Source organism: Castor canadensis, chromosome 2 (genome assembly GCF_047511655.1).
Source record: "Castor canadensis chromosome 2, mCasCan1.hap1v2, whole genome shotgun sequence".
In the NCBI taxonomy this organism is placed as follows: domain Eukaryota; kingdom Metazoa; phylum Chordata; class Mammalia; order Rodentia; family Castoridae; genus Castor; species Castor canadensis.
Genome location: NC_133387.1, coordinates 123356145 through 123428233, shown reverse-complemented (window position 1 = coordinate 123428233; position 72089 = coordinate 123356145). Strand labels below are relative to the sequence as shown.

Sequence of the window (72089 nt, the reverse complement as noted above, 5' to 3'; positions counted from 1 at the left end):
GCAGTTGCTATGTTTTGAGATATTTAAATGGGTATGGGGTTTCTCCTGCTGCAGTAGAAAGAGCCAGTATCTTAGCTGAAAATGACAAGGAGTCTGTGAGTCAGAAATCTGAAGATGACTAGGGCAGGTCTCAGAAGTGTGCAATCAAGGTGTCAGCTGGGCTGCATTCCACCTGGAGACTAACCAAAGGGCACTTCTTCCAACCTCCTTCAGGTTTTGTCACAAATCCTTTCCTTGATGACTTAGTCCAAGGGCCTGACTTCTTACTGGTTTTTACTGGAGACTGCTCACAGTTCCTTCTCTGTAGACAAAGCACATGGACTGCTTGCTTCCTCATGACACACAGGGCAGGATTCCACTCTAGTGTGCTAGAATCATCTTGGACTTCACATCATCATGTAAGTCACATTGCTGTACCCTTCCCATATTGTTTGTGAGAGCCATATATCAAGTTATATCAAGTCTCTTCCACACTCTGGAACAGAGGACTTATTTGAGGGTGTGAATTATTAGAGTTCACATTAGGGCATGTGGAGAACAGTTCCTTGTCTTTACAACAGTGATGTTGTGGTTTTCTCTTTCTTAAAATCTTCATGTCAGGTTAATTCTATAACATTTATTCACCTTGGAAGCTTTGAAGATTGTATTTCCAGGGCAGAAGTTCTACTTTTCAGAATATGTTCAAGGATGGCTGTTATATCATTGAGTATCACTCCAAGCATCAAATATTCCATTGTTTGAATGAAATGGATTTGTATATTGTTTGTACACTGACAATGCTTTTGAGGATTTTTTGTACTTGGGGTTGAACCCATCAAAAAAAAAGGGAGCTGGGGTAGTACCTCAAGGCATAGACCCTGAGCTCAAACCCTAGTGCTGCAATAAAAGGAAAAAAGTCCACTGACAGCTCTGTATGGTGTTGCTTGACAAAATTTAGTGTGAGTTGAGTATCTACCTTTCTTCCAGTCTTTATTCCCTGTACTACTTCTTAGGGTCTAATTTACTCCTCACTCCATGTGATTTTCTGCTCAGATTGCCATAATAAAATACCACAGTTCTGTGATCCCCCAAGATTTTGTGTGTTGAAATTTAATCATCTTTGTGAGTTATTAAGATAATAGAAAGTTATCCCAACTATAGTGCTTAGAGGTGGTACCTTTAAAAAGTGATTTGGCATTAGATGAAATCATTGAAGAAATAACCACCATGATTGAATTCTCATGGATTTGTGGGGAGCAGAGAGACCAGAGGAGACACACATAGACCAGGCTGTCTGTCTCTTGTCATGAGTCTGCATCAGTCTAATATTAAGAAGGCTACTGCCATATGTCCCCCTCCATCATGCAGCAACAGAACTGTAGACCAAAATAAACCTGTTCTTTATAGTTTATCCAGTATGTGGCAGAGTGTGTGTGATGGGCAACTGAGAGCCCATCACACACAATCTGTAAGATTTAATCTATGGGTATGTGTGGGACCCAGGGCCTCCCATGTGTCAGGCAAAGTTTTCAACACTGAGAAAAATATCCCCAGACAAAATAAGTTGTGTATGTTCTCACAGACTGATGGGCTTATTCCTGGAAAGTGCTTTAACTTAGACACCCACCTTTTTTTCCCTGTGGACCTTTCCACTGTTCTGATGAGAGAGAACACTCTGGTGTCTCTTCCTTTTAAAAGAACAGCAGTCCTATGATCCTAGACCCCTGTACTGTGACCTCATTTGACCTAAATCATCTCCTTAAATCCCTTGTGTGCAATGCAGTCTCATTGGGGATTAGGGCTTCCACATGAAAATTTGGGGAAGTGCAAGTACACATAGAAGGGAAATAAATACTTAGGTGTCTCTTATCGGAAGAGAAACTAAATGTAAATTGGAATACCTGTACTTGTTCCAGGCAGAGTTGGCTTTAAAGTACAAAGTATTTTTAGAGATTCTCCCAAATCTATAAAGGAGTGGTAAAAATTCCACCTGTCAGTCTGCTATGACAATTCTAAGTGTGTGCACACCTTACATTGCAGGTTTAACATCAATTAAATGAACTTAAAGGAGTAGACAATTCTACAGAAAAGTGAAAAGCAGTCAATAGGTGTTACATTGTGATATGCTTCTATGTCATATTATATTTAAATGGGCAAATAAATATGATCTGACAATTAATTCTGTAGAACTAAAGCATTTGCTTAGAGGAGCATGTGAAGGCAGGAAGTAGAAAGATCAAGGCTTGACAAGTCTCGCTGAGTATTTGGGGAATAAAATAATATAAAGAGCTGGTGAATTTATTTAATGGTTTCAACCACGGAAGTTTCCAGAATGTTCTGTAGCCAGGGAGCAGTTTTTCAATGCTTAAAAAAGAAACACCACTGATTCTCTCATCACCAAAACAGAAACTCTGCATGAAATGCTAACTCCACATTTCCCTTTCCACTCACTCCTAATAATATCCACTGTGTAGCTATGAATTCTGTGTTTTATAAGTGGAATCATAATCCACAAGGCTTGTCCACATTCTAGCACCTATCAGTGCTCCACTCTTGCTTGTGGCTGAATAATACTCAATTCTATGGTGCTGGCATGCCCTGTTGTATATTACTCATAATCTGTTTTATTACTGAAATTTTGGTAGTAATGTTTCCACTTCAGTATCAAATTTTATAACTTAAGTCCTCTAGTTTTCTTCTGTACTATTGTAGCTAGATGTTTGTAAAGTTTGTTAGTTTTTGTTAAGGAACCAATATTTGGTGTTACTGGTTTTTCTCTTGTTTTTCTATTTTATGGAATCAGCAAAACTCCAACCAGCACAGCTCAAGTGTCCAAAACTGTAACCTTTCAGAGACTGTTTTTGATAGGTAGGGGGAAAGACTGGGATTTGAACTCACTTAATAGACCTATTAGAAGTGATGAAATTGAAGTCATAAGAATGATCCTCCCTACAAAGAATAGCCCAAGTCCTGTTGGATTCTTGGCTAAATTTTACTAAACCTTTAAAGCAAAACTAATACAAATACTTATCTGTCTTTTCCAGAAAATAGAAAGAGAATAAACACTACCAAACTGATTCCCAGCCCTACAATCATTTCAAAACCCAATAAAAATACAACCAAAACAGAATTATACTCCAATATCTTTAATGAATATAGACACAGATTCTCAACAAAATACCTGCAAACAGAATTCAATAGCAAATCAAAAAGCTCATACACAGTGAACAAGTTGATTTCATTCCAAGGATGCGAGGATGGTTCAACGTACATAAATCCATAAACATAATACAGCATATAAGCAGAAGCAGGGACAAAACCCACATGATCCACTCAGTAGATGCAGAAAAAGCCTTTCACAAAATCCAACACCTTTCAAGATAAAAGCTCTGAAGAAACTAGGAATAGAAGGAATGTTCCTGAACATAATAAAGGCTACATAAGACAAACCTAAAGTGGACATTATACTAAATGGAGAATAAGTGAAACCAATCCCATTAAAATTGGGAACAAGAGAGGGATGCCCATTTCCACACTCTTATTCAATACAGTTCTGGAATTCCTAACCAGGGCAATAAGACAAGAGCAAGAAATAAAAGGGATTCAAATAGGGAATAAAGACATCAAACTATCCCTATTTGCAGATGATATGATTGTATACATAAAAGGCCCTACCAACTTTACCTCAAAACTATTAGAAATCATAAATTCTTTGGGAAAAGTAGCAGTACAGAAAATTAACATATAGAAATCTGTATCCTTCCTATATATCAACAGCGAACAGACTGAGAATGAAATCACAGAAACAATCCCACATACAATACTCTAAAAATCAATAAAGTACCTTGGAATAAATTTAATGAAGGAAACCAAAGACTTTTTTAATGAAAACTAAAAACCCCTGAAGAGAGAAATTGAAAACATGAGAAAATAGAAAAATCTCACATGCTCATGGATTGGTAGAATCAACATTGTGAAAATGGTAATACTACCAAAAGCCATTTACATGTTCAATGCAAACCCTATCAAAATTCCAATGCTATTTTGAAAGAATTAGGAAACTCAGTCCTGAAATACATATGGAAACACAAAAGACCTCAAATAACCAAAGCAATTCTGAGCAAATAATACAACGTCGCAATACCTGACTTCAAACTATACTACAGAGCTATAACCATAAAAACAGTATGGTATTGGCACAAAACAGTCAGGAAGAACAATTAATCAGAATAAAAGACCTATACATAAACCCACTTAACTACAGCCAACTGATCTTTGAAAAAGGAGCCCAAATGCATGATGGGAAAAAGGCAGCCACTTAAATCTATGTTGTTGGGAAAATTGGATATCCACATACAGAAAAATGAAACCAGATTCCTGTCTTTCACCCTATACCAAAATCAACTCAAAGTGGATCAAAGACTTTAAGACCTGAAACCTTGAAACAACTCCAGAAAGTAGTAGGAAATACACTAGAACATGTAGATATACAGAATGAGTTCCTAAGTAGAAATGAAAAGGCTCAGCATTTATGAAAAAGGATGAAAAAATGGGACTGCATCAAACTAAAGTGCTTCTGCACAGCAAAACAGAGTCACTAGACTCAAGACAGTCCACAGAATGGAAGAGAATCTTTTCCAGCTACTAATCCCATAAAGAGACTAAATTCCAGAATCTACAGGAAAGTCAATAAACTCAACCCCCAAAGAATCAACATCCCAACGAAGAAATGAGCACATGAATGAAACAGAATTCTCAAAGAAAGAGGTACAAATGGCCAGTAAATGAATAAAGAAGTGTTCAACTTCCCTGGTTATGAAAGAGATGCAAATGAAAACAACACTTAGATTTCATTTCATGTTGTACATTATTTTTTTCTTAAAATGTTTTGGTGGCAAAAAACTGAGGATGAAACTCAGATTTATCTCAAACCCAGTTCTTTTATATTTCGTCTAAATTCTGTTTGAAAGTTGAATGGTCTTCAGTTCATCTCTCTCCTCTCATTTTTTCTTAGAGGCAGAGAGAGGTGGCCTGGTAGTCCTTTCCACCTTCTTCCCAGAAGTCTGCATAGGCAGACCCCGAGATGGTGAGCATCCCTCTGAGGGATGCACTACACTCATTCTATGAGTGTAGTAGTTTTGCTGACTGTTCTCCAGTCTGTGATCCACAGGACTTTTTCTGTTGGTTTCAGTGCCACATTTATCCTCACCAAGAGTCCTGACTCACTTCCAGACTGCATTAGGAGTGCTGCAGGCCACGCCTCTCCTTTGTTTCTCAGAAGTGCTGCACATTGTAGCTTTTTATTACCACAACACTCCGGGTCTCCAGATATCAGGTTCTGTTTATTTATCCTATCTCTGTAAGAGCCCTGATCATCCAGATACCTGTGGTGCACACCTGTAATTCTTGCTTCAGGAGACAAAGATCAGGAGGATCACAGTTCGAAACCAGTCCTGGGAAAATAGTTTGTGAGACCCTATCTGGAAAAAAATCCATCATAAAAAAGCACTGCTAGAGTGGCTTAAAGGGGTAGTAAGAGTGCCTGCCTAGGAAGAATGAGGCCTTGAGTTCAAACTCTAGTGTAGCTAAATAAATAAAAACAAACAGCTTAAATTGTAGTGACCAGAAACACTTATTGCCTCAGGCTCCATGATGTGTTGCTCCTTTCTGGCACAGATGAAGTGACTTGACACTGAGGAGGATCATCAAAAAACCCAATGGTGTCAGGTATTTGAGGAGACTCACTGTTGTCCAGCACTGGTGCTGCTGTAAGCTTGTTGGGGCTGTCCACAAGCACACCTACTTCCATGTGGTTCTGCACCAAGAAGGTCTCAGGGTAGTTGGATGTACTACCTGGTGACTGGCTTCCCCCAAAATTAGTGTTCCAAGATACAAGTATTCCAAGTGAAGCTGCATGACTTCTTGCCACCTTACCTCTGAACTCCCCAAATGCCACCTTTGCTATGTTTTATTGGCCAACCAAGTCAATGAGTCTTGGCAAGTTTCAAGGCTCACATTTCTACCACAGAGGGAAGAATTGGTGAGGATTTTGTGGTCTCTATAATCTTCCAGAAAGCCATTGGTAACAATATGTAAATTTGTCACAAATATATTGTCATTTCCCTTGTAAATATTTCTTTGACTTATAGATATTTCAAAGCATAGTATTTGATTTTCAAATATTGATGGTTTTCTGGCCATTTTCTTTTTCTTTTTTTTAATTAACACTAGGGTTTGAACCCAGGGCCTCATGGTTTGAGGCAGGTGCTCTATCATTCAAGCCACTCCACCAGCCTTGTTTGGTTTCGGCATTAGAGTTAGGGAACAAATTAGGAAGTACTGATTATGTTTCTATCCTCTAGAAGAAAGTAGAGAGAATTGAGAGAAGTTTTTCTGTAATGCATGGTTGAATTTACCTGTAAACAATTCTGGATCTCATACTTCCTGTTTTTGAAAGGTTATTGTTTTTTGAATTCCTTCCTTTTTTAAATAAGAAATGCTAACTCCACATTTCCCTTTCCACTCACTCCTAATAATATCCACTGTGTAGCTATGAATTCTGTGTTTTATAAGTGGAATCATAATCCACAAGGCTTGTCCACAGGGCCTTGTTCTTGCCAGGCAGGCACTCTAACACTTCAGACATCCTCTAAGTTCTCATTTCCTTTAATGGAAATGTGTTTCCACTGTGTGTTTCTAGCTTGTGAATTTGGATAACTTGTGTCTTTTAAGAAATTGTTCCATTTTACCTAGCCTATCAAATGTGTGGATATAAAGTTTTTCATAGTATTCCTGTGTTCATCTTTTAATGTTCATGGAATAAGTAGTAACAACATTTTTTCATTGCTGTTATTATTACTTTTTAGCCTTTGTCCCTTATTTTCCCATAACTGCCTATATGCTTCAGTATTTTATGGATTGTTTGGTTTCACTTGTGTTTGAATTTCCATGGAGGGTGACCACATTGAAGTAGGTCATCTATCTGTTCTCACAGATTTCCTTTTTTGTTTTTTTCTGTTTTATTTTTTTGCAGTACTGGGGTTTGAACTCAGGGTCTTGTGCTTGCTAGGCAGGCACTCTAACACTAGAGCCATTCCCCAGTTCTTGTACTTGTGTTTGAACTCAGAGCCTTCTTTCTGCTAGGCAGGTGCTCTGCCATTTGAACCATGCCCCCAACCCATTTTTGTCTAGGTGTTTTTCAGATAAGGTTCTCATGGTTTTTGCTGGTCTGGTCTGAGACTGTGATCCTCCTACCTACAGCCTTGAAAGTAGCTGGATCGTGCCACCACCCCCAGCTTGCCCATCCTTATCAGTGCCTTCAATAATAACTCTCATCATGGTCCAGTTTCATTCACCTCAACATGGTAGTATGTGTAGTTCCATTAATGTGGTGGGTGTTGCTTGTGTGGTTGTCACTGGACTTCTGCTGTTGCCCCATATCCATGAGAACATGTTTTTAGCAAATAGAAGGGAAAAGCATCCTAGGCTTCTCCGTGAAGTGCAGACTCATCATGCAAAATTGAGGTATATGTTCTCCTTCCTTGCTTCATTTACACTGAAGTGTAAGTCAGTTCCTTGAATTGATTTTTATTTACATTTAATTGGTTCTTCATATCAGATCATAAGCTCCTTGAAGAAGCAAAATTTTATTCTGTTTTTTTTTTAAATGAAGTTGAACTTCTAATGTAGTCCAAGTTGGCCTTTAACCCACAGTGCTCCTGTCTCATTCTCTTCAATGCTGGGATTACAGCCATGTACCACCACTCCTGTTTTTACTTATACTTTACTCCCTAGGGATAAATATGTTTTTAGATGTGTGAGGTAAACTTTGTTATAATATTTTTAATGCTATTTAATACTTAATAAGTTATTACAATGGCAGTACATTTCTGGGACTTTCCTTTATCATATAGAGTAAAAAACAAGCTGAATTTTTTCAAGATACACATAAGAATCCTTCCCCCACCCCATCCCCACATATAGAAGCCAGAACTTCCATATTTCAAGGGCTGGTGAGTTGAGAAGAAATACGGCATTCTAGGAGTCTGTCATTTGAGAACGTGGCTGTGGACTTTACCTGGAGGAGTGGTGGGACCTGTATGATGCTCATATGAGGAAGGTGATGCTGGAGATCTACAATAGTCTCAGGTCCCTGGTGAGTGATACTGTCCTGTAACCCTCAGGAGCTGCCTTGAGGAGCAAGAGTTGTCTTCTTAGTAAATATATGAAATCTATTTAGGTGCACAGTTCCAGCCCTTGAAGAACTCATTTGTTCACCCTATGTCATGAAAAGTTCACATGTGCCCTTCATTGAACAGTTCCAAAGCTGAGGTTTGTTTGCTTCAAAAAACCTGATTTATAATGGAGGGGATAAACCAATTCAGGATATAATACATACATGTATTTAAGGAAATGTCACAAGGAAACTCCCTGAATAAACATCATAAAGAAAGAAAAAAAAATTTTTTTAAATTGAAGGACAGGAAGGAAAAATAAATCCAGAGGTTGGTATGGAATAAGGAAGGAAAGTCTGAAGGATGGTTTAAGTATTATGTATTAATGAATGAAAATGTATCAATGAGGTCTATTGAAACTATTCTAAGAATGGGGTGAGGGAGGATAATGGAGAATGATGGAGGGCGAATCTAACAAATATATTCTAAGGACTTTGTAATGTCACAATGTATCCCTGGTTCAAGTATAACATGCTAATACATCAATAAAAGAAATGAGTAAAAGAAATTAAATGAAATTTTCAATGTAGCTCCTCAGTGTGAGTAGTCCTGTTTCAAGTATTTGCTAATTACTGTGGCTAGCATCTCTTGATGGCAGCACAGGTACAGAACATGTCCATCATTGCAGAACAGGATAGTGGGGGGGAAATTCTGAATTAATCATTTGACAAAATCCTATGTTGTTTCCCATGAGCAGGAAAAGGCATCAGCAAACCTGAGCTGATCTTCAAGTTCTAGCAAGGAACAGAGCCTTGGATGAGAGAACCACCAAACCAGGGACCACCAGGTCAGTCACTGCACACTGGGCGGGGGGGCCATGAAGAGGGGAGCCCAGCAGATGTTGGCTGTCTTGCACTGATTTCATCAGGTTATCTTCCAGATCGCAGACCTGAGGACCAAGGGCTCGCACACATCACACCTATGCACTACAGTCTCCAAGAAGGGCTCTCATACATATATTGTTACCTTTACCTCAAACATAAACCCTGTTCTTCTTAGATATTTTTATTTGCTATTTATTTTCTGTGTTCTCAGTTTCCTCAACCTCCATTCTCAAGGGCTTTTTAAAATTTATTTTAATTATATATTTTTTTTGTTGGACGGGTTTGATTCAGGGTTTTGAGTTTCAAAAGCAGGCAGGCACTTACAAAGCAGGTGCTCTATCAATTGAGCCATACCTCCAGAACATTTTTCTGGGGTTATTTTGGAGGTGGAATCCTGTGAACTATTTGTCTGGGGCTGGCTTCAAACCAATATCTTCCTGATCTCATCCTCCTACTTAGCTATAATTACAGGTGTGAGCCTCTGACACTTGGTTTATAAATATTTTTGAGAGAGACTCCTGATAGGTACCCTGGCTGGCCTTGAAATATCTATCTTCTTGTTTCTGTCTCCTTAGTGATGGTGCCTGCCATCATTCTTGGCTTCTCATGAACTTGTATTGTCTGAAATTTATTCAAAAATTATTTGTGTTTCAGCACATCCTACTGGAGCTGATTTTGAAGCACTGACAATTTTATAGTTGTATTGATGACATAAAACATCAAAATAATGTCTCATTGAATTTATGTGTGTTGAGAGAAAAACAAGAAAATAATGTATTTTAAGTAGTCAAATAAGAACCATGAGCAATATTTAATCAACATGAGGAAAAGAAACTTGATATGTGATCATTTAGGAAGGATAGCCAGAAAAGACAGGCTAGAGTGGAGTTTATTTGAATTTGCTGTGCTGGAGATTGAACCCAGGGCCTCAAATGTGCTGTTCAAGTATTGTACCACTGGGTTACATTCATAGTGGGATTATTAAGTGTTTACCTCGGCATACCTTGAGGTTCAGTCCCTGTTTGCAAAATTTTACACATATCATGTGAATATGAAGATCAGCATTTGAGAGTCTGCATCACTCTTGGAAGCACAAAATTGGAAATTGGTAGTTTGAAGCTGGTATTTAAACTTACAGAGCAGTTGCCCTGCAGAGTTAATAAGAAAAGAGTTAGCCTTGTGAATCATGATATCAGACACCATTAAAATAGAGGATGCAGCATATAGGTCTGCACTTGGGGAAGAGCCAGGACTTTCCTGGTCCCAAGCCCAAGTGAATGAAGGCTTTCAGGTTAAGAGCACATATCTCTGCTTGGGAGTGAACTTTGAAGTTGGCATATCCATTTTCTCTTAGTGGATATCATTATAAACAAGAAAAACCAGGAGAAATGTTCAGGAGACTCCATTTCCTTTGAAAGTAGGGAAAACGTGACAGTACAGTGCACAAGATAACATCATTCAGGAGAAGTTGATTTTCAAGCATGGGTGTCTGTACCAGAAGTTGGGGGGGGGGGCAGAATGCTTGGGCTTTTGATCTCAGAAGGAGTCAGAAAAGCACTTTAAAAAGATGGTGGGTATCAAAGGTGGGTGTCCAGGGTGATAGGGTGAAGAAAAAAAACATATGTTTCTGAGAAACAGTCAGTGAAGTTAAATTAGGTCTTTATAGGAATCTGTTGTACCTAGAATGGAAAAGAAGACATTTTATATTTGAAAAACTCCCTAGATGCGTATAGTTATTCTCAGGAAAGAATGAAAGCTAAACAAATGTAGATGCAAAACTCTGTCTCACATGGCAGTCCGTCGAATTTGACTTGTATTATGTAAGTTGCTGGTCCTGAAAATTCTTGCACCATTCAAAGTAGAATAATGAGAACAGCAGCAGGAGACCCTGCTGAGAGTAAAAGAAGGAGGGAAAGAAATGGCAGGGGGGAAGCCCTTTATGGAAAACCATGACTAGACTGTAGATGAGTATTTTAACCAAATAACTCCTCATAGAAATAAAAAGAAAGAAGCAAGGAAAAACAGTTCAACAATGTAAAATCTATTACTATTTATTACTTGAAGACAGTAAGAAGAAAATTATTTACTTACAAGCCAATGCCTATTGTGGTTTTTATGAAATCTTATGCCAATAGGAGGGGAAGAACCTCCTTTATATACACATGCACATTTCATAGAAATTCCTAGATGTATTTCATGTATATGATTTTTTTTTCTCATTTTAGATGAACAGAAAGTGGATGTCATAATTGAGATCAGTGAGGAAAGTCAGGACAGACACTTGTGGCAACCTGGAATCAGTACAGACAATACACCAACTAAGAAGAAAGTTTTATCAGGACATGCCTTTCATTTGAGTTCCAACCATTTTTCAAATTTCATTCTAAAGAATGCAATGCACTTTAAAAAAGTGAAGTCCAAGAAGTTGAATGTTTGTTAGTACATGTGTCTCCCTAGTAGGCCTGAGAGGATGTATGCTGGTGAGAAACTCTAGAAGTGTAATCAGTATGGGAAATTCTTTGTCCAGAAATCACAATTCACCAAGCATGAGAGAATTCACACTGAAGAAAAGCACTATCAGTGTAGTCAGTGTGGAAAATCCTTTAACCAGAAGTCAACCCTCAATAGACATGAGATAATTCACACAGGGGAGACCCATATCATTGTAATCAGTGTGGAAAAACCTTTGGCTGGAAGTCATACCTCTCCATGCATGAGAAAATTCACACTGGGAAGAAGCCCTATCAGTGTAATACATGTGGAAAAACCTTTGAATGGAAATCACACCTCACTATTCATGATGTAATTCACACTGGGGTGAAGCCCTACAAGTGTAACAAATGTGGAAAAACCTTTTGCCAGAAGTCAGAACTCATGCAGCATGGGAGAATTCACATTAGGAAGAAGCACTATTCATGTAATCAATGTCAAAAAACCTTTGGTTTGAAGTCATACCTAATGAAACATGAGAGAATTCACACTGGGGAGAAGCCCTATCAGTGTAATCAATGTGAAAAAACCTTTGGCCATATGCCACACCTAAATAGGCATACTGACAAGAGAGGAGACTTTTGAAGGTAGAAGAGCTTTCTCAGACATCAAACCTCAGGAAACATCAGAGAATTTACATGGTGGGAAAATCCTGAATGGCAGAGACTAACTATGTGTCCTCCACAACCCATTTGCTTTTCTCGGTGATATGGCAAGCTCTTCTCTGCCTCTACTTCCTGTGGCCAACAGCTCACAGCTCTCTGTGGAGATATGGACATGTAGTGAACATTCCTTCCAGTCCTGACATGTAACAATGGCCTTGCAGTCCTCCCAGACTTGGGATGGGCATCATAGCTGTCTTTAATCACTGTGACTTAAGACAGAAATGAAGAGAACTGAGGATGTACCACCACTGGCCCAGAGCCCTCCACTTGTTACACGTGAGGAATAAACACATTAAGCCATTTTATATGTGGTCTGTGCATCAGCATAGACAACCACAGTTTCTTACATGCTTTATGAATATGGGAGGTGTTCCTGAGAGACTTGACCAGTTCAAGTTTATCATAAAATTCATACAGAAAAGAAACCTGTATGGTCATCTTTCAACTCCAAGTCAGGTTTGGGAGCTGGAAGCATTGGCTCATGCCTGTAATCCCAGCAATTTGGGAGATGGCAGTTGGAGGATTGTAGTTGAGGCCGTCCTTGGCAAAGAGTTAGCAAGACCCCATCTAAACTAATAAGCCAGGTGTTGCCACAGGTGTACCCAGCTGTATGTCTAGTTCTGTGACTGGCATCAGTAGAAGAATTGTGTTCCAGGCCTCACTGGGCAAAAGTTGAGACCATATGGGACAAATATCTTTGAAAAGAAAAAGGCTTGGGATATGCAAGTGGTAAGTGTCAACCTATCAAGCTTGAGGTCCTGAGTTCATAAAAATTCTATCTATAGCGCCCACTGATTTGAGATTTATCTCCTTCCTGTTTTAGAGGATTATTTGTGGTGGCTATTACTTCCCAGATCCAAACAATTAATGCATTCAGCTCTATGACAGAAAGTGAATCAATGGATGTGGCATTTTGTGAATGATCTTTTAAATAAAAGAGAACATTGCCTAATGTGCAACTTTTTTTCTGTCATTCTTTTTGTATCTTGATAGTCAAAGTGCTTCTCTGAATGCAGCTTATATAGCCCATGGTTTTCAAATCCATTCTGCCAGTCTCTGCCTTTTAACTGGACAGTTTAACCCATTTGTATTTATAGGAATTCCTGACAGGGAAGACCTAACTCCTGCCTTTTAGCTATTCTCTATATGTCTTTTTTTCTTATAGGATAGGGGTTTGAACTCAGGGCTCTGTGTGTGTGTGTGTGCAAAGCTACATCACAGCCCTTTCAGTTGAGTGTTTGTACTGTGCCATTTTGATTCCCTTTCTCTTTCCAGTTCAGTCACCTTTCAGATATTTTTTCTTTATTGATTGTCTTTGTGATTATAATGAATATCTTAAACTCAGAGCGAGCTAGTTGGAATAATATCCATTTAGTTTCAGTGGAATGAAAATACTCTGCTCTTACACAGCTCCATTCCTTCACTTTACATCATTGTCACAGATTATAAAGGGGGAATGGGTGGAGCACAGTGGTCCTGACAGCAGCTGAATCACAAGAGGCCAAGTGAGGGACAGCCATGGAGCATCTAGATGGACCATGCTGTGGCCTGGCCCAGAGGGTAGAGACCACACTGAAAACTAAAGTGAGATGCCTATTTCCAAACCTTTAACACCCTCCCTGTCCTTTCCTTTACTTATAATATTCATGCTGTGGGAGATCATATTCCAAGGTTAGAAACGCAGTGGGCATTTGGGCTGGGTTTCTCCACCTCACCCATTTCTCTCTTCCACCTCTCCCCCAATTGGTGATTTTAAAGAAAAAAATGGGAAGCACACCTCACTCAGTCCATCAGCCATAGGCTTTTCATTTTTTAAAAAATATGAAAAAACTGTCTCAAGACAGGCTGATGACTTCTGCCTGCCCTGGAATAATAAGAGCCTCTGTATGGCTGCTTAGGAAAGTGGGGAAGGGAGCAGCGCAAACAGGGAGCAAACTCACTACTAACTGTGGATTGGGGGACTTGCTTGCCATAGCATTCATTCTCCCTGTTGGGTGAGGCAGAGATCCTCCTGAAATTTAACTTTGCCCTGAAATGCATTATGCCCCCTGCCATACTTCCAAGTAGAGAAAAACTGCTGTGGTCTAATCAGGTTAAGGTGGGCTCCTTGGCCAAGAGTTTCATTTTTCCCACTGTGATGTCATCTTGATCTCATTATGCTTTGACATTTTCCCCCCAGTGGGTTTTTCATAGTCATGTATAGAGTGATTCTTGAGACATGTCCTAATGCCTTCTCAACTTTCATGTCAATCACTCCTTGTGGGCTGGGTCCTGAAGAGGGACTTGACACTCCAGACCCCTTAAACTTCAGTAAAAGCCTGCACAGGAGCCAGGCTCTGGGGCTTACCCCTGCAATCCCAGCTTTTGGTTGGATGAGATTGGATCACAGTTCTAGGCAAGTCCAGGCAAATACTTCACACAACCTCATCTCCAAAATAGCCAGCAGAAAACAGAAAATGGACTGGAGGTGTGGCTTTAACAGTAGAGTTCCTGCTTTGTAAGCACAAAGCCTGAGCTCAAACACCAGCCCCACAAAAAAACAAATAGTACAGTACAAAAATTTGTGTTTTTTTGCTTCAAGCCACTTCACACTTAGGCCCAAGGAAGCCTCACAGGATCCCCAAACTGGTCTAGACCTTTCCAAGCCATCACTTCTTCCATTTCAGTAGGAACATTCCGTGGTCCCAATACCCTTTACCTTCCCTTTGTTTACATGATGCTTTGTTACAAAAAGGGTTTCAGCTGAATACTTGATGGGGAAAGAGGTTCAGATGGATGCATTTGCATGAATGAAATAACTCAAAAATGATAGTTTTTATACATTAGTAGGAACAGTCCCATTGTTATAAGCCACCAGTGGGAGTTTTTTTCTTTTTCTTTTTGTGGTACTGTGATTTCAGTTTAGGGCCTACACCTTGAGCTACTCCACAAACAATTTCCTGTATATGGTTTTTTTGAGGTAGGGTCTCACAAACTGTTTGCTACTGTTGGCTACTGTGGTCCCCCTGATCTCTGCCTCCTGCATACCTAGGATGACAGGCATGAGCCACAGGCACCTACGACCAATGGGAATTTTTTAATGTGGGAATTTTTTTCCTATAGTTTCAGCTTGTTGGTGTTTTCATGAACTCTGCTTCCCCATCCATCCTGCTAAGGAGACAGTATTCTGCAGCTTTACAGATAGAAGATGGAGGGCTCCAGGCTTAGTATAGTTATAGAACTAGCCACAGGGAGCAGGCCCCCTTGTTCAGAGCAAGTGCTCTTCGCGCATCTGGGATTCTGCTGTACCACTTTGTGGGGGGATGGTTCAGAGCCATGTTAGGATAGGGGAACATCCTGTGTTTCTGTGGCTTGGTGCAGGCTCTTAGGAACTGCCTGGGTATGGAGCAACCACACAGCAGTGAGTGACTGCACATGAATGCCACATTGCACACCTACTGGGCCCTGTGCAGAGCTGGGTACTGCTGACCCCCTTGATCTCCAAATGACAACTAGGAGCCAGATGTTGCTTTGTGCTCTCAGAGCAGCATTCTAGAGCCTGTCAGAATCCAAGGGCCCCACCTCTGTGGTTAGGAGTCAGGCACCCAGGTTTTTATAATTCCCCTTAGCTGGTTCCAGTTTGCAGTGGGGTTGAAAACTAGTGTCTTGGAGACATGCCTCAAATGTTAGTGCATACCTACCTAGGGAGTGCAAAGTCCTGAGTTCAAGTTCTACTACCTCCAACAACAAAAAAACTGGAAACTAGTATCTTTAACTCAATTTATTTGTGGGGATCCAAAACCCTATCTGTAGAGACCCCTTTGCAGAACATGTAGCTGTAGTCCAGGCCCCCCACTCTTTGACCTCCAGGCTGAGGAGGGGCTTGGTGGTGATCATGAAATAAAGATGGTCTGCAAACTGGATCCAGTGCAGCCACCACAGTCTCACCAGTGTTCACGGAATGGGGAAGAGAGTGACTGGGTTTTTCTTGGCTGTTATTACTGTTGTGTGTGGGGGGTGGGATTTTTTTCTGGCAGTACAGGGACTTGTGCTTTCTAAGCAAGTGTTTAACTACTTGAGCCACAGCAACAGCCTTGAGAAGTGACTCTATATAAGAAGGACCCTCTTAGCTGGGCTTAGTGGCTCAAGCATGTAATCCCAGATATCCAGGAGGTGGAGATCTGGAGGATCACAGTTCAAGACTAGCTTTCGCAAAAACTTCCCAAGAATTTATCCTAACCAATGAAAGCTGGATGTGGTGGGATACACCTGTCATCCCAACTATGAGAGAAATGTAAATAGAAGGATCTTTTTGATCCTCCCATTGTTTAGATGAACAAAAAAAATCCATATTAGAACTGGACCCCCTCTCCCTCAAAGGTAACCTATAGAAAACTCTCCACCCAGCCCTAAAGACAAACACATCTACCTTAAGCCATTTACTAGAAACTCCCCACTTGGCCTAAAAGGAATGACCCACTCTTAAGTCATTATCTTGGGAGGAACTGAGGGCCATTGAACATTATCCCACTCAGTGACCTTCCTGGGTCTTCTCAGCCCACCTATGAATACCACCATCTGTAAGGAGCTGTGGGCTTCAACTCTCTTGCTAGGTATCTCCTCCTCATGAGCGCTTCTCCTTAATAAACCCTGTGCTGGCATTTGAGCCATCCACTCACTTATCCATTCCACACCCCTTTCATTTCTAACATATATATGGTACAGAAACTTGTGATGGTCAAGTAAGTTAAACTCTCAGCTCTCCAGTTTGGTGACCTGGAAAGCAATAGACAAGAAGCTCTTTCCTGGCTCACCCCCAGATCCTGAGCAGACGCTAGAACATTCCCCATTCCCTGGAAAGATTTAATCAAAATTATTACCTTGTTTTCTGTTGATCTTGTCAAGCTTTTAAATACTTAAACTAAACCTTAAAAAATTAGAGTTCATTTAAATATTTGCTTATGCAAAGGTCTTTCAAATGACTACCTTATAACTGTGTTCTGTGTCTAGACTTCACCTAAATAATGTACAAACATTTGCAAAGTTAAAAGTGTCAGTTTAATATATGTGAAATGATCAGCTAGAGCCCTCTTTTACCCAAAGGCATTACATTGAAACTTTGGCATATAAAATGGTTAATGAAACTTTTGACAGCTTTGCTGTTTGTGATCAGTAACATTCAGAAATACCATACCATTAGGGCAAAAATACTATTTAAAACTTGGCCTATTTTTGTCTTAGCCAAATGAGTGTTACTGTTTATATGAAATGTACTTGTGTATTAGATTTGGTATCACAGGCATTGTCCCCCTAACTTGTAAGAGATCTAAAGTGAATGATGCTAGACTTTCACAGGATTGTGTCCATGTGCTCCTAATTCTAGCAAGGAGCACTTGGTGTAGCTGTTTTAATGCAATCCATCATAATTATTTTCCTAAAATGCTGTCTGCAATAAAAATAACTAAAAGTTCTGACAATTCCCAAACTACTTTTCAGTGTTTTAACCATGACATTCTAAGTCTCATTCACAGTCTGAGTCCTTTTCTGGAGCATTTGCAATCAAACCCCCAAAATGACTACCAAGTACCTATTTTTCAATAGATATCTACCATTTAGATATTTGCTTTTTTTTTTTTTTTTTTGGATTTTGGATTCTCCTTGTAAAACTTTTAACTGTTCTCTATTGACATTCTGCAGCATTTTCAATATGTCAGGATATCATCTATAGTCCACACAAAACTAAAAATGGATGCCAGGTAAACCCACTTTTACCAAACCTCTTTTCTTGCTTATAATTTGGACAAATTGGTCTTAATTGGCACTGATGCCCACTTGACTGGCCTGATTCTTTCCTTCCAACATGGAAAATGTCTGGAAAAAATCTCCTGCAAGGAGGGGCTTTCATTAACCAGAATGGTTAATTGACAAAATATTCAGAGGAGATTCTTTAGAAACAAACAGCATACAAGGAGTTTGCTTTTCTCATGGTAACATCTCTCCTCTTAAGAGCAAGTCTGAGATTCTGAGGAGTGCTCATGAGTGAACCAGATGTCTTGGGGGTCAGAGGAGGATGGGTGGCAAAAGAGAGAAGGCCAGACACCAAACATCATCACAGAGGTTGTTTCTGTGTGCTCCTAATGGTAACAAGGAGCACTTAGTGTTGTTGTTTTAATGCTGTTGTTGCAGGATTCTCAAACAGAGAGATGGGACACCGAGGTAGTTCTGTAGGAAGCAATGTTTTCTGTGCTGGCACAGACTTAGCAGACTCGTGTCCAAAGGATGTGCCCTGAAAACAAAGTGGACTTGCTTTATATACCCTTGCAAGCACATTACAGAAGTATAAGTTTACATATTATTTCATTGGCTACTTTATCAGAAGGGTCAGTGCTGTGTGAACCTTCTCATGTTCAGCTTCCTTAAGTTTCAGTTTCCTGCCATGCAGCTCCCTCCTCCCTACTACATTTTCCCCCCTTTGATGCTCAGACCCTCATAGGATAAAAGGGCCTTACTATAGGAGTTTATATTTCCATAGCATCAGTACATGGGCGCCTGTTTTGCTTTCTATAGTGGCCTCCATCATAGTCCTGATAGACCATAATACCAGGGGGAGCTGACAGGGTTATATTAAACTTGCCCCCAAGACAAGAACCATTGCCCCTACCAGGGTCTTGAACCTGCCCAAGACAGAGAACAACCCTCTGAACAAGTCATTAGAATTTCACCCTTTTCAAGTCTGGATGAGGACATGGGCAATCTTTCTCATTTTGTCTGTGATTTCTTCTATGACCTTTCCTTCATCATCTATCTGTAGGCAGCAGTTGCTGAGGTTAAATTTTCCACAAATTCCTCCCCCAGAAGCAAGCAGGTAGTCTATAGCAAATAGGTTTTGATAGATATCATTGTGCATTTTAGTGCTTTGTTTTGCCAGCAAATTGGGGGCTCTTGTTGCTTCACTAGTTATAATTTCAACAACAGCCTGGAGCCTGATAATATGGTTTTACATATAGATTGGAGTACAATACCCATAGGACCTGTCCTCTGTCCAGGCATTAGGGCCATAATAGTAATTTTTCCATTCAGGGGGCCATTCATCATCATCTTTCCAGTTACCAATTGCCAGGGCTTGCCACTCCCTTTGAGCCCATTGGTCTTCATGTACTGGGACTCTCAATTGCTCCCCTCTGGCTAATGAAAGGAGGAAAAATGAGGGGCAAACTGTCCTCAGCACACAAGATCCTGACAAAAATCAGGGTAGTTTAGCATAAGCGGCCCTTCCACATATCTAATATAGTCCACTTGGGGCCGACCATTCAATGTCTGCGCTGACATCATTCCAGGCCTCTTCTTGGTGACAGAAGTTGAACAAAGGGCAAGGATCTGGTTGAGAGTGGTTTGGAGATCGCCACTACTGGGTTTCCTGGGTTGCTGTATTGTAGAATCTCTGGCCCAGATATGTCAGGCTTCCAACAGAGGTGTCAAGTCATTCTCCCCATCAGACAAGACAGTTCTTTCCAATAATTGAAGTTTTTAGAAGACAAATCCCAGTAACCAGATGGGATTACCTGTACCATTATAAGGCCCTTGGGGATCTAGCTCTCTAGCCTCCCAGGACCATTGGTCCCCCATTGGTCCCCCTCCACATACATAGCAAGAAGAGACCTTTAGAGACTGCTATAGTGTCTTCGAGGGCCAGAAACAGATCTCTTGTCATAGCAGAGATGGGAGGTGGGCTGCTTTCTATTTCCTTATAAAAGGATTGAAAAACCTGGTGAGATTAGGCTTTGAGTGGGACATTGTCACTCTTGAAGTATAACATGGTTCCTGGGTCAGTGCCCCACCCATTTTTATATATGCCAACCTGATGGCCAGTTTTTCATCTTGATTCTTCGGGGCTAAGAATGGTAAAGTTATCTGAGTTACAGGCTAATTTACAGTTGGATGTGACAACTCATTCTTGGAAGAGTTCTGCCTTTCCCTTACTCTGCCAGGTGGCCCCTGACACACAGCTCCAGGGGGGACAGTAAGCCCAATAGTCACTGTAACACCCAGATTGGGGTGAAGTCTGTTCACACATGTACTTGTTATCGAGCCTGTATTCCTTTTCCCATGGCAGAACCCCACACTTGATGACCAGTGAAGAGTTATTACTTATGGCCACCCATGCATCCAAATGTAATGACTCTGGCAGATGAGGGTTAGTAATCTAGGTCTGGGTAATTAAAGACACCCTCTTGGGAGGGTCTCTAACCACTCTTCATTGGCAGTGTACTATAGGTTGAATCAAATGTATTGATTCCCCTGTTGGCAGATAGAATAGGTGATCTTACTATGTGTGCAGCTTCCCGAGGTCTTTTCTTAGCAAGAGAAATGAGTGTGGTTCACCAAGGTCCAAGTAACTCCCTGGCCCAACCAAATTTTGCATATAGACAGGTCATAGGATGAGGACTCTGGAACAACAAAAGGAAAGCAGGTCAGTAACACCAGACAGTAGCTGTACACTTTATCCCAATAGAAACAGTTCATTTATCCTGCCAGGTGGTTGATTCCACAGGCTTCTGCCATGTGTAGATTATTCAGCTTCTGGAGTGACTAAAGCAAGGCTGTCTCTCACTGTGCAGAGGTATCGAGAGATTCTGAAGGATCCTGCTAAGGAAGGATGCTAGCGTTTCAGAGGGTAATCTTGCATGGTGAAACTGAATCAGGGATGCATTCCCACTCAGTAGAAGCCAGCGTCGCTTGGCTTTCATGAATCCAGGGAGCAATCTCTGCTACCTTAACTGTGGTGGGGGTAGACAAAATAACAACAAAAGGGACCCTTCAATGGGGTTTTAATGGTAAGACATTCCATTCCTTTACCCAGACAGCATCTCCTGGTTTGTAAGGTTGTATGGGAGTTGTCAGGCTAATAGGAAGTCTCTCCCAGACCCAGTCATTGATTTTTGAGTGTCACCCTGAGGGCCTGTATCTGTTGTCTCAAGGTGAGGTCATCTATTTCTTTGAGGTCCCCTCATACACCCTTGATTAAGGGGAGTAGACATCCATAAAGGACTTCAAAGGGTGAAAGTCTTGTCTGCTTTGTGGGGCTAGATGTAATCCTTAGTAATGCCATGGGTAGTAACTGATCCCACTGCAGATGGGTCTCCTGACATAGTTTTCCCCACTGTAATTTTAGGGTCCTATTCATACATTCCACTTTTCCTGACCTTCATTGGCAGTAAGGTGTATGCAACTTTCAGGTCATTCCTAAGCCCTTAGCCACCAACTGTACCACCTTGGCCATGAAGGCTGGCCCATTGTCTGACCCAATAGACACAGGTATTCTAAACCAATGGATGATATCCTTTAGCTGACATCTGGCCACTTCCCAGGCTTTTTCAGTCCACGTGGGGAAGGCTTCCACTCATCCTGAGAAGGTACAGAAGAACACTAATAGATAGTTGCATCCTCGGACTCATGGCATTTTAATGAAGTCCATGATCAGGTTTTCAAGAAGCATTCCACTGACACTTTGCACCTGGGGCAGCACTCTTGATCCCTGATGGGAATTGTTTTTGACACACAGGCTATATCTTTTGCATACCACCTTATTCATGCTGGAGAGCTTGGGGACATAAAATGCCTGGGCCACAGTGGTTTTGGGGGTCATCTGCCCTGATTGGGTTCCTTCGTGGAACTGCTTGACAAATGTGGGAGTCAGCGACTCAGGGATGGTGATGCAACCATTGGCAAACTTCCACCAGCCGCCTGTCTTGAACCAAGCCTGTTCTTATGAAGTATATCATGGGTCCCATTCAGCAAAGAGACATGGGATCAAGGCAGCAGTCAGGGCATTTGGGTCAGTCCTCTTATGAGGGCTGCTTGCTTGGCCTCTCTGTCAGCTTTCTGGTTTCCCTGGGCAATTGTTCCATCTCCTTTTTGGTGCTCCTGACAGTGTATAACTGCCACCAGTTTAGGGGCCCATATACCATCTAGCAGTTTGAGGATTTCCTGCCCATACTTGATACTTTTTTCTCAAGAGTTAAAGGGGCCCCTATCCTTATGTAGGGTCCCATGGATGTGAATAGTTGTGAAGGCATATTTAGAGTCAGTATAGTATAGATGTTTACCCACAATCCTGCAGTTAGCTGGAGTGCCCAGGTGAGGGTGATGAGTTTGGCATTTTGTGCAGAAGTTCCAACCAGCAGTGGGCAGGCTTCAGTGACTGAGTCCAGAGTTACCACTGCATACCCAGCAAAGTGTGTGTTGTCCCAGACAAAGCTGCTGCCATCTGTGAACTACTCAATGTCCGGATGGCTGATAGGCTGATTGGTTAGATTTGTCAGTCTTGAGAAAACCCCATCCATGACCTCTAGGCAGTCATGCTCTGGGGCCTGAATCAATTGGCAATATGGTGTCCAGGTTTAGGGTCTTAACAACCTCCAGCCAGATGCATGGGTTTTCACACAGCACACTCTGGTATTTGACCATCTGAGAATTAATCAGCCAGTAATTTCCTTTGTACTTCATGAAAGTCAGGACAGAGTGGGGAACTCGGACAGTGAGTTCATGCCTTGGGTAAGATTGTTTGCTTCTGCCACCAACATGGTGGTGGCTCCTAGGGCACACAGGCAAGGTGGCCAGCCTCAGGAAATGGAATCGAGTTGTTTTGAAAACTAAGCCACCTGACAATGCCAGGAGCCTAGTAGCTGAGTCAGGACCCAACAGTTGTCCCCTTTCACTCATGGACATACAAGAAAAAGGGCTTCATCACATCCAACAGGCCTAAAGCAGGGGCATTTGTGAGTGTCCTCTTGATTTCTCTAAAGGGTTTCTCCTGTTCCTCTTCCTATACTAAGGGTTCCTGTTCTCTCCCCTTTGTGGCTTCTTAGAAGGGTTTGGCCAAGAGGGAGTAGTTAGTGATCCAGATTTGGCAGAAACCTGTGGCTCCAAAAAACTCTCTGATTTTCTGGAAGGTCTTGGGGGCTGGAATGAAACAGACAGCTTGTTTCCTCTTGGAGCCAAGCCTGTGTTGCCCTTGGGACAGGTTAAAGCCAAGGTGTTGATGGTGTCTTGGCAAATCTGGGCCTTTTTGCAAGAAACTTTGTGTCCTGCCTCTCATAAAAGAGAGAGAAGGATGTGAGTCCCTTCCATACAATCCCCATGTGTTGCTTCAGGCAGCAGGATGTCATCCACATACTGGAGTATTCTTGAAAAGAGAGATAGGACACTGAGGCCATTCCACAGGAAGCAACATTTTCTTGTGCTGGCACAGACTCAGAATTATCTCTTGCCAGTTGAGTTTTAACTTCCAGGCAAAGGTTTTAACACATAGCTACACTTACAGGACTTTTCCCCAGTGTGATTTCTCTCATGCTTGGTGAGTTATGACTTCTGGACAAAGTATTTTCCATACTGATTACATTGACAGGGTTTCTCACCAGCTTACATCCCCTCAGGTCTACTAGGGCAATGCATGTTCTGACATACATTCAACAACCTGGGCTTCAATCTTAAACAGGCTGCATTCTTTACAATCACATTTGAAATATGCTTGGAACTCAAATGAAATGTATGTCCTAATATAACTCTCTCCTTACTTGATGTTGTTGTTCCCAGTGATTCTAGCTTGCCCCAAATGTCCATCTTGACTTTCTTCATTAGTCTCAATTATGATATCCACTTTTTGAACATCTAAAATGAGAAAGAAAGAAAATAATCACATACATGAAACACATCTAAGCATTTCTATGGAATGTGCATGTGTATATTAAGGAGGTTCTTCTCCTACTGGCATAAGATTTCAAAAAATCACAACAGGTATTGGCTGGCATGTGAATGATTTTCTTTCTATTGACTTAATGTAATAAATGACACTAATAGATTTTATAATGTTAAACTGTTTTTCCTTGCTTCTTTAATTTTTATTCCATGAAGAAGTACTTGGTTAAAATATTCACCTGCAGCCACATCATGGATTTCAATGGGGAACGTCTCCACTGCCATTTCTTTCCTCCATTCTTTTCCTCTATTGTTTTGACAATGTTAGGGTCTCCTGCTGCAGTTTTTCTCATTATTCTACTTTGAAGGGTGCAAGAATTTTCAGAACCAGCTACTTGCAGAATACAAGGGAAGTCCAACTAACTACCACCTGACAAGAACATGGTTTGGTACAGCATTTTGTATCTATGTCTGTTTAATTTTCATTCTTACCTAGGGAATAACAATAGCCATCTAGGCAGTTTTTCAAATGTAAAATCTCCTCTTTCTCACTTTATATGAGAACAGTTTTCTACAAACTCATATTCTAACCTCACTTACTCTGCATCTCAGAAACATAAGTTTTCTTCATGCCACCACACTACCACCTTTGAAGCCCACCATCTTTATAAAGCACTTTTCCGGCTCCTTCTATGATCAACAGACTTGGCATTCTCTTCACGATTCCTGGTACAGATACCCATGCTTGATAATCAACTTCTCCCAAATGATATTATCTTGTGCACTGGACTGTCAGCTTTATCTTACTTTCATAGAAAATTGGGTCTTTTAAACTTTTCTTCTCTTTGTTCTTTATACTGATATCCACTAAGAGAAGATGGAAAAGCTAACTCCAAACTCTACTTCCAAACAGAGATCTGAGCTCTTGAACCTGAAACGCTTTGTTCACTCAGCTTGGGAACAACAATATCTTGGCTTGTCCCCAAATTCAGACCCATATACTAGATCCTCCATTTTCATGGTGTCTGACACCATGTTTCACTTGGCTAACTCTGGACTTTTCTCATTTTCTTTTCAGTTCCCTAGGGGAACTGCTCTGTAAATTTAAATACCTACTTCAAGGTACCAATTTTCAAATTTTTGCTTCCAAGAGTGATGTAGACTTTCAATACTAGATTTTTCTATTTACCTATTATGTGAACAATTTTGAGAACAATAACTGAAACTAAATCTATGCCAAGATAAAAAATAATCCAACTATGACTGTATCCCATGGAACTCTACTTGACCACAGGTGGCCCTGGTTTCAATCAGCACCACAATAAATTTAAACAAACAAACTCCATCTAAGATTGTCTTCTCTGACCATCTTTCCTAAATAATCACATCTCATGTTTCTTTTTCTCACTTTGATAAAATATCTCTTGTGGTTCTTATTTGACTACTTAAAATACATTACTTTCTTATTTTTCTCTCAGCAGACTGTAAATTGTGTGAAAGAGACATTATTTTAATACTTTCTTTCATCAATACAATTATAAAATTGCCAGTGATTCAAAATCAGCTCCAGTAGAATGGGCTGAAGCATAAATAATTTCTGAATAAATGTCAGACAATACAAGTCCATGAGAAGCCAGGCATGGTGGCAGGCACCATCACTAAAGAGGCAGAAGCAGGAAGATTGAGACTACAAGGCCAGCCAGGGTACATATCAGGAGTCTGTTTCAAAAAAATTTATAAAACATGTGCCAGTGGAAAACACCTATAATTCTAGCTAAGTGGGAGGGTGAGATCGGGAAGATACTTGTTTGAAGTCAGCACTGTGCAAATAGTTCACAGGACTCCAACTCCAAAATATATATAGCCAAATAGACTGAAGGTGTGGCTCAAGTTGTAGAGCACCTGCTTTGAAGTGCCTGCCTGATATGTAAGCTGAAAGCCCTGAATTCAAACCCCGGTCCCACAAAAATTTTAATTAATTAAAAATAAATTAAATTTTAAAAATCTGTGAGGATGGAGGGCGAGGCAACTGAGAACACTGAGAGAGTAAACAGCAAGGAAAATATCTAAGAAGAATAGGGTTTAGATTTGGGATAAAGGTAACAATATAGGTGTGCGAGTCTTCCCTGCACTCTGTAATCCACAGAATTGATGTGTGCAAGCCCACTGCCCTGAGGTCTGCAATCTGGAAGATAAACTGGTGAAGTGAGCTCAACATGGCCAACATCTGTCAGGTGCCCCTCTCATGGCCTCACTACCCAGTGTGCACTGAATGACTTGGTGGGCTCTGGTTTGGGGTTCTGCCATCCACAGCTCTGGTCCTTGCTCCAGCTTGAATATCAGCTCAAGTTTGGTGATACATTGCCCTGTTCATGCAAAAGATTATAGGATTTTGTTAAGTAATTAAGCCAGGATTCCCCCACCAATATCCCTTTCAGCAATGAAGGACATGTTCTGTACCTGTACTGCCAGCAAGGGAGCTGCTAGCCACAGTGCTTATCAAACACTTGAACTAGGACTAGCCTCACAGAGGAGGTACATTTAAAATGTTATTTAACTTCTTTTTCCTTTATTGATTTATTAGCATATGATAGTTGTACCAGGGATATATTGTGGCATCTACAAAGTGCTTATAATAGAACTTAGTTAGACACACCCCCTTCATGCTCCTTTATCCTCCCTCCCCCTATTCTTAGAACAATTTCAATAGGTCTCATTGATCCATTTTCATACATGAATAGACAATTCTTCTTAAGCAGGCTAAATTATGGGCTCATAAAAAATATTACATCTTAGATTAACCATGCTTTGGCTCAGGCACCACCCTCACCTGGCTGGGAACCACCCATGCCCCTCCCCAGTGATTTATTATTGGCTTTGAATCTCCTTGCTCTCCCCTTCCTGTAGGTTATTTTAGGGTTTAAAAGCTCCTGAAGAGCAGAAACACATTCTTTCTGCTTACAGACTCCAGCTGCACCCCACCATGCTCCCTTTGCACTTCCCTTTCCCTAACTTTCAATAAACCCCATTTACACACATGCATTCTGCTTGGATTCTTCTGCACCACATGGGTGGGACATGGGACAATAGGAATGCCCTGGGCATTCAGGCTCTGTCTCCCATTCCCACCAATAAGTCTTTTTTTCTCTCTTACTCACTCCCCTCGCCTATGGTTTAGAGGGTAAATGGGAGCCACTTATTTCTCAGCATTACCATCCTGGCTGTGGGAACATGAGCTGCCCAGTGGTTGCTATGGTGGCAGGATATGGGCACAAGCACATGTACCCCTGGCCTGCCGCTCTTGGACCACAAGGCAGAGGAGGGGCCTGGTCATGGTCATGACCAGAGATGGTCTGTCCAGCTCAATTCAGGGAAGCCATCAAATTCTCTCCAGTGCTCAGAGTCATCCCTGGGAGTGACTCTGGGGTTTTGCGTTTGTTGGTGTGTGTGTGGGTGTGGGTGGGTGGGTGGGTGTGGATGTGGGTGTGTGTCTTTGGTTGGATTTTTTAAAATATTTTTTGGCAGTATTGTTTGAACTCAGGGTCTTGTGCTTGCTAGGCAAGTGCTTAATCACTTTAGCCATAGCACCATCCATGTGAAGTAACTCTGTATAAGAGTGATCCTCTCAGCTGGGCTCAATGGCCCAAGCCTGTAATCCCAGATACTCAAGAGGTGGACATCTGGAGGATCACTGTTCAAGACCAGCATGGGCAAAAAGTACTCAAGAGCGCATCTCAACCAATAAAAGCTTGATGTGGTTGTGCACACCTGCCATCCCAGCTACAAGAGAAGTGCAAATAGGATTGTGGTCCAGGCTAGCCTAGGCTTATAGTGAGACTCTCAAAAATAACTAAAGCAAAAGGGCTGGAGGCATGGCTCTAGAGAACTTTTCTAGCAAGCATGAGGCCCTGAATTCAACCACCACATCCACAAAAAAAAAAAATGGGGAACTCTGTCTGCTCACCCAGATTTCACAGCATCATAGTCCAGACTGGAACAGTGTTTATTTCCCAGACCTCATAAAATCCAGCTGGAGAGTTAGTCAAGGCAACACCACTCCCAATGGCTCCCACAATCCAGACCTTTTTTAAGTTTGTATATTTTTTCATTTCCTCCTAATAAGCAACTCATTCACCAAGAGAAACCCCAGAGGCTCTCTATTCTGAAAAGCCAACCATTGAAAAACCGTACAAGATGAGGCAGAAAGGTGTCTCACACTATTGCCTGTGTGTCCTGCATGCTCCCACTCCATTGTTCACTCCATTCTCTCTCCATTGAAGTATAGAGAAAAGGGGCTAAGTGTGTGGGTTAGAACAAGCTGTGATGACTGACTTCAAGTTTGGGGGCCTAAAGATATCCCAGTCTTCCAACATCAGAGCCAAGGCAGTTAGAAATACACAGAGTCACACAATGCCCCTGTGTTAAATCTTAGAACCTTAATGAACCAAACCTGGGCTAAGGAGCTGAGCCTGCCTCAGGAAAGACAAGAGAGGACTGCAGGTGGAGTTCACACTTCCCTAGCATTCACAAGGCCCTGGGCTGGATGCCTAGAATTGCAAAAAATATAAGTAAATAAATTAAAAAGGGAAGAAAGATGGAAGAATACCTTCCTGTGCTAGAACTGCAGAGCTACACCTCCAGGTTCTCTGAACTGTGCTAAATCTGAACTTGGATGGGAAGACAACTAAAATGTGGTGAGATAAGGAACAAGAGGAGCAGAGAAAGACCCCCAACTCCTCAAGAGATGTGAAAGATGGGGGGCTGGCCTCAGAGGCTAACAGGAGAGAAAAGTGCCTGCCACAAATCATAGGCACCCAGGCAGGAGGAGGCACCAGTGGACACCAGCATGATGGAGGAAGCATAAGTCCAGGGTGTGGCTGTTGTGGGTTGAGAACTGAAAGTCATGAAGCAAGGATAGGAGAACCTGCAGCAAAGTCAGCTTGGCTCCCTTCTGTGGCCATCACTCACTAGTGCTCACAAAGCTGCACTCTGATGTAATTTTGCTGCTCTTAGAAGAACTCAGGTTTATCACCAAATATTTTTATTACTATTCAAAAAATGAAAAGATTTTTTTCTTTTCCATATTAAGGAGTTGGAGTAGTTACAGGCAATATTTAATTTGGTACAAACTGCCTCCAACACCAGCCCTGCCAGGCACTGTACTTCAGCAAATATAAGGTAACGTCCATCAGAAGATGCCTTTTTATATACAATTAAGAAAGAGTGAAGTGAGTGGAGACATCTCACTCCTGCAATCGTAGGTACTCAGGAGGCAGAGATCAGGAGGATGGGCCCAAAGACAACCCCAGGCAAATAGTCCAAGAGACCCTGTCTTGAAAATGACCAACAGAATAAAGGGCTGATGGAGTGATTCAAGAGGCAGAGCACTTGCCTAGCAAGCCTGAGGCCCTGACTTCAAATCTTAGTACTACCAAAAAAAAGAAAGAAAACGTGGTACAAAATGGAGTGTTACTCAACCTTAAAGAAGAATGAAATTACATTGTTTGTAGGTACATGCACAAAATTGGAGGACATCATGTTAAGTACAGTAAGCCAGATCCAGAAAGGCAAAGGCCACATGTTTTCTCCCTTATGTGGAAGGTAGATCCAAAAAGCAAACATGATCATACACAAATTTATATGTCTATCATGTTTATAATAATGGAACTACTGTGTGGAACTCAGGGAGGAGGGAAAGGGAAACAAAATGAAAAAGAGTCCACAATATCGAAATACATTATATCTGTGCAGGAAGAGGATATAATGGTATATACTGAAAACTACTGAGTGCTGGAGGATAGGAGGAGAAAGATAAAGGGGAGTAACAGAGGGGGCATAATTGACCAAAGTATAGTATATTGACTCCTTTAAACACTAGACTTTAGAATTAAACATGAAGGACAGGACAGTAAAATGGGTTGGGAGGGATAGTTGTGAGAGGGAGAAGGGTGACTAAGGTCAATGTATTTTGCGTACATCTGTGAAACAGAACAATGACACCTGTTGTAATTGTTTTAAGTGGAGTGGGGAGGGGAACAAAGGGAGAAATGGTGGGGGCAAGCTACCAGTGTTCCATGCAAGGCTATCCACAATTGTCACACCAATCCCCCTTGGAAAATTAATGTCTGCTAAAAAATGAAAAAAACTAGAAATAGCTTGATGACAAGTGGTAGAGAGAAAGAGTTCTCATGATCATGCTTGATGGTAGCCTCAGTTTGAGGGGGTTGTTGAGTTTCATGGGAATTTTTAATATACAACTAGCAATATCTTACAGTGATTTGAAATATGATGAAAACATATGATCAAAGTTTATTAAGTTAGAATTTATTTTGCAAAAATATGTTGACAAATATTAAGTCATAGTTGTATTTTGAACATTATACACAAATATGAAACACAAAACATCCAATGTTAACACTGATCTCCAAAGTTCGGATTTAAATGCTGAGTATTTTATATTTTATAGAAAGAATTCTCAAAGTTCTGTCAGTGCTTATAGTATGCACTATTATTCCTTACCAAAATATATGGTAATTTAAAAGGCTGTATCTTTTCTTGGGTGTTCTAAAATCTGTCAGTATGGATTAGCCTTCAAGATTTCAGGGCATGGGTACAAATAGAGTCCCCAAGCATATGTTTTAACACAGTTAGAATCATTTCATTTCGAGTTATGCCAGGAGCACCTTTAACTTTCAGAAATTTAAGAGAAAAATACCCTAAGCAAACATTTAAAAAAGATGAAGTAGAAATAGGCAGGTGATGTTTAAAGAGACCAAGGGTGAGAGAGGCATGGAGCTAGGGAAGGAGGAGGTGTGGGTCAAAGTGTCAGGCAGAAGGCATCACAGAGCAGGGTGACCATGAATCCTGTACTGTGTAGTTCAAAGTCACATGCCTCCCCGCATGTTAAGCAGAAAGAGAATGCAGGAGTCCATGCATCCTGATGTCATGGTGTGTGGGATAGGGAAAGTGTGACAGAAACACCTACAAGAGGGAGCTAAACAGAAAGTTGATGCTGCTATGAATGCCCAACACAGAAGACTCAGTCCCAAGCATGAGGGAGAGTTGCAACTGCACGTTGACAAGAGGACATCAGCACCAGGCTGCCTGGAGATTAGAAGTTAAGCCTCACCTGAGGGAAAAATGTCAGACTCTATTTCCCTGCATGCATTTGCTCTGTACTCATAAATTTCTGTTTTGCATGAATTTTATAATCAATTGATTTTCCTGAATAAGGATAACAGGTCTTCCATTGTCATATACTCTTCTTGTGCATACTTCATCAGAGCAGTGGGAGTGATGCAGTAATGGGCATTATCCAAAAGACTAAAAGAAAAATCATTTCAGAGACCTACTTAGGTCACTCTAACAGCAGCTAATGATTAAAAGGGCTTCTGAACAGACAAGGCTCTTCAACAGATGAATGTTTAGGGACATTTACCATCCACACCATAACACTGAATCCCTGTCCCCAAAGGGTCAGGTCCATCTGAATGAAAAATGCATTTAGTCCATCTGCAAGAGTTTGCACAGTCTTAACAGTTGCAGAGTTGCTCAAAAGTCCAGAGATTCTTCTGTGATCCAACACAAACTCTTAGCTGTGAAACCCCAGAAAATCAAAAAGAATGTTAGATAATTCAAGGTATAGTGATTCAAGTGTAAGCCTTTGCCTTCCAAATGAAAGAAACAGCAAAAAGTAGGAAAAAGTCAGAGCAAACAAGTCCAAAAGCAAGCATGGGCAAAAATAAACCCTTTAGCATCAGGTTCCACATCAGGAATACCTGGTAATGTGACATGAGCTCCAAAGATCTCAGGCAGTCCTGTCCCTATGGCTTTGACAGGTATAACCAACATGGCTGCACTTGGGCTGGCTATGCTCACTGCCTGTGGCCTTCTGTCTTCATATCATCCACCCTCCTGGCAACTGACTCTTGCAGTCTCCATGGCAGCTCAGGTTCACTCTCACAGCTTGAAACATTGACCTTCAATGGCTGCTTGCAGAGACTCTGACCCTACTGTGTACTGCTTGACCTCCCAGACTTTCCTTTGAAATCTCAATGGAAGCCCCTATGATCCCATTTTTTTTTTTGCATTCTGCAGAAATAAAAATAAGCATCATGTGGCAGATGCCAAAGTTGGCCTCCTACTTGTAATTGTCTAGCCTGGACCCACTTGAGCCATAGCTTCAGTGCCTCTGAGTGTCCAGATGACTGACCATTGGAAATGAATTCCCAGGGAAATCATTCCCTAGCTTGCCAGTGAAAGCAGAGAACTGCAAGGCTCTTCCCAATCAAAAGTTTCAGAAACAGCCAGATGACTGTGGCTCATACCTGTAATCCTACCTACTTGGGAAACTGAGATCAGGATGATCATAGCTCAAGGCCAGCTAGGGAAAATAGTTCTTAAGACCCCCAGTTCCAAGAAAAAAAAATGGGCTCAAGGTGTGGCTCATGCAGTAAAGTCAGGAATCACTGAGTTCAAATCCCAGTCCCACACTCCCAAAAAAAAGTCTCTGAAAGGAGTTTCACTTTCAAACCCTAAAGGTATGCTGGGTGTGGTTGTGATGATTCTTGAGATGCCCTCAGAGCATTTTTACAAAGTTCTGCTGCAAATAAATTTGCTTACTCTTAAACACACTAATCTCTATAGCAAGCACCCTTTGACTGCAACTTTACGCATGCTTCTTTCCTCAACAAAGGGCAAGTTTTGAAAATTTTTGCCCTGGTTTTTGTTCCTAGTTCTCATGGATGTGTGACTAAGAGCAGTCATCCATATCCATTCCATATCCTGAGAGCTGTACTGCCTTCAACTGACCCCCTGTAAGATGAGCTAGTCCACCTCCTACAAACTCAGCCTCTCTCAAATATTAGGGAACAACAAAATGTACACAAGATCTTTGCCAGATTGTCATCCACATAGCTTCTAGATTGTTTGCCAGGAGCATCCCAGTTCCCATCTGTACCTTTTAGCAGAGCTTTATGTCTACTTTCATATCAACAACCTGGCCTTCTCAGTCCTCACCAGAATTGTGCATTAAGCTCCAATTACACTGTTCTAGGGATTCTCTAGCCTACATCTCCAAACCTTTCCTAACTTCTTCCCCAACCAGTTCCAGAGGTTCTGAATCACATTATCAGGTACAGTCACACCAATGACCCCATCTTACTATGCCAACATTATGCAATAATTAATTGTCCAATACTGTGACAACATACCCACAATCATCAACTTACCAGGAGGGAAGTTGATTTGGGGTCACCATTACAAAGGTTTAAGTCCATGGTCAGCTGGGTCTATGGAGTTTTGGTCTGTGGTGAGGAAGAACATTTTGGCAGAGACTGTGTGGTGGAACAAACTTCTCACCTTGTGGCATCTGAGAAACAGAGAGCTTGATTTTATAACTAAGCTCCTTTCCCAATCCTTTATATGTCATCCTCAATAAAATAAACAGTTGGCTTCTCTCCAGAAAACATGGCAGTCCAGAAGGCAGTGAGACGACACTTTTAAAATGCGCTGGAAGAAAACATCCTTTCATGATAAAGGAGAAATTGAGGCATTTCCAGATAAACAAAAAGGAAGGTGCTTTGTTAACAGTGAGTGGGCCTTACAAGAAATTATAAAGGGACTCCAATAGGCTGAAATGGAAAAGCAGAGACAGCCACTCAAAGCCAAAAGAAGAACATCACTAGAAGCAACGAGTAAGGTATTGGAAAGGCCAGTACTATTGCACTTTCACTTTGTCACTCTTCTCTTTACGTATGATTTTAAAGTTAAATTTATGAAATGAGTCATGTTAAGAGAAACACAATATATAGACATAATCTGAGATGTAGAATATTTAAAGGGAAGGAATGGAGCTTTGTAAGAACAGAGTATTTTCATACCACTGTAACTAAATTGATATTATTCCAAATATGTTGCTGTGAATTTGAGAGAGTCATTGTAATCCCAAAAACAACCAATAAAAAAAGCTGAAAGGAAAACAGAAAAGTAAAGAAAAAGGGAATCTAAGTTTTACACTAGCAAAACTCAACTGAAAGGGCTGTGATGTAGCTCAGTTGTGAGTTCTTGGCTAACTTGCATGAGGTCCTAGGGTAAAATCCCCAACTCTGAAATCCCAACTACATCCATAAAAATGGTGATATAGGAATTAAATGAAACAAGCATATAAGATGGACACATGTGGCTCACATCTATCATCCTAGCTACATGGTAGGCTAAGATAGACAGGATTGCAGTTCAACACCAGCCCAGACAAATAATTCACAAGACCACATCTCAAAAATAACCAGAGCCAAAAGGACAAGAAGTGTGGCTCAAGAGGTAGAGTGCCTGCTATGCAAGCACGAAGCCCTGAGTTCAATACACAGAACAAACAGGTAAATTACAGGGGTAATTTACCATCTAAGGAATTTCTAAAATAAAAATGGGTTGAACTGTCCAGTTAAAAGTCAGTGACTGGCAGAATGTATTTGAAAACCATGATCTGTACAAGCTGCATTCAGAGAGACTCACTTTGAGTTCAAAGAAACACAACAATTGAAAGATGGAAAAAAGCTGTTGCTTGAAAACAGTATATTCCAATAATGAGAATATTATCATGCAAGGTAGATTTTACATCAAAAAGGTAGCAAGAAAAGTCAATATATATTGTTTTTTTTTCCAGTACTGGGGCTTGAACTCGGGGTATACACCTTGAGCCACTCTGCCAAGCCCTTTTTTTGAAAGGTTTTTTCAAGACAGGGTTTCAAGGAATGATTTGCTTGGGCTGGCTTCAAACTACCTCCTGAGTAGCTAGAATTACAGGCGTCAGTCTCTGGCACCCAGCCAAGGTCAGTATATGTGGGGAGCAGATTATGATAAGCCCATGAGGACTTGACATAAGCACAGCCATGTCAAATAATCTGCAGGCTGGGATAAGCACAGTCCCCAGCTGCAAAAGGGAGCAAGAGCAAAATGCAGCATAGCTGCTTAGCATGACAACAAGAATGTTTACACCATGACCTTCAGGCAGGAACAGTAGTTGCAGAAAGTAGCAATTGCAGTTTCCCCTGCAAGGTCATACCACCCTGAGAACTGATGCTCTGTTAACTTCAGTATTCACTTCCTTGCTTGTCGCTGTTATAATAAACTTGCTGGAGGTGGTCACAGCTGTTGTGTATCTCCACCAGAGCACCCAGACCACCTGATCCCATATTTCTGCAGGTTTGTCTTTTGTACTTTCTCAATCTCCCATCTCTCCCAGTCAGGTTCCTAGGAGGAGCTCACACATGTCATGAGAGGTGGCACCTGAACAGGAATCTGACTACAGGAGAACTTAAAGCCCTAGATAAGGAGACACTCTCTGAGAAACGCAGGCATAAAACAAACAAGGTGAGTGGGAGAGTAAATTAAATACAGTCAGGTGTAAAAACATGGGATAGCTCAGGTCTAGGGAGTGAGAACTCTATGTACAGACTTTAAAAGCTATGCTAAAGTCTAGAGGGAGCAGGGTCAGGTCGCTTCAGCTTATGCGTTTTTGGATTGTGTGTAGGATACATTTCCATGGTTCCCTGAGAAGGGCATTGTAAACTTAGAAATATGGAAGAAGGTAGGAGTCAGGCTGAGGGTGTGATGTATGGCTGAAGGGCTGGAATGATGCCCATTTTTACTTTCATTTTGTGGTCCGTGCTTAAAGATTATTTGGATCCCACTCCCTCTGATAAACAACAACTCTCCTTTTCAGTATCCTATTTGACTCCCTGAGATATGCCCTCTGTCAGTGGGGAGGAATGGGATTTGCAGAGCAAGGCACACAGCCAGGAGCCAGTGGGCCCTATAGTGACTGAGCCATGGCAGTGAGCCAGTGGGACCATGGCCTTGGACCTACCTCCTGGAGGAGCTCAGCCCTGGCCAGGCCAGGCTCCATTCCCACCCCACACTGCCAGTGGTATGGCCCATGTTTACAATCCCATCTGAACCTTGGCTTGGGGTTCAAGAGCCTCTGTGGGAATCAGAAGAATAGCAGGGAACAGGTAAGCCAAGGTGCATCCCTATCCAATTGGTAGGCAGGTATAGATATGCCTGTCTCCCACATAGGAATTACATCACTCTGGAGGAGGTCACTGAGTTAGAAGGGACAGAAGTTGTAATGTGCCAAGCCTGCACTGCTGCTCTGGCTCCTGTTGGTGCACAGTGCTCTACTGTACAGTGGCCAGTCAGAGCCATGGCAGTCAGGGGACCCAGAGTGAATGCCATGGTGAATAGCACTCTGAGTCTTATTTTCTCAAAAGATTGAATGTCTTTTGAGGTCAATAATTCTCTGGGTTTGGGTCCCAGCTCATTTGTACCCGAGTCAACTTATTTATTTATTTATTTGTTTGTTTATTTATTTCCAGTATGGTGGCTTGAACTCAGGGTCTCCACCTTGAGCCACTCCACCCTTTTTTATGAAGGGCTTTTTTGAGATAGGGTTTTGCAACAGGTGGGACTGACTTTGAACCTCAATCCTCCTGATCTCTGCCTCCTGAGTAGCTAGGATTACAGGCCTGAGTAACTGGCACCCAGCATGAGAGTCAACTTATTAATCACAGGGATCAATGGGGTTCAAACCAATGACTCCCTGGGCATTTCTTTCTTGGGTATTGGGATCAAAATCAAGTTTCCATGTTGTCTAGAGTCTTGTCAGAGAAAGTAGTGTTTGGAGTTTTAGTGCTCTTGGTCCTTGTCCAGTACTTGTAGGAACCTTTCCCCTCCTCCCTGTATTAATTTCTGGATAAAGGTCCCTAAATTTGTCTCTAACTGTAATGGTCAGATGGAATCTAAAGGGCTCTTGATATCTCAGCACACTTTGCCCACTTGCCGATACACAAATGGGAGCCTGGTCATGGAGATTCATGTTTTTGAGGATTTGCCCATTGACAGGAGGCCCTTTCTTCTTGTAATGTTCAACACCAACAGGAATGGAGTTGGCCATGGATCTCAAAGTTTGAGCTCAGTTGTTACACATTCCTAAAGCTAATTGGATAGGCTGCTCACATAACACCTGGGAAGGAGTCCACACATATCCAAGTTTGTCTTGCTGGTGGAATTGATTTTACTCTTTTCTTTAAGAAGTTGACAGTGGAGGCAATCATCTTTCTGTATGGATGCTAAGCAGCTACTATGGCTGTGATTGGTGGTGGGGGAGGGTGGGCAACATGTGAGGACCAGGGTACTGCTAGGAGGAGCCATTTGAGCAGTATACAGTGTAATTCCATCCTTGGGGTAAATCACGTTCCTACAACAGCAGTCTAAAAGCACAATTAAGTGCCATGCTCTGAAAAGTGTCCAGAAAAGGGGGTGTTATAAAGCAGAGGAATTTAGCATCATTGTCAATTTGCTGAAGCACTGGCCTTTTTCTTATGAAGAACAATTTCAAATCATTCAGGGGCTCACAGGAATAGTCAGGCTCAGGTTCCTGTGCATCTGGGAAGCTTTCCTCTGGCTTGCACTTCATGTAGAGAGGTGAGTGCAGTTATCTATTCCCTGGACCTTTACAGCTGTAACAGTGGCCAAGATCACTGGACATGGCCTCATTCACTTAGGCAGAAATAGATCTTAGGTGATCTCTCCTGCCAGGTGTGAATGAGTTCCTGATCCCCAGGCCTCATGTAAAGTGCTCCCTCTGGATGAGGATCAGACATGATCTTTTCCCCAAGGTCCTTTATGGCCTCCTAGAATTGTTCTAATTAGGTTACATACCTTGTCAATTCCCTGATCTCTAAATCCACAAGCAGGTATTGGAAAGAAAATGACCATCCATACAGGATTTCATATGGGATAAAGGATCTTACGTTTTGAGGTATTTTTAGCCTCGTGAAGCTCTTAACATGAGATTTTCTTTATTTTGAGACAAACTCAGAAAATTCTTTCTTCCTCTTGGTAGTCTATTTCTTGTCTTCTATCAGGAAATATTAGTTTTGTTATGTTCTTTTTCTTGTTACTTTCCTTCTTTGAAGACCATACATTTCCTTAACTTATAAATTTAGGCAGCTCTAAAATTCTGTTACTTTCAAAATTTTTTATCTTTAGCTTTCATCTCTCTCCTGAACTCTGGAATCAGGTATGTAAGTTGTAGTTGGCCATACCATTAATGTGTTCTCAGATATTCCAAATGTGATATGTTCAAGTTTGTGTCACTTCTGCCATTGTATTTTTTTTTTTTTTTTTTTGCTGTGCTAGGATTTGAAATCAGGGACTTGTGTTTGTTAGGCAGGTGCTCTACCAATGAGCAACTACACCAGCCCATTTTTTAAAGTTGGTATTTTCTTCAGTTTTCTTTCTTAAGTTTGTTGTTGTTGTTTCTTCTGTGGGTTTGTGTGTGTGTGTGTGTACTCAGTATTTTTTAGATAGGGACTCATGATGTATTTTCTAGCCTGTCCTCAAACCAGGATCCTCCTGATTTCTGCCTCCAGAGTAACTAGGTTTACAACTGAGAGCCAAAGGCATCTGGCCTGCTGTTATACTCTTCCATTTTCCAAATTTCACATCACAGTGCCAGTACCTAATTAGCAGCAGTTATGTAGATCATATAGAAGAAAAATACCTTTTTTTCTTCACTTGGCAAATTCATAACCAAATTCTGTCCCTGCCTTTCCTTTATTTTTCTCCTTTATAAGGATACCTCACAGTTCTGCAGTCTTACTTCTCTGACATCTGATAACATACTCTGTTTTCTTAACCTTTATTTCCCCTAAGCCTTTCCAATTCTTTTCCCAGGGATGACCTTTGGACTGTAGAGATGCTCAGTTTTCTCGGCTGTTCTCATTTGACCTCACATTTTACACCTGTCAAATGGGAAATGGCAGAGATACCTGGAGTGAACACAAGCAAACTTCTGGAAGTAGGAAGGAAATATTGTGATGCCTATGTACATACTTTTAGTTTATAAGTCATTATAAAACAACAAGCACATAATTTTTTGTTAAAGATTGTTTATGTATAGAATGCATAATCAGTGCCTTCAATATTGTGCTTATGTCTCATCAGGGTCCAGTTCATACAGCTCTGTGTGTAATTCCATTAATGTGGTGGGTGTTGCTGTGTGGTTGTGACTGGACTTCTGCTGTTGCCTTGTAACCATGAGAACATGTATTTAGCAAATGTAAAGGCTAAACATTCTAGGCTTTTCAGTGAAGTGCAGATTCATCATGCAAAATAGAATTATATATTCTCCTTCCTTGCTTCGTTTACATTGAAGTTGTAAATCAATTACTCTAATAGATGGGATTTTTGTTTATATTGAATGACTTCTTTTTTGGTTTATGTATTCATTTATTCATAAGTGAATATCTTCTTTTTTGGTTTATTTATTCATTTATTCTGTGCATACATTGTTTGGGCCATCTCTCTGCTCTGCCCCTGTCCTCTACCTCTCACATCCACCCCCCCCCCCAGTTCCAGGCAGAACCTGTTCTACCCTCTTCTCCAATTTTGTTGAAGAGAAGACATAAGCAATAATAAGAAAGACATAGTTTTTTTTGCTAGTTTTTCCCAGCAACATTTGTTGAGGCTATCTATTTTTTCATCATCTGTTTTTGGCATCTTTGTCAAAAATAAGGTGGGAATAGCTGTGTGGATTCATATCTGGGTCCTCCATTCTGTCCCACTGGTCTTCATATCTGTTTTTGTGCCTGTACCATGCTGTTTTTATTGCTATTGCATTGTAATATAGTTTGAAGTCGGGTATTGTGATACCTCCACCATTGCTCTTTTGCTGAGTATTGCCTTGGCTATATGAACTTTAGGGTAGATTTTTTAATCTCTGTTATGAATATCATTGGGATTTTGGTGGAAATTTTGTTGAACATGTACATTGCTTTTTGTAGTATAGCCATTTTTTTTCTATGTTGATTTTTACCAATCCACGACCATGGGAGATCTTTCCACCTTCTGTAGTCTTCCTCTTTGAAGAGGTTCTCTTTGAAGAGGTCATTCACATACTTTGTTAAGTTTGCTCCTAGTTATTTGAGGGTTTTTTTGAGGCTATTGTAAATGGAATTGTTTTTCCTATATTCTTTCTCAATTTCTTCATTGTTGGTGTAGAGAAAAGCTAATGATTTTTGTAAGTTGATTTTGTATCCTGCCACATTGCTGAAGCTGTTTATGATGTCTAGGAGTTTTTGGATAGAGTTTTTTGAGGTTTTCAGATGTAGGATCATGTTGTCTGCAAATAGGGATATTCTGATAATTTCTTTACCTATTTTTCTCCTTTTATTTCTTCTTCTAGCCTACTGCTCTGGCTAGGAATTCCAGGACTGTTTCATTCTTTTGTTCTGAGATTTCCATATCATGGGTAACTTCCTCGTTAATGTTTTCTATTTTGATCTTTAATTGATCTATCTCTCTATATTGTTCTCTGTTTCCCCTTGGTGTTTATTTAGGGCTCCTATGAGTTCATTTATTTGCTTCTGTGTCTTCTCATACTGTTTATTTTTGGTGCCTTGAAATTCCTTGAGTGCATCTTGTACATTTTAGATTACTGTGTCTAGTATCATCTCCATGAAATTCTCAGTGATTATTTGCAAGATTTCTTCTTTGAGAATGTTTTTGTGGGCATCACTGGCTTCCTCTGTATCATTTATCTTTGTTTTGTTGGAGTCAGAAATTATGTATCCATTTTCTTTGTTTCCTTCTTTATCCTGTATTAAATTATTTGAATGCCTTTTTCATATCATATCATAAATTCCTTGAAGGAACAAAATGTTATTCATAGTTTTTGTTTTTCATAAGTAGATTGGGAGTTGCTATATTCACCAGGTTTACCTTGAATTCACATTACTCCCTCTGATGTCATCTTCTTCAGCAATGGGATTACTGCCATATACCACCAGGCCTGCTTTTACTCATACTTTAATACTTAGCAATAATTTTTTGTTGTTGTTGTACTGGGGTTTGAACTCAGGACCTACACTTTGAGCTACAACACCACTTAATTTAGAGAAGGGTTTTTTTTTTCAAGTTATGGTCTTGTGAACTATTTGTGAAGCCTGGCTTTGACATATGATCCTCCTTATCTCTGCTTCCTGAGTAGCTAGGATTACAGGAGTGAACCACTGGCTCCAGACTAACAAGGTAAGCATTTTTATACTATTTTAAGTTTAATAAATTATTGCAATGGCAGTACATTTCTGTGACTTTCTTCACCTTATAGAATATAATTTAAGTTGCATTTTTTACAATATGCATATACTTTTATAAAAACATAAAGAATAGGAAGGTAAAATAAGTTCAAGAGTTGGTATGGCATTAAGAAATGGTGAAGGAGGGTGAATTGGTGTAAGTATTATGTATTCACATATGAAAATAGAACAATGAGGCCTATTGAAATTGTTCTAAGAATGGGGGAGGGAGGATAAAAAAGAATGATGGAGAGGGTGAATTTACCAAACACTGACTTAATCATTTGACAAAATCCTACATTGTTTTGCATGAACAGGGCAATGCATCCCCAAACCTGAGCCAATCTTCAAGATGGAGCAAGGAGCAGAGCCTTGGATGGGAGAACCCCCAAACCAGAGCCCATCAGGTCAGTCAGTGATACTGAAAGGGGAGCCCAGCAGATGTTGGCCATGTTGCACTGATTTCACCAGGTTGTCATCCAGATTGCAGACCTGAGGTCAGTGGGCTTGTATACATTAAACCTGTGCATTACAGTCTCCAAGGAGGGCTGTCACACATATATTGTTGTCTTCATCCCTAATCTAAACCCTATTCTTAGCAGATATTTTTCTTCACTATTTACTTTCTCAGTGTTCTCAGTTGCTTCACCCTCCATTCTCATAGATTTAAAAAAATGTATTAATTTCTTTTTTATTAATTAAATAATTTTCTGGGTCTGGTTTAAATTTTAGGTTTTGAGCTTGCAAAGCAGGGAGATATGTGGAATTAGGCTCCTGGTTTAAAAACACTTTTGAGACAGACTTTTGCTATATAGCCTGGATGACTTTTGCTATATAGCCTGCACTGGCCTTCTACCTTCCTGCTTCTAGACCTGATGGGATTACAGGTGCCTGTCACTACACCTGGACTTAAATTGCCTGATATTTATTCAAACATTATTTCCTCCTCAGCACATACCACTGGAGCCAGTTTTAAGCACTGGCAAGTTTTGGTACTCTTCATGAGAGAAAGTAGCCAAATAATGTCTCTTTCATAAAATTTATACTCTGATGAGAGAAAAACAAGAAGGAAATGTATTTTTAATAGTCAGCTAAGAATCATGAGGTATATTGAACCAAAGTGAGATAAACAAACATGAGATGTGATCATTTAGAAAGGATGGCCAAAGAAAACAGTGTAAGGTGGAGTTTGTTTGTTTGAATTCAGTGTACTGAGGATTGAAATCAGGGCCTTGAGTGTGCTACTCAAGTATTGTTACCACTGGGCTACATTCATACTGGGATTATTATGTGTTTACCTGGGAATAGCTTGAGCTTCAGTTCCTGTTTTCAAAATTTTATACATAATTATGAATGTGAAGATCTAAATTTGAGAGTCTACATCACTCTTGGAAGCACAAATTTGGAAACTGGTAGCTTGAAGGTGGCATTTAAACTTCCAGAGCAGTTTACCTAGAGAGATGATAAGAAAATGAAAAAAGTCCAGAGTTAGCCTTGTGAAGCATGGTGTCAGGCAGCATGAAAATGGAGGATCCAGCATGTGGTTCTGCATTTGGGGAAGAGCCATGATTTCCTGATCCAAAATCCAAGTGAACCAAATCTTTAATTTTCAGTAGCTTAGATCTCTATTTGGTAGTGGAGATTAAGTTAGCATTTCCATATTCTCTTAGTGGATATCATTATAAACAAGAAAGAGGAGGAGAAATGTTGAGAAGACTCCATTTTCAATAAAAGTAAGGAAAGCTGATGGTGCAGTGCACAAGATAACATCATTTAGGAGAAGTTTATTATCATTCATGGGTGCCTATACCAGGAATTTGTGGGGAGAATGCTGGGGCTGTTGATCTCAGCAGTAGCTACAAAAGCACTTTATAAAGATGGTGAGAATCAAAGGTGGGTGTCCAGGCTGGTGGGATAAAAAGAAACATATTTCAGAGAAGCAGAGTAAGTGAACTTAAATTAGGTCTTTAGGAGGGCTGTTTTCATCTAGAGTGGGAAAAAAGAGATTTTATATTTTAAAAACTCCCTAGATACCTATAGTTATTCCCCAGGTAAAAAGAAAACTGAAGAAACATGGATGCAAAATGCAAATGCAGTCCAAAAGCCATGTTCCTGGTTAGGTGGCAGTCCATTGGTCCTCATTGGTATTCTGCAAGTAGTTAGTCCTGAAAATTCTTACACCCTTCCAACTATAATAATGAGAAAAAACAGCAGCAGGGGACCTGTGCAGTGTCAAAATAAGGGAGTAAAAGAATGACATAAGGTGCATGTTGTTTCTAGTCATTTTTATTCCCATGTTGTTTTCTTTTACATTTCCTCTTTTTTGGTCTGCTGGATCATAAGGGTTTATTCTTTCTTGACTCTTCTGATCTCACTCTACTTTCTTTTGTGTAAAAGACCTTGAAGTATCTTCTGCAGGGCTGGCTTGGTAGTCAAGAATTCCTTTAGTTTTTCCTTGTGTGGAAGGTTTTCATTTCTCTTCAATTAAGAATGGTAGTTTTGCTGAATAAACTAGTGTAGGTTGACAGTTGCTTTTTTTCAGGGCCAGAATTATGTCTTTCTGTGACCTCCTTTTAGTTAGAGTTTGAGTTAAGAAATGTGCTGTAATTCTAATGGGTTTGCCTTTATATGTGAATTGTCTTTTATCTTTTGGTGCTTTCAGTATTCTTTGTTCTGTGTACTGAATGTTTTTATTATGATAAGTCTGGGAGGGATTCTTTTTTGGTTTTGATGATTTGATGTTCTGTAAGCTTCCTGCACCTGGATGACTCTCTTTTTCCTCAAGGTTAGGGAAGCTTTCAATATTATTCTATTGAATAGGTTGTCTATGCCTTTAGTTTATTTCTCTTCTTGTTCTAAACCCATGATTTGTAGATTTGGTCTTTTCATGGTGTTCCAGATGTCTTGTACTTTTCCATCCATATTAGCATTTTTGGTAATCTTTTACTGGTTGATATACCAGTTGTCTACTGTTCCTGATACCCTGTTTTTAAATTGCTCCACTCTGTTGGCCAAGCTTTTAATTGAGATTGTTATATGGCATATTGAGCTGTTTATTTCAGATTGATTATTTTTCAGGTTTTCTACTTCTGTATTCACTTCCTCTTTCATATCCTTCATAGTCTTCTTAATTTCATTCATCAGTTTGTTTGTATTCACTTTGGGCCTATTTAATTCTTTATTCACATGCTCTTTGAGATCAGACACTAGCTTTTGTATCTCTTCTTTGAGCTTGTTAATCATGCTTAGTATTGTTTTTTGGAATTCAATAATTGATGTTTCTTCCTCTATGGAGTTGTTTAGATCCTTAGTGTAGGAGTTGGCTTTTGAGGGAGAGTGATTGTCTTGCTGTTTCATTTTTGCATTGATTACACACCTCTCAATATGAACACTGAATATAAGTTGACTCAATGCCCCAATTCAAAGATTTAGAATAGCAAAGTGGGTTAAAAACAAGACCCAGCCATGTGTTCCTTGCAATAAACTCATCTCATTTATAAAAGAAAACACTGGCTTAGAGTCAAAGGGTAAAAAAAGGTTTTCCAAGGAAATGGACCCATATGAGCTACCCCTACACTCATATACAACAAAGTAGACCTTAGATGAAGACTCAATGAATTAATAGGAAATTCAGTGGAACATATAGATCTAGGGAACAACTTTCTAAGAAGAACTCAAAAGACTCAGCATCTTAGAGAAACAATGAACAACTAGGACTGCATCAAACTAAAGAGCTCTGCACTACAAAAGAAACAGACACTAGACTCAGGAAACAGATCAAAGAATGGGAGAAAATGCTTTGCCAGCTACTCATCTGATCAGGCACTATATTCCAGAATCTACAAGGAACTCAATAAACTCACACCCAAAGAATCAACATCCCAGTGAAGAAATGGACACATGAATTAAATAAGGAATTCTCAAAGGAAGAGGTACAAATAGTCAGTAAGTACATGAAGAAGTGTTCAACCTCCTTGGATATGAAAGAGATCAAATCAAAACAAAACCTTGGATTTCATCTCACCTGACTCAGAATGGCCATATTCAAGGGCAATAACAACATTAAGTGCTGGTGATGATGTGGCAAAACATAAACACTTATACACTGTTGGTGGGGATGCAAATTAGTACTACCATTATAGAAATCAGTGTGGAGATTCCTCAAAAAGCTAACAATAGAGCTGCTATATGATCCAGTGATACTATTCTTGGAATCTACCCAGAGGAACATTGACCAGGATCCAATAGAGACTCCTGTATACCAGTGTTCATCACAGCAATATTCACAATTGCCAAGCTATGGAAACAACCAAAATGCCCTACACCTAAAGTTTTACTGCTTGAATCACACCTCCATTCCATTTTCTCTGCACATTTTGGAAATGGGATCTTGAGAACTATTTACCCAGCTGGTGTCAAATCATGATCTCAGGCTCCCATGTAGTTAGGATTGCAGGTGTCAGCCAGAGTTGCCCAGCTATTTCAGAGATTTCTATGTGAGAAGATCCCTGAGGTTCTCTGCTTTCCCAGACCTCATTGGGAATTGTCTCCCTGGCATTCATTTAACCATGGTGAGCCATCTAGTCTGCTGAAGTTAAGCCTCATGTGGATCCAGGTTGTACAGCACAATTAGGTGGCCGACTCTGGCATCCTCCAAATGATGCTTGTTTTTTAGGTCTACAGAATGCAACAATCATCCATGGAGATTTCAAAGGATTTCCTGGTTGGTCAAGCAGTATACAGTAAGGCCAGAATCTCTGCAAGCAGCCATCGAGAGGTCAAGATGTGGAGCTGTGAGAATAAATGCAAGCTGCCTGGGAGACTACCAGAGGTCAGTTGCCAGAAAGTTGGATGATATGTAGAGGGAAGGCCACAAGCTGTGAGCACAGCCAACCCAAGAACAGCCATCTAGGTTGCACATCTCAAGGGACAGAACTGCCTGAAATCTTGGGGCTCAGATCACAGAACCGGTGTCCCTGATGCCAGCCCCTGATGCTGAAGGATTCATTGTTTGCCATGCTTGCTTTTGTTCTTCCTTTGGTCTTATTTCTCCTTATTGTTTCCTTTTCCTCCCTTTTGGAATGAAAACATTACCTTTCAACAACTATACCTTGACATGTCTAAAATTCTTTTTGATTTTTCTGGGGATTTACCATTAAGAGTTTGGTTTGGGTCTCAGAGGAGACGCTCAACTTTTAGCAACTCTGGGACTGTTAAGATAATGGAAACAGTTACAGATGGACTGAATCCATTTTCCATTGTGAGATGGAAATGTACTGAAGGCAGACATTCAGTACATTTCACATATATGGTAACACTCATAAGAGTAACACAAATATAGGCCACATTTTAAATAGTAGGATTGCCCAAATTGCAGGGTTTTTCAGAATGTTACTGATCACAAACAGCACAACTATCAAAAGTTTCATTAATCATTTTATATGCCAAAGATTTTGATGTAATGCTTTTTGGGTAAAAGAGAGCTTTAGCTGGTCATTTTACATATATTAAACTGACACTGTTATTAGCCAAACCTTTAACCTAAGTTCAGAGACCCTAGTCTTGGTTATAGGACTGACATTCCATATCCTCATCTGGACAAAGGATACAGGATGCACATGTCCATGCTATTAGTTTATACTAAAAATTTGTTATTGAATTTGAAATTGTATGACTGGGAAAGGGGCAGGCTGTTGTGATAAAAATGTTTATGTCTCCATTGAAACTGGTGATATCTGGCTGTCTTAATAAGCACGGAAAAGGTAGCAGTAAGGACCCAGATTCACGTGGCCAGAGGAAGGTTGGACGTGAAACAGATGGGACTGAAGCCAACGGCCTGCAGTCTGGATGACTCCCCGCCTCTGCCCACCATCATTGCAGGAAACTCTCAGTCCACCTCTGCTTCCAGTTCCCTCCCATAGAGGAGTACCTAGTAGACAGAATCACCATAGGTTGTATGGGTTGATAAACAGAAGGTCCAGATCTTTATATCCCACATGGATGCATCCAGGCAGAATATCTATACATAGTGAGGATGATAATAAAGGTTTATGAAAGGATAGGGAATAAGTTACTAGAGGCCATGGTGGGCCAGGTATGAGGCAGAGCACAGAGAGCTCTTCCTGTTTCCAGGTGCTTTTAAAACCTGTGCAAATCTATGGGAGATGAAAACCTGGGTGATGCTTGATCACCAAAAATTATTGAGTGGGGATGGCTCTGGGTGTTCCCTGGCTAGGGTGCTGGTTTGATCTAAAGCATTAATAATCTGCACATATTTGCAATGAAACAGAAGATTCAGAGATAGGGAGAAAAATGTTCAACCTGAAATGTAATATTAAATCAGATGAGACCCATTCTCTCCCTATCTTAGCTTGCCTTGGTATCATTAGGTGAACAATGAAAGTTCCAGCAAAATATTGGCATCCTCACAAGTGTTGCTAGTTTTCCCTCTGACTTTCATAATTATTAGATACCAATGACATTGGCACCACTCTGGTTGTAGCATTATAGGCCCTGAGATGTCCTCATGAATTTCCTTGCTACTTAAAATTTTCCTTTCCCAGAGGGAAGGCTCTGCCCCAGCACCTCACCTTTCTCTCCCTTATTTTAAGATTGCTTGGAGAAAGTAATTTAATCTCTGGGATCCAAGGCCTACATTGGTGGGGCACGCATTTTTCCTCAATCTTCAAGATGCCATTGCCTGTCCTAGTAGAGCTCTTTGAGGTTGTTACCTCATGTTGTACACCATGGAATTTTCTGGACTGAAATCCCATCCCTGTAACCCCGGGTCACCCAGGGACAGCACAGGGTTGAGCTGGGGCACAAGAGACCACTTCAGTGGGGTCTCTAGAACTTTTTGCCAGCGTTGGCCTACAACCTTGATCCTTACGTCACTCTCTGGAGTAGGTAGGATTACAGGGTTGAGCCACCGGCCTGGTGCAATGCATTTAAGATGAGAGTTTTAAACTAATTATTACAGAATATGCTGGACTAATGACAGCAGAATTTAATAAAGAAGCAGGATTCCACATGGCTATCACGTAGGTAAGGACTAGTCCTCAACCATCTCATCCTGGTCTCTTTCAGTAAAACCACTGGGAAATGAAGTTTCCCTTGTCACATGAGACCTGCGCAGAGGCTTGTGGGAAATGTAGTCTCACCCAGTCCTGTCACCAGTATCAGCAAGAGTGCAGCTCTTCCGGGTTTCTTCTGCGCAGGCGCTGCCTCGCCCCCGCCAATTTCCGCCCGGAAGTTCCTAGAACTGCTTCCCTGCAGACGCTTTACCGCGGACTTTGAATTCCTCCACGGACTACCTGAAGGTCCCTGGGACGGTGACAGAGAAAGCGGCCACAGAACTCTGGGGTGCAGGACCTGCGACCCTGAGGAGGTGTTGCCAGATCCGCAGGTGGTTGTCCCGCATGCCTGTGACACAGATGGCGGGCGGAGCCGAGCCGGGCTGGGAGGGAAAGTCGCAGTGGCCTTGTGTGTGACTGTTCGGCTGTCTGCAGAATGACTGCGGCCAGGAAAGCGCACCTTGGATCAAATCCTTTGCTCACTTGGTCGTGTCACATCTAGTGGCGTCCTTGTGGCCAGGGCGCGTCAGTGGCACAGCGCAGATCGTTGTCTTGCAGGTAAATGGAGGCACCTCCTTGGAACTGTCATGGGGTCACTGTTCCATGACCTCATGGAAATGTACAAGTTCCATGTACATTTGTTATGCTCGAACATAAGCAAAAATGCTCTGCTGCAGCATGCATGTCTCCATGAAAAGAGGAGGAATTACAGCGGGAATGGCTTCTGGTGCCCCGTGGGCAGTACTTAGTTCCTCCTGTAGCCCAAGTGACTTTTTTTTTTTCCTTTTTTGGCAGTACTGGGGTTTGGACGCGGGGGGCTGTCAAGCACTGCACCCTTGAGCTTTACCCCCAACTCGTTTTGGTTAATTTTTCAGATTGGGTCTTTTTACCACAAGCTTTTGTTTGTTTTGTTTAGCGGTGGTGGAATTTGAACTCAGGGCCTTGAGGAAGCAGCTTTAGCACTTGAGCCAAGCCCCAGCCCTCTAATAGGGCTTGCTTTTGTCTGGGGAAAACCAGGATCTTTCTCCTACCTCACCTTGTGTAGCTAGGATTGAAGACATGTGCCACCACATCCAGCCCCCAGGTGCATTTTTTTGTTGACTAGTATGCTCTTTTTAAATTTTTTTTTATTTTTCATTGTTGTGCTGGGGGCCCCAGGTGCATTTTTAGCAAAGACATAATGTTTTTTTAAAGTAATTTTTTTAAGTGGGTTGGAGTTTTAACTCAAGATTCTGTGCTTGCAGTAAATACCTTCAAAATGGAGGGGATCCAGTTTAACATACATGGTTCCCTTTTGTTTACAGTAACAGGCATGTTTTCACTGGGGACTTTTGTTGCCTGTACTTGTACAAGGGACTTGTCTCCTACAGAAAGGTGGGGTTTTTTGTTGTTGTTGTTGTTTTGTTTTTGTCTTTATTTCCAGCTAACATGTAGAGTTTTGAGCAGGAGAATCTGGACCAAACATTGCCTGTTGACTCATGAGTCTGCTGTTCTCTCAGCTACACCTCCAGAATGTTCTTCTAAGAGAAATACAAAGTAAACCAATTTCTGGTGAGTTGTTTATTCTTCACTTTGCTTTACATTATATTTTATGAGCTTTATGAAATCTATAAATATAAGTGGAATTGTAGAAATGAGTAAAACAGCTTCAGCATAATGCACATAAATAAGATAGAGTTGGTGTGTAGGCATAGGCAGGTTCTTTACAGTTTTTTTCTTTGTCACTACTGGGATTTGAACTCAGGGATGAATGCTCTACCACTTGCTAGGCAGACAGTCTACCACTTCAGTCACTTTATCCAGTCATAGGCAAGTGTTGAGATGCTAAAAACATCTGTGCTGGTTACAAATTTGTCTCTGGACTTTTTTTGGTGGGGAGTACAGTATTGAGGTTTGAACACCTTGTACTTATTAGACTCTTCTACCTGAACTATGCCTTCAGTCCTTTTTCCTTTAGTTATTTTTCAGGAAGTTTTGTGTTTTTGCCTGGGGCACCATAATCCCCTATGTTCACCTCCTTTGTTGCTGGGATTATAGTGTGCCCAACCACACTAGCTTGGTTTTTGAGATAAGGCCTTGCTAACATTTTTGTCCTGCTTGCCTTGAACCACAGTCTTCCAATATGTGACTCCAGAGTATCTAGGGTTACAAGTGTGTGCCACCATGCCTGGCAAATCTCTGATCTTTCTGATGCCCTGACAAGGGGAAGACACATTTGATACATGATTTGAATGCTACCTAAGAAGAGAGCATGCTAACTTCTCATGGGACATAAAAACTTCACCATAGGCCAAAACATTACCTGCTTTCATAGATGGTGTAGTGTTTTTCGTGATCAACCTGGAAATAGCACTTCTGATGTTCTGCAGTGGAAATGGTCATATGGTGCTAATGAAATACTCCCTTAATAAATTTTTCTGGAGTTGCTAAAATAGTGTGCACCCAGGCAAATTTTGGAAGGCTATATTTGATTATTGATAAACCTGGAATATTTGATGATTGAGTGGACCACATGTTCAGTGACTCTGTACCTGTCTTTCTGTCCACATGTACATGTGCACATGATTTAAAGTTTAATTTCCCAGCAGATCTTCTCATTGCTTATTTGTCCTTTAACCCACTCAGCATTGTCTTAGTTCAGCTACTCAGAAGCCCATTAATATTTTAAGTGTAGTCCACATCCATCACCATTTATCATATTTGAAGGTACTTCTGGTGATGTGCTTGACATTCTTCTTTGTAGTCCCTGTCACAGCCTTTCTCATGATGTCTTCTCTGTTGCCCTGAATTCTGCTTTTTCTGCTCCTTAACATAACTCTACCAAGTGCTCCATCATTGGCCCTGTTCCACTCACTCTGTGGTTCTGGATTGATCTAGCTGTCAGTGGTTTATACTTCCTTACATACAGCATTGCAGCCATTCTGCCAGTGATCAAACCATCAAAAATGGGATTTTTCCTGAACTCCTACCTCTGTGTCAGGTCTAATCTCATCTGGTGTCAACTTATGCAACTTTTGTACATTCTTTTCTTTTGTCCTACTATTTGTATAGTGTGTGGAAGGACAGGATCTGATCATGCTCATGAATAAACATGGTTACTAGAGATAATCATTCTTAGCATAACCCAAAAAGTGTGTTTGCACAGTTCAGTGCCTCTGAACAGAACACGTGATGACATCTTCAGGAGTCCCCTAGAAGAAAGCATTCAGGAGTTAGGCTGATACATTTGAGAAAACGTCAATGAAAAAATATGCAAAGAAAAAAAAGGAAACACAAATTTTCATAATGTCTAACTTGTTTTTGTATGTTTCTCAGTGGCTATATTTATACTTTTTGTTAATACACAGTTGTATGTAATTCAAAAGGATCTGTCATGTTTACAAACTCCTTTAAAGACTGCATTTAATTTCACTGATATTTTAGCTGACTATTTAAGAATGAATAACAAAAAATGGGCGTTTGCATCATTTTTGACTATGTTTATCGGCTGTAACTGTAGCTTTTAGTTGGTTAAGGATAAAATGTTCATTAGCTGAACATTTTAAATTCACAGTTATATTTTGAGGCAGAATGTAATTGTGAAATGTGCTTTACCATTCTGGTATTTGGAGCCTAAAGCTAAATCTAAGCCTCCAAAGTCCATGTTTCAATCTAAGGTACTTGCTTTGGTCTTTAGTGATGCTTAAGGTTTTCCATCCTGAAAACTTACTGGTTTAAATAGAACTTCTCTTTACCTGTGACAATTTTGAGGGTCAGGGAAGTAGACACACAAGTATGGCTTGTGCTGTGTGTGTGTCCTGGTGTTTCACTGTGTCTCTGGTCTGCTTCAGGGCAGTGTGGTCAGCTACAACATGTCTCTTATGCCAGCTGGAAGGTCAATAGGGGCATGATGTTTGCGAACTGACCAAAAATGACTCACATTTTGCCAACGTTTAAAATGTACTTGGCCTCTCTCAGTTCTCCAGAGATCTTTTCCTTCCTGTTTTGACACAGGTAGGCAGGTCAATTAAATCAGGTTCTGGTTATTATCTGGGGCCTAACAATTACATCAGTCTCTTGTCTGGCATCGAGATCAAAGAATTGATCTGAGAAACAAGGAGTGTGTGGCAAAGATTATTGAAAGTGGAAAGTGAAAGAAAGCTCATCAAGAGGAGATCAGGGATATAGCCATGCAGCTCAAGAGTACAGTTGCCTGGGGTCTCTGGTTTTATGTGGATTGAACCAGGCTGGTGGAAAAAACCTGGGTCTTTCTGCTATTGGGCGTGTATGGCAATGTTATATAACCGATTTCTGATTTGCGTGTTCCTTCCAATAATTCACTATGTTAAAATTATATGCATTACATCCAAGTAATATTAATGATGCTTTAAGTAGGAAAAAACATCTAAAGGGTTACTAAAGGTGACAGGAGGGCTGCACCACACATGCTTTCAGAAGTGGTTGGTTATCACCTGATTTTGCAGGATGTGGGGCCCATTAGTACTGCAGTGTTAACTGTGAAAGGGCCCTTTTGGGGACCAGGGAGGTTTGGATCTTATTTCCCCTGCAGGTCTTCACATTAATCTTGTATGCCATAGATTCCTACATCATGGTGGCCTGTTATCTCCGTGTCCACACACACCCAGCACACAGTGAGGAGAGTGGCATGAACATGGAGGGCTTGGGTCTGTGGGAGGTACCCTGCTGCATTTATCTGAGTGTTTATTCCCATCAAGCATCTGTGCCTGTTTCTTGATTACAGCCTAGTCCTAGTCCTTAGGAAAGAACTCATCCCTCTTCACTCTGCTCTCTGGGCTCTTGTTCTCTGAGTGGATGTTATGTTTTCTTAAGAAATGCCTCGGTTTGCCGTTGATGATCTTTCTCCACCTGTGGCTTGTTTACATTATCCAATGTCTCCCTTTTCCTTTCGTGTGTGTGTGTATGTGTGTTTGTGTGTATTGATCTCAGTGCCTCATGAATGCTAAGCATACACTGTACTGCTGAGCTACACCCCAAGTTGTCCCTGCTGTTCATTTTTTTTCTGACTCTCTTGTCCTTGGACACAGGCAATGACAGGGTGGAATCACTTTTTTTAAGGGGCATGCTTCCTGTGTACCAAAATCTTTTAGACAGGAGCTATTCCTTCTCTCCCCCCTGCCCACACACACTGTTTGTAACAGGTCCTTGTTCTCTGGCCTCCCCTTCTCTAAGGCAAACTTTGAAAGTTGAATGGTCTTCAATTCATCTCTCCCTCTCACTTTTCTCAGAGGCAGATAGAGGAGGCCTGGTAGTCCTTTCCACCTTCTTCCCAGAAGTCTCCTTAGGCAAACCCTGAGATGGTGAGCCTCCCTCTGTGGTTCCATGCTGTGAGAGGTAGTAATTTTGCTGAATATTCTCCAGTCTGTGATCCACAAAACTTTCTCTCGAGGTTTCAGTGACACATTTATCCTCACCAAAGAGTCCTGACTCACTTCCAGTCTGCATTAGGAGTCCTGCAGGCCACACCTCTGCTTGGTTTCCCAGCATTGCTGCACATTGTAGCTTTTTATTCCCATAATACTCCTACTTTGCAGATTTTAATTTTCCCATCTGTGTAAAAGCTCTGCTCAGCCAGATGAACATGCAAAATGCCTGTAATTCTGTCTACTCAGGAGGCAGAGATCAGGAGGATCAAGCTTGAAAACCAATCCCTGGCAAATAGATCCTGAGATCCTACTTTGGAAATAATCAATTAGCAAAAAAGCCCTGGTGGAGTTGCTCAAGGTGATAGTATGAATGTCTGCCTACCAAGCATGGGGCCCTGACTTCAAACCCTAGTGCCACCAAAAGTAATAATAATAATCAGCTGAAATTCTGGTGACTGTGTCTTCACTTCATGATTTTGGAAGACTCTTGTGTCTGGCTCATCTCAGGCACAGATGAAGTAAAGTAAGAAGTAGGGAGGATCATCGAGAAACCCAATGGGTGCTGGTGTTCCAGGAGACTCACTGTTGTCTGGCACTGGTAGTTTTGGGGCTTATTGGGATTGCCCACAGCACACCTGCTTACATGTGGTTCTGCACCAAGGAGGTCAGAGGGTAGTTGGTGACTGGCTTCCCACAAAATTAGTGTTCCAAGAGACACAAGTGAAGTTGCATGACTTCTTGCAGCCTTACCTTTGAAGTTCCCGAATGTCAAGTTTGCCATGTTCCATTAGCTAACTAAGCCACTGAGGCTGGCAAGGTTCAAGGCTCGTGTTTCCACCAAAGGGAAGAATTGGAGAGGACTTGTGGTCCAGAAACCCATTGGTAGCAATGTGTGTATTTGTCACAAATACATTGTCATTTTCTTTATGAATACTTATTTGACTCACAGTTTATTTCAAAGTATAGTATTTGATCTGCAAATACTGAGGCTTTCTGGATATTGTTTTTTTTCTAGGAGCAGTTGGGCTAGAAGTCAAACCTCATGCTTGCCAGGCAGATGCTGTACCACTTGAGTCACCCCACCTGTCTTGTTTGGTTTCAGGGTTAGGGCAATGCTGCCATTAGGAAATAAATTAAGAAGTGCTGATTATGCTTCTGTTCTCTAGAAGAGATTGTAGGGAATTGAGAGAAGTTGTTCTGTAATGTGTAGTTGAATTTACCTGTGAACTCCTCTGGTTCTTGTACTTTCTGTTTTTGAAAAGCTGTTCATTGTTTTTTGAATTCCTTCTTTTTTTGTGTGGTGATGCTATGGTTTGATCTCATGGCCTTGTTCTTGCCAGGAAGCTGTTCTACTCCTTGAGCCAACTCCTTGCCTTCAATTCCTTTAATAGAAATGTGTTCACATTGTGTGTTTTTAACCTGTGAATTTGGATAAATTGTGTCTTTTATGAAATTGTTCCATTTTATATAGCCTATTGAATGTATGGACATAGAGTTGTTCACAATATTCCCATGTTATTCTTTTACTGTTCATGGAATATATAGTGACATCCCTTTTTCATTTCTGTTATTAGTACTTTGTGCCCTTTCTCTTTTATTTTCTCACAACCTGACTATATGGTTAAGGATTTTATTGATTTTTTTTTTTTTGATGGTACTTGTGTTTGAACTCAGAGTCTCCTTTATGCTCAGCTGGTTCTCTCCATTTGAACCATGCCTCAAAGCCATTTTTGCTCTAGTATTTTTCACATAGGGTCTCGTGGTTTCTGCTGGGCTGGCCTGAGACTGCAATCCTCCTACCAATAGCCTTACAAGTAGCTGAGATCATGCCACCACACCCCAGCCTCTCAAACTGTGGTCCTATCCATCTCTCTCCTGAGTTGCTGGACATTAGGCACATTAACTGGGAATAATTTTATTGATGGTTTTTCTGTTATCAGGTAGTATGTTTTTCTTCTTTTTTTACTTGTTCTGGGTGGGGGTACATTGTGGCATTTATAAAAGTTCTTACAATATTCAAATATATCATACTTGAATTCACCAGCCTCCACCACTCTCCTTTAACCCTTCTCTCCCCATTCCCAGAACAGCTTCAACACGTCTCATTTTTCCATTTACATACATATGTACACAGAATTTGGACTATATTCATCCTCCCATGCCCTTTCACATCTCCTCCCTCTCCCACTGGTACCAACACCCCCAGGCAGAACCTGTTCTCCCCTCTAGTTCTCTATTTTGTAAGTGGAAAAAAAAAGTCATTTTTGTTTTAGGTATGTACACAGGGAGTATCCTTGTGACACTTCAATGTATATATTTATTATAACCCAAATTGTTTAATGTTCTTTCTTCCTTTATTTATTTTGCAGTACAAGGACTTGAACTCAGGACCTTCACATTGAGCCACTCCACCAGCCCTATTTTTGTGAAGGGTTTTTCAAAAGAGGGTCTTGGGAACTATTTGTCTGGGCTGGCTTTGAACTGTGATCCTTCTATTCTCTGCCTCCTGAATAGCTAGGATTACAGGAGTGAGTAGCTAGGATTACAGGAGTGAGCCACAGATGCCTGGCCTTTATTTTTTTAATTGAGGTTTCTAAGGAACACTTGTTTTTCATTGCTGGCTTTCTTTATTGAGTTTCTGTTTCAATATCACTGATTCCAGTTGTGGTTCTTTTTGTTTTTCTCCTTTTGCTGGTTTTAATTTTTACTTTCTCAGCATAGTTTCCTAAGGTAGGAACTTGGATTATTGATTCTGAATCCTTGTTTTTGTCTATTATACACATTGCTGCCATCAATTGTCTTCTAAGCACTGTTTTGCTACATCCTACAGATTTTCATAAAATGTGCTTTCATTTTCATTTAGTTCGAAATTAAAAATTTCTCTTGTGAGTTATTTTTTTACTATCTGTACGTATGTTGTTTAATTTCTATATATTTGGAGTTTTCAGTTTTCTTTTGGGTATTTGTACCACTCTGGTCTGAAAGCAGACATTGTGTGCTTTCTAGTCATTTAAATCTGTACAGGTGTATTTTCAGGCTGAGAGGGTGGCCTGTGTTGGTGGTTGTCCCTGTGTGCATGGGAAGAATGTGCAGTCTGTTGCTGGAAGCAGTTATCTATTGGTGCCAATTACATGCACTTGAACTCAACTGTTGTTGAGTTGCACTGTGTGGATCTGTGTTTTTTTAGAGTGGACTGTTGACATCTCCAGTTGTGCTTGTAGATTCATCTTTCTCTGGCACCTCTAATAATGTTGCTCTCACAGAGTTTCAGAATCTGTTGATAGATGCAAACATGTTAAGAATTGTTACATGTTGCAGAACTGGTCACTGTGTTGTTACCTAGTGCCCCTTTTCCCAGTCACTTTCCAGGCTCCTGCTGTACAACTCGGCTACATTGCTAGCCCCTGATTTCCTTTGATTAGTGTTAGCATGATATATTTTCTGCATTTATTTTTTAATTAACATTTAGTTAGTGTGTATTAATTTCACAAAGGTGTTTCATTGTGACATTTCCATACACATATGTGCATGTAATGTACTGTGTTCACATTCACCCCGTCCCCATCCATTTACTTTTAATTCATATGCATTTTAATTTATTTATTTATTTATTTTGGTGGTATTGTGGTTTGAACACAGGGCCTCATGCTTCTTAGGTAGGTGCTCTACCACTTGAGCCACTCTGCCAGCTCTGTTTTGTGTTATATATTTTCAAGATAAGGTCTCAGAACTACTTGCCTAGTACCTTCATCCTCCTGATCTCTGCCTCTGATGGTAGGATTACAGGAGTGAATCAGGCATTTGTGTTTATATTTAAATGAACTTCTTGTACCCAATACACAGTTGAAGTTTGTTTTGCCCACCTGTCCTTGCATGCTGTCTATAGTTTATCAATTAGCTTCCTTAGTGCCTTAATCAGAGTTTTAACACAAGTTTGCTTTGTGATAATGCCATGTCTGGTTCTGATGCATCCTCTTCCACTTCAAATTATGTATTTTGCTTTTTAATATACCTAGAAATACTTTGTTTATACCCTAACATGTCATGGCAAATGAAAGGAACTGTTGGAAGTAATACATTTAGTAATATGGTAATGTATGGGGGAGGGCATGCTGTGTTGTTCTATTAAGGCTGCTATAATGGAAAGACACAGACTGCAGTGAACTCTGTCTCCTCTACTCCCTTTTGAATACAGAAAGAGTTGTTGTATTTTCAGTTCCTTCAGCTCTGTGTTTGATTTTTTGGATGGAGTGAGTTTCCTGTGTTTATCAGCTTTCTATCTCTATTACAAATTACCTGAGATAATCAACTTAAAATGAGGAAAGATTTACATTGTCTGTTGGCTTTGGAGTTTTCAATGCATCATCATGTGGCTCCCTTGCCTTTGGGCCTGTGCAAGGGCCCAAGTACATCATGGCAGAAGCTCATGGCAAAGGAAGTTGCTTAACTCATAGCCAGGAAGGGAAAGAGAGACAAGAATTGGCTACATCTTAATATCCATTTCAGGGCACAATATCCATGACATCTTAAAGATTCTACCACCTGCCTGTTGCACCATGGACTGGGTCCTGTATGGCATTCCATATCCTAACTAAAGCTGAACAGATATTAGGTTGGTACTTGTATTTTCATTTATTTATATATTTTTGAGGCAAGAGCCCTCTTTACCTCATACTGGTCCTGTGTGCCCTGTGTAGCTCAGACTGTCCTCAAACTCATGATCCACCAGCCTTTACCTCCTCGGTGCTTGGATTATAGATGTATACCATAATGCATTGTCCGTGGTCGAAGTTTAAAAGAAAGCTTGTCGATGTCTATGTGAACCACTGAAAAAATTTGTCTCCCTAGAATATGAATATACTTAACTATGTTAGTGGAACTTCTTTTTCCTTTTTTGTTTCTGAAACATGGTCTCACTATGTAGCTCAGGCTGCCCTTGAACTCATGATCCTCCTGCCTCAGCCCCCTGAGTCTTGGTATTACAGGCATGTACTACCATGAAAGCCTCATAAGTCTTAACATTGATATTTTCTTTATTTTTGGAAAAGTCAGAGAATTATTTCTTGGTCTTTATAGTCTATTTCTTGTCCTCTATCAGGATATTACTTTCTTTATGTTCTTTTTCTTGTTTCTTCCTTCTCTGAAGGCCATCCATTTCATTCACTGTGATAACTTTAGGCAGCACTAAAATTTTGTTACTTAGCAAATTATTTTATCTTCAGTTTACATCTCTCTTCTGAACTGGAATCATGTATGCAATTGGTAGTTGGCCATCCCATAAATGTGGTATCAGACATTTCAAATGTAATATGTTCAAGTGTGTATCACTTAGTTGGATTTGTTTTTGTTTTGTTTTGGCAATGCTGGGGTTTGAGCTCAGGACCTACTGCTTCCTAGGTGGGCACTCTAACATTTTAGTACTCAGCCAACCCTTTTTTTTTTTTTTTACATTGAGTATTTTCTTTTGTTGTTGTTGTTGTTATTCTCCTTTTCTTATGTGTGTGTCTGTTGGGTATATTTGAGAGAGTGTCTCATGAACTATTTGCCTGGGGTGCCTTAGAACCTGGATCCTGCTGGTCTCTGCCTACAGAATAACTAGGGTTACAAGCATGACCCAGTAGCACCAGGCCTGCTGTCCTATTCTTCCATTTTCCAAATTACACATTATGATGCCAGTGTTTAAGTAGCATCAATCGTGCAGATCATCTGGAAGTAAAATATCTTTTTATCTTTGCTCAACAGATCCTTACCAAATTCTGTTCCTGTACTTCTTTTCTTTTTTTCTCCTTGAAAGTTACCTCTATGTTCTGTAACCTTACTATTTCTTGTGATCTGACATCTAGTTCTGGTTTCTTAATCTTAGGCCTTTTCAATTCTCCTCCCAGGGTTGACTGATGGAATATAGATCTGCTCAGTTTGCTTACTTGTTCTCACCTGACCTCTCGTTTTACACCAGTAGATTGGTAAATGGCAGAGATGCCTGAAGTGAACGCCAGCAATCTTTTGGAGGTAAGAAGAAAATATTTTGATGCCTGTGTGCATATTTTTAGTTTATTAGTCATTTGAAAAGAATCCTAGGCTTCTCAGTGAAGTGCAGACTCATCATGCAAAATAGAAGTGTATGTTCTCCTTCCTTGCTTCATTTACGTTAAAGCTATAAATCAATTACTGTAACAGACCTTGGGCTTTTATTCATATTTAATGGTTTCTTCATTCCAGATCATAAACTCCTTAAAAGAACAAAATGTTATTTTATTTTTTTAAATAGAGTGGAACTTGCTATGTAGCCCAGGTTGGCCTTAAACTCAAAATACTCCTGTCTCATCCTCTTCAGTGCTGGATTTACAGCCATGTACCACCAGACCTGTCTTTACTTGTACTTTATTCCCTTGATGTAAGTATGTTTTAGGTTTTTGAGGTAAACTTTGTTACAACATTTTTAATACCATTTTGTACTTAATAAATTATTACAATGGCGGTACATTTGTGTGAGTTTCCTTTACCATACAGAGTACAAAACAAGTGGGATGTTTTGCAAAATATATATAAAAATCCCCCCACACTCCCATTCCTACATATAGAAGCAGAACTTCGATATTCCAACTACTGGTGAACTGAGAAGAAATATGGCATTCCAGAACTCAGTGTCATTTGAGGACGTGGCAGTGGACTTTACCTGGGAAGAGTGGCGGGACCTGGACAATGCTCAGAGGACCCTGTACAGGGAGGTGATGCTGGAGACCTACAGCAGCCTAGTGTCCTTGGGTGAGTGAAACTGCCCTGTAGCCCTCAGGAGTAAGCGCTATCTTCTCAGTAAATATATGAAAACTATTTAAGTGCACAGTTCCAGCCCATGAAGAACTCAGTTGCTCATCCTCTGTCATAAAAAGTTCACATGTCCCCCTTAATTGCACAGTTTCAAAGCTAGGGTTTGTCTTGCTGCAAGAACCTGATTTAAAATGGAAGGGATAAACCAGTATAACACATATATGTATATAAGGAAATGTCACGGTGAAACTCCCTATATAATCATCATAAACAAACAAATTTTTTTTTCAAGAATGAAGGAAAAGTAAAATGTCTGGGCTTTGGTATGGCATAAAAAAGGGTGAAAGAGGGTGAATATGGTGGAAATAGTATGTGTTCATGTAAGAAAATGAGATAGATCTATTGAAACTTCTAAGAATGGTGGGAGGGAGGTTTTATTGTAAATGTCATGTGACCTCTCCCCTGCTGTACAGCTATAATATGCTAACACATCAATAAAAGAAAAAAAAGAAATTCAATAAAAATTTAAATGTAGCTCCTGAGTAAGAATCATCCTGTTTCAAGTGTTTGAAAGTGGTTGCTGTGACTATCAGCTCCCTTGCTGGTAACCCAGGTACAGAACATGTCCATCATTGGAGAAATTGATAGTGGGGAAAATACCTGACTTAATTGTATGGCAAAATCTACCTTGTTTTGTATGAACAGGGCAATGCATCACCAAACCTGAGCTAATCTTCATGCTGGAGCAAGGAGCAGAGCAGTGGATGGGTAAAGAACCCCCAAGCCAGAGCCCACCAGGTGAGTTAGTGCATCCTGAGTGATGAGGGCATTAGAGGGAAGTCCAGCAGATGTCAGCCATATTGCACTGATGTCACCAGGTTATCTTCCAGATTGCAGAACTAAAGATGCTGTGCTTGCACACATCAAATCTCTGCATTACATTCCCCAAGGAGGGCTCCCTCACATATTTTTTACCTTTATCCCAAATCTAAACCCTATTCTTAGGTATTTTTCTTTGGTATTTACTTTCTCAGTCTTCTTAGTTGACTCACCCTCCATTCTCATGGGTTTTTCAAATAATTCCTTTTCAATAATAAATTAATTTTTGTGGGACTGGGATTGAACTCAGGATTTTGAGCTTCCAAAGCAGGCAGGCCCTTGCAGAGCAGATACTCTATCACTTGAACCACAACTCCATTCTATTTGACTGTGGTTATTTTCGAGGTAGGGTCCGTGATCTGTTTGCCTGGGGCTGGCTTTTAACCAGGATTTCTGATCTCAGCCTCCTCAGGATCCAGGATGAGAGATGTGAGCCTCTGGCACCTGGTTTAAAAATTTTTTTGAGACAGACTCCTGATACGGAACATGGCTGTCCTTGTAGTATGGATGTTCCTGCTCTGCCTCCTTAGGGATTGGATTACAGGTGCCCGCCCCCATGCTTGCTGTCTCATGGACTAGTATTGTCTGACATTTATTCATAAATTATTTATGCTTCATCACCTTGTACTGAACTTGGTTTTAAGCACTGGCAATTTTATAGTTGTAATGATGTAAGAAATTACGAAAATAATGTCTCTTTCATTGAATTTATAGTGTGCTGAGAGAAAAGCAAGAAAGTAATATATCTTAGTTAAATTATAACGATGAACAATATTCCATCAGCATAAGAAAAGGAATCTTGAGAAGGTTGGTCAGAGAAGACAGTCTTAGGTGGAGTTTGTTTGTTTGAATTTGCTCTCCTGGGGATTGCACCCAGGGTCTCAAGGGTGCTCTTCAAGTATTGTACCACTAGGGTACATTTGTAGTGGAATTATAAAGTGTTCATCTTGACATAGCTTGAAATATAATTCCTCTTTTCAAAATTTTACACATAATAGGTGAATATGAAGATCTGTATTTGAGAGTCTGTATCACTCTTGGAACCACAAATTTGGAAATTGGTCAACTGAGCTATTACTTAAACTTACAAAGCAGTTCACATAGGGAGTGAATAAGAAAATAAGAAAAGTCCAGACTTATCCTTGTGAACCATAAGGTCAGACACCATGAAAATGGAGAATCCAGCATATGGATCTGCATTTGTGGAAAAACCAGGACAATCTTGATCCCAAGCCTGAGTGAACTAAGGGTTGCATGTTGAGGAGCTCACATCTCTGTTTGGGAGTGGAATTTGATGTTATCATTTTCATCTTCTCGTAGTAGATATCAGTATAAACAAGAAAGAGGAGGAGAAATGTTGAGAAGATTCCATTTTCTATGAAAGTAAGAGGAAACTGACAGTCCAGTGCATAAGGTGACATCATTCAGGAGAAGTTGGTTATCCAACATGGGTGTTTGTACCAGGAATAAGGGGGAGATACTGGGACTTTTGGTCTTAGAAGGAGCCTGAAAAGCACTGAATAAAGATGATGGGCTACATAGGTGGATGTCATGGGTGGTGGGAGGAAGAAAAAACTTCTATTTCTGAAAAATAGTGTTAGTTAAATTAGAACTTTGTAGGAGCTCTTTTCATCTATAATGGGAAAGAAGACATTTTATTTTTGAAAAACTCCATAGATACATATAGTTATTCCCCATGTGAGAATGAAAGCTAAACAAATATAGAAACAAATGCTGTACCAATGTCATGTTCCTGCTCTTGTGGCATTCAGTCAGACTTCACTTGTATCATGCAAGTTGCTGGTCCTGAACATTCTTGTACCCATAAGAGTAGAATAATGAGAAGAACAGCAGCAGGAAACCCCAGCATTGTCAAAACAATGGGGGAAAGAAATGGCAGGGCAGAAACATTCCATGGAAAATGATGCCTTGGCTGCAGGTGAATATTTTAACCAGTACTACCTCAGGCAAATTAAATGAAAGAAGCAAGGAAAAACAGTTCAACAATATAAAATCTATCACTGTCATTTATTATTTGAAGTCTGTAGGAAGACAACTATACAAGCCAATACCTTTTGTGGTTTTTATGAAATCTTATGCCAGTAGGATGGGAAGAACCTCCTTTGTATGCACATGCATGTTTCCATAGAAATGCTTAGTTGTGTTTCATGTAGATGGTTACTTTCTTTTTTCTCTCACTTCAGATGTCCAGAAGGGAGATGTCATAATTGAAACCAGTGAGGAAAGTCAAGACAGACATTTGTTGCAAACTGGAATCACTATGAACAACACACCACCTATGGAGAGAGTTATATTAAGACATGCTGTTCATTTGACTTCCAGCCATATTTCAAATCTGATTGTAAAGAATGCAGGCTCTTTAGGAGTGAAGCCCAAGCAGTTGAATGTATGCGAGAACAGGCATTGCCCTAGTAAGCCTGATGGGATGTATGTTGGTGAGAAACCCTATCAGTGTAATCAGTCTGGAAAATGCTTTGTAAAGGAGTCACACCTCACCCAGCATCAGATAATTCACACTGTGAAGAAGCCCTATCAGTGTAATCAGTGTGGAATAGCCTTTAACAAGAAGTCATATCTCACCAAGCATGAGATACTTCACACTGGGGAAAAGCCCTATAAGTGCAGTCAGTGTGGTAAAACCTTTGCCAGGAAGTCATACCTTACCACGCATGAGAAGATTCATACTGGAGAGAAGCCCTATAAGTGTAGTCAGTGTCATAAAACCTTTGTCTCAAGGTCAAAACTCATTAGGCATGAGATGATTCACACTGGGGAGAAGCCCTTTCAGTGTGGAAAATCCTTTCACTTGAAGTATATCCTCGATGTACATGAGATAATTCACACTAGGGAAAGGCCCTATCAATGTAATCAGTGTGGAAAAACCTTTTGCCACAAATCAAGCCTCACTGTGCATGACAGAATTCACACTGGAGTAAGGCCCTATCAATGTAATGAGTGTGGAAAAACCTTTGGCCGGAAATCAAACCTCAGTAGGCATAAGATAATTCACACTGGGGAGAAGCGCTACCAGTGTAGTCAGTGTGGAAAAACCTTTCACCTCAAGTCAACCCTTGATAGACATGAGATGATTCACACTGGGAAAAGGCCCTATCAATGTAATGAGTGTGGAAAAACCTTTGGCCGGAAATCAAATGTCACTCAGCATGAGAGAATTCACACTGGGGAGAAACCCTATCAGTGTAATCAGTGTGGAAAATCCTTTAATCGAAAGTCGATCCTCACTGGACATGAGATAATTCACACTGGGGAAAGGCCCTATCAATGTAATCAGTGTGGAAAAGCCTTTGGCCAGAAATCACACCTCACTGTGCATGAGATGATTCACACTGATGATAAGCCCCATCAGTGTAATCAGTGTGGAAAGTCCTTTCACCTGAAGTCAATCCTCATTGATCATGAGATAATTCACACTGGGGAAAGGCCCTATCAATGTAACCAGTGTGGAAAAACCTTTCGCCAGAAATCAAGCCTCACTGTGCATGAGAGAATTCACACTGGGGAGAAGCCCTATCAATGTACTCAATGTGGAAAGTCCTTTCACCTGAAGTCAATGCTCATTGGTCATGAGATAATTCACACTGGGGAAAGGCCCTATCAATGTAATCAGTGTGGAAAAAACTTTTGCCAGAAATCAAGCCTCACTGTGCATGAGAGAATTCACACTGGGGAGAAGCCCTATAAGTGTAGTCAGTGTCATAAAACCTTTGCCTCAAAGTCGCAACTCACTAGGCATAAGATTACTCACACTGGGGAGAAGCCCTATCAGTGTAGTCAGTGTGGAAAGTCCTTTCACCTGAAGTCAGTCCTCATTGCACATGAAATAATTCACACTGGGGAAAGGCCCCATCAATGTAATCAATGTGGAAAATCCTTTGGCCGGAAATCAAACCTCACTAAGCATGAGATGATTCACACTGGAGAGAAGCCATATAAGTGTAGTCAGTGTCATAAAACCTTTGTCTCAAAGTCACAACTCACTAGGCATAAGATTATTCACACCGGAGAGAAGCCCTATCAGTGTAGTCAGTGTGGAAAAACCTTTTGCCAGAAATCAAACCTCACTGTGCATGACAGAATTCACACTGGGGTAAAGCCCTATCAATGTAATCAGTGCGGAAAAACCTTTTGCCAGAAATCAAGCCTCACTGTGCATGACCGAATTCACACTCAGAAGAAGCCCTATCAGTGTAATCAGTGTGGAAAAACCTTTGGAAAGAAGTCAAGACTCTCTGTGCATGAGATGAGTCACACTGGGGAGAACCCATACAAGTGCAGTCTGTGTGGTAAAACCTGTTTGGGGAAGTCAGGCCTCACTAGGCATGAGAGAATTCACATTGGGGAGAACCCCTATACGTGTACTCAGTGTCATAGAACCTTTGTCTCAAAGTTAAAACTGACTAGGCATAAGAGGGTTCACATGGGGGAGAAGCCCTATCATTGTAATCAGTGTTGAAAAACCTTTGGCAAGAAGTCAAGACTCACTGTGCATGAGGTGAGATAGACTGGGAGGAACCCCTACAAGTGCAGTCAGTGTGGTAAAACCTGTTTGGGGAAGTCAGGCCTCACCAGGCGTGAAAGAATTCACAGTGGGGAGAAGCCCAATAAGTAGTATAAAACCTTTGTCTTAAAAGTTAAAACTCACTAGCATAATATGGCTCACACTGGGGAGAAGCCCTATCAGTGCAATCTGTGGAAAAACCTTTACCCAGAATCCACACCTCAGTAAGCATCAGACCACTCACAAGAGAGGATCCTTTTGAAGATGGAAGAGCTTTCTCAGAAATCAGACTTCAGGAAACATGAAAGAATTCTCACAGGGGACAGTCTTGAGTGGCAGAGGCTAGCTATGTGTCCTCCAAGAGCTGTTTTCTTTTCTCTGGGATTCAGCAAGCTCTTCTCTGCTTCCTCTTTCTGTGGCCAATAGTTCACAGCTCTCTGTGGAGATAAAGACACAAGTGATGAACATTCCTTCCAGGCCTAAATTTAACAGTGACCTTCCAGTCCTACCAGACTTGGGGTTGAGCACTACATGTCTTCAGTCATTGTGATTTCAGACAGAACTGTAGAGAACAGAGGACTTTCCACCACTGGCCCAGCACCATCTATTTGTTACATATGAGAAATAAACCCTACACTGCTCAGCCATTTTATGTGTGTTCTGTGCACACAAAGCCACTGTTGCTTACTCACTTTACAAATATGGGAGGTGTTCCTGAGATACTCGTCAAGTTCATGTTCATCAAAAATTCATATAGAAGGGAAACCTGTGTTGTCCTCTTCCATCTCCAAGTCAGATTTTGGGAGAAGGAAAGAAATGTGGGGGACAGGGAGCAGTGTCTTATGACTATAATCCCAGCTATTTGGGAGGTGGAGGGTGGAGGATTGTGGTTCAAGGCTATATTGGGCAGAGAGTTATCAAGACCCCATCCCAACTAATAAGCCAGGTGATTAGCTACAAGTCACTGGTGCCCAGCCTCTGGCAGAATATTTTGGAAATAAAGAGCAAGGGGATATGTTTATGGGTTTGAACCATTAGAATTTCCAAAATGTCCACCAGCCAGGGAGCAGTTTTTCAATACCCCAAAGAAGAACCACTGATTGTTTCATCACCCAAATAGAAAATCTGTTTGCATGAAATGCTAACTTCCCATTTTCCTCTCCATCAGCTCCTAGTAACAGCTACTATGTGTCTATGGATTGTTTCTTATAAGTAGAATCATAATCCACAAGGCTTGTCCACGTTCTCGCTCCTATCAGTGCCCATTCCTGCTTATGGTTGAATAATACTCAGTTATGTGGTGCTGTCATGTAGTGCTGAATAGTACTCAATCTTTTTTATTCTGCAATGTTGACAGTATTGTTCCAACTTCAGTTTCAAATTTTATTACTTGACTGCACTACTTTTCTTCTTTGCTAGTCTAGCTAAAGTTTTGTCATGTTTGTTAGGTTTTGTCAAAGAACCAATGTTTGGTGTTTCTAATTTTTCTTTTTCTTTTCTACTTGATTTATCTTTGCCATAAACTTTATTATTTCCTTCTTCTAGCTTTGGGTTTAGATTTCATTTTTGGTGAGAGGAGATCTTTGTGCTTTTCTTACAGGTGTGGAGAGGTATAAATTTGCCTCTGAGCAGTGCTTTTGATTTCACTGTATGAGTAAATTTTGATTCATTGTGTTTTGGTTGTCATTGTCCTTAGGTATCTTCTTTCATCTGTGAACTTTTTTCACCCTCTGGTTGTTTAAGAGTGTATTATTTATTTGCCACATGTTGTTATCATATATAAATTTCCAATTTTCATTTCTGGTTTTATTCCACTATTGCAAAAAAAAAATCCTATATGATTTCAGTCTTTTTGCATGTATTAAGACTTGCTGCCTAATACATGATCTGTTCAGAAGAATATTCTATGAGCACTTGAAAAGAATATATATTCTGCTGGGGTTGATTTCAGTGCTCTATATAGCCTGCTAGGTGTGATTGATTTATAGTATTGGTCAAGTTCTCTGTTTCACCATAGATCTAGGATATGATGTGTTAAAGTCTTTTTTACATCTAGTTTTGCTTCCTATAGTTTAGGAGTATTCATGTATTTGGGGATATTATGATAAAATTGTATCTTGGTGAATTGCAACTTCTATCAATATATGCTGACCTTACTTGATAATATTCTCATTACTGAAATATATTGATTTAAAGTAACAACTCTTCTGTCTTTCTATATTTGTGTATCTTGGTAGTCAAAGTGAGTCTCTCTGAATGCAGTTTATATAGCTCATGGATTTCAAACCCACTCTGCCAGTCACTGCCTTTTAACTGGACAGTTTAACCCATCTGCATTTATAGAAATTCCTGAGAGGGAATGCCTAACTCTTGCCATTTAGCTATTCACTCTATGTCTTTTTTTATTCTTCTGAGACTAGAGTTTGAACCCTGGCTCGTGTTTGCGAAGCAGGCACTCTACTGCTTAAGCCTCATCTCCCCTCCATTTGGCTCTGATTATTTTGGAGTATTTGAAATATTTGAGTATTTTACTTTTCTGACCTGAAACTGGGATCCTCCCTATCTCAGCCTCCCAATTGCTAGGATGACAGATAGGAGCCACCAGCATCTGGCTTCTGTTTGTATGCTTGTTTCTTTCCATTCCTGCAGCACCATTTTCAGGGCTGGGGATTTTACCCTAGGACATCACGCAAGGTAGGCAAGGACTCTACCACTGAGCTACATCACAGCCCTTTCACTGAGTTTTTGTACTGTGCCATTTTCTTTCCTTTCTGTATTCCTTTTATTTTATTTATTTATTTTTTACTGGTTTTGGTTGTCATTTCAATGAATACCTTAAACTCAGAAATCTAGTTGGAATAATATCCATTTAGTTTCAGTGGTATGAAAATACTCTTTTCTTATACAACTCAGTTCCTTCCCTTTATATTGTCATTATCACAGATTATGAAGAGGGATGGGCCAGAGCCCAGTGCCCCTGGCAGCAGGCAAATCACTGGAGGCCAAGGGAGGGACAGGTGTGGAGCACCAAGCAGGACCGTGCCAAGGCCTGGACCAGGGGATGGAGACCACGCTGAAAATTTAGTTAGACGCCTCTTCCCTAAACTTTAACTCCCTCCCCTCTCCTTTCCTTTGCTTATAACAGTCGCACTGTGAGATAGCATACAACAAGGTCTCTAACCCAACATGGCCTGGTGAATTAGAAATGCAATAGGCATTTATGCAGGGTTTTTCTGCCACACCCCCTTTCCTTCTTTCTTTCTTTCCCTTCCCCAACCGCGGTTTTAGAGAACAATTGAGAAGCACACTCTTACAGGCTTTTCATTTAAAAAAATAAATGAAAAAACTGCCTCTAGACAGGCTGATGACTTCTGCCTGCCCTGGGAAAACAGGAGCCTCTGCATGGCTACTTGGGAAAGCAGGGAAGGAAGCAGCGCAAACAGGGAGCAAATGCACAGCTACTTGAGGGTTGGGAGATTTGCTTACCATGGCACTCACCCGTCTGGGGGAAGGGGAAGATCCTCCTGGAAATTAACTTTACTATGAAATGCATTATGCCCCCTGCCATACTTCCAAGTAGAGAAAAAATACTGTGCTCTAATCAGGTTAAGGTGGGCAATTGACCAACAGTTTTCTTGTGTCCACTGTGATGTCATCTTGATCTCATTATACTCTGAAATTTTCTCCCCTGTGGGTTTCTCATAGCCATATGTTAAGTGATTCTTGAGACATGTCCTAATTCTGAACTTTCATGTTAATCACTCCCTGTGGGCTGGGTCCAGCAGAGGGTCTTGACACTACAGGCCTCTTAAAATTCAATAAAAACCTGCACAGGAGCCAGGCTCCAAGGCTCACCCCTGCAATCCCAGATTATGGGAGGCTGAGATTGGATCTCAGTTCTATCCTAGCCTAGGCAAATAACTCACATGACCCCATCTCCAAAATAACCAGAGGAAAATAGAAAATGGCCTGGAGGTGTGACTAGCAGTAGAGTGCAGCTTTGCAAGGACAAAGCCCTGAGTTGAAACACCAGTCCCACAAAAAAAGAAAAGGACAGTATATAAAGTTGTGTTTCTTTTTGCCTCAAGCCACTTAGCACTTAGGTCCAAGGAGCCCCCAGGTACCACAAAATAACCTAGAACTTTCCAACCATCACTTCTTCCATTTCAGTAGCAACATTCTCCTGATCCTAAACCTTTACCTTCCCTTTGTTTACACCATGCTTTGTTACAAAAAGGGTTTCAGCTGAATACTTGATGTGAAAAGGTGGGGGGGTCAGATGGATGTATTTGCATGAGTGAAATAACAAAGTGAAAGATTTTATACATTAGTAGGAACTATTACATTGATTTAAGCCACCAATAGGAATCTTTTTTTTTTTTTTTGTGCTACTGTGGTTTCAGTTCAGGCTTACACCTTGAGTAACTCCACAAACCCTTTTCTGTGATGGGTTTTTTCTTTTTGAGACAGTGTATCATGAACTATTTGCCAGGTATGTCTGTCTGTGAATGGCGGTTCTCCTGATTTCTGCCTCCTGAATAGCTAGGATGGCAGGCATGAGCCACATTTGGGCATTTTTTTCCCTATAGCTTCAACTTCTTGGTGTTTTGATGCATTCTGCTTCTCCATCCATCATTCTAAGGAGGCAGTATTCCCAGACTTTACAGATAGAAGATGGAGTGTTCCAGACTCTGTGTGGTTACAGAACTAACAACAGGAAGCAGGCCTTCTTGTTCCAGAGCAAGGGCTCTTCCCATTTCTGGGATTCCGCTGAGCCACTAGGTGTGGGGGGTTCAGAGCCATATTAGGGTAGGGGAACAACCTAGGTCTCTGTTGCTTGGTCCAGAAACCCAACTGGCGCTCAAGAACTACCTTGGAATGGAGCAGGCACAACCAGCCATGAGTGACTGCACACAAATGGCCCATTGCACCCCTACCAGGCCCTTTGCAGAACTGGACACAGCTGACCCCCATGATCTCCAAATGAAAACCAGAAGCCAGAAGTTCTTTGTGCTTTCAGAGCAGGATTCTAGATGCTGTCAGAGCCCAAGGGCCCCACCTCTGGGGTGAGGAGTCATGTACCCATGTTATAAGAATTCCCCTTAGCTGCTTCCAGTTTGCAGTGGGGTTGAGAACTAGTGTCTTGGAGGCATGGCTCAAATGGTAGCATGCCTGCCTAACAGGTGCAAAGTCCCGAGTTCAAACCTACCTCCAACAACAACAAAAAAAATGAAGGTAGTGTCTTAAACTCAATTTATTTGTGAGACTCCAAAACACTTACCTACAGAGACACCTTTGCAGAAGGCTGTAGCTGTATCCCATACCTGCCACTTTTGGACCACCAGGCTTAAGGGGGGCTTGGTGGTGGTCATGATATAGAGATGATCTGTCCAACTGGATCCAGTGCAGCCATCATAGTCTCACCAGTGCTCACAGGCTGGGGAAGGGAGTGACTGGATTTTTTGTGGCTGTTATTATTGTTGTGGGGGGTGTTTTTTTTTTTTGTAGTACTGGGGTTTGACCTCATGGTCTTGTGCTTTCAAGCAAGTGCTTAATCACTTGAGCCACAGCAACAGCTTTGAAGAGTGACTCTGTTTGAGAGACCCTCAGCTGGGCTCAGTAGCTCAAGCATGTAATCCTGGATACTCTAGATGTCATGATCTGGAGGATAACAGTTAAAGACCAGCTCAGGCAAAAATGTTCCCAAGAAGTCATCCTAACCAATAAAAGCTGGGTGTAGTAGTGCACACCTGTCATCCAAGAAACAAGAGAAATGTAAATAGTAGGATTGTAAACCAGGCTGGCCTGGGCATAAAATGAGACACTATCTCAAAAATAACTAAAGGAAAAAGTGTGGGGGCATGGCTCAATTTATAGAGAATCTTTCAAGAAAGTATGAGGCCCTGAATTCACATCCCAGATCCAGAGGGGGGAAAAATGGTGGCTAAGGTGGGAATCAAATCACTTAATCTCCATGTCTTCAAAAACCTCCTTGAGATGCTGGAGCCACACTTGGGTAATTCTGTTTGGTCCTAGCCAAAATAATAACCATCACCACATTAGGTGCAGCTAAAATTCAAAGACTGAGCCTTAAATCTCTAATTGCACCTAACAGCTGTGAAAATCTTGCCTGGCAGAGCATGGCATGTCCAGCTCTGGCCCTGGGAAAAAATCCCCTGGCTGCTTCTCTTTTGATTTTTCCTTTTTTTCTTTTCTTTTCATTGTTCTCCCAACAAACAGAAGACACAGATTCAAATCAGAATCAAACCCTGTGATATCCTGGACCCCTAGCCCATGGAAAGCCTCCCTACACTGCCCCAAACAATGCCATTTCTCCCAAAAAGCTGGATCAAACCTACCTGTATGAAACTGCAGAAGATACAGGTAAGCATCATACACCAGGCATGGTTCCCAAACTCACCCCCAGCACAACTGAAAG

General features: G+C 40.8%; 1 protein-coding gene and 1 long non-coding RNA gene across 2 annotated transcripts; both read left to right on the top strand.

Annotated features, from left to right (window-relative positions):
* The first annotated feature begins 34987 nt into the window (after positions 1 to 34987).
* LOC141420766 (uncharacterized) lies at positions 34988 to 45988 on the top strand. Its single transcript, XR_012445376.1, has 4 exons — positions 34988 to 35238; positions 40919 to 40959; positions 41324 to 41413; positions 45682 to 45988. It is a non-coding gene; the product is annotated as an uncharacterized lncRNA (long non-coding RNA).
* A 2240-nt stretch (positions 45989 to 48228) lies between these two features.
* On the top strand, positions 48229 to 67814 carry LOC109703040 (uncharacterized). Its single transcript, XM_074065540.1, has 6 exons — positions 48229 to 49630; positions 59349 to 59472; positions 59732 to 59857; positions 60045 to 60228; positions 60937 to 61029; positions 63315 to 67814. The coding sequence occupies exons 2-6, from the start codon at positions 59431 to 59433 to the stop codon at positions 65603 to 65605; spliced, it is 2736 nt and encodes a 911-aa protein (XP_073921641.1). The 5' UTR covers positions 48229 to 49630; positions 59349 to 59430; the 3' UTR covers positions 65606 to 67814.
* The last annotated feature ends 4275 nt before the right edge of the window (positions 67815 to 72089 follow it).

Excerpts from the sequence above, each read along its gene's own strand:
- LOC109703040 (XM_074065540.1), top strand. The coding sequence starts at position 59,431 with ATGGCAGAGATGCCTGAAGTGAACGCCAGCAATCTTTTGGAG. Across the intron at positions 59,858-60,044 it reads TTGTACTTTATTCCCTTGAT|AAGCAGAACTTCGATATTCC; the intron begins GTAAGTATGTTT and ends TCCTACATATAG. Across the intron at positions 61,030-63,314 it reads CCCAAGCCAGAGCCCACCAG|ATGTCCAGAAGGGAGATGTC; the intron begins GTGAGTTAGTGC and ends CTCTCACTTCAG.